Source organism: Patella vulgata, chromosome 3 (genome assembly GCF_932274485.2).
Source record: "Patella vulgata chromosome 3, xgPatVulg1.2, whole genome shotgun sequence".
Taxonomy (NCBI): Eukaryota; Metazoa; Mollusca; class Gastropoda; family Patellidae; genus Patella; species Patella vulgata.
Genome location: NC_065881.2, coordinates 87,033,978 through 87,094,166, shown reverse-complemented (window position 1 = coordinate 87,094,166; position 60,189 = coordinate 87,033,978). Strand labels below are relative to the sequence as shown.

Genomic DNA, 60,189 nt, shown 5'->3' with positions numbered 1-60,189 from the left:
TTTGGTTAAAATCACGATGCGTCATTTTCAATAGAAGTCACGTGTGAAAGAGAGAGAGAAATGGGGTTTAACGTCCACTCGACACAGACTAGGTCATTTCGGGACTAACAAATGGTTCAATTTTATTTCAATAATTCGCTTGCGCGTAGGTGTCTTTAGCAGTGGGAGGAAACCGGAGGACCCGGAGAAAACCCACGAGGTTGGACAGGCGACCCTATTCCTTGTCACGTACAACCGGGGAATCGAAACCCCGCCAGTTGACTCAATGACAGACCGTATGATACAGCGCGCGCGTGCTAACCATTCGGCCATCCAACCCCCCACGTGTGAAAGATGAATGTCCGATAGTTTATCAGTATATACATAGATATGTGGAATTCAAATTGCCTTTATCCTTGCTGCACGCTATTAACAAAACACCACATTCTTTAATTGGCAACAGGGGAACGTGGGTGTGACTAGTTTAAATTCAAACCGGGATATTATCTAGCGTTGGTAATTTGATTTTGTTTTCTTTTAAGAATAAATGTTAAATAATAAGTTGGAGCATATATCAACGTTGGATTAAGCTGTGAGAAACTTGATATTCTAGCAACAAATGGCAATGGCGCATCAGGACATCAAACAATACTTAGATTCTGGACGCCCACCTTTTAAATTAGTATTTTTATCTATTTGATAAAAGATTTGAAATATGTTGCTTATTTAATGAAGCGTGATAATTGAAACAACGCCACTGTAAAACGACAAACTATCTAATTTAATATTATTAGAACAGTTTGAGTCAGCCTGTATGCCTACTGGTTATGCAAATATATGAACTATACTTTTTTTTTTATTTGTTTCAAATAATTGTAGTCAAGTTGTTTACTAAACTAGTAAATGTTTTCATTTATCCGTTTAGCTAGCGATGTTATAAAATTATATAATCACCTTTCGTCGTGGGCATCCCTCATTTAGTTCCATCGGTTCACCTATTCGATTTATAATTATTTCTAATTAAGATAACTATCCAATTTACTACGTTCCTGTAACGTCACACGAGCTACAGAGTTAGAGAGAAATGGGGTATAACGTCCACGCGACACAAACAATGTAATTTCCATACTAACACAGGGTTCAATTTTATTTCAATAATTCGCTCGCGCTAATAGGAAGAAACCGGAGGACCTGGAGAAAAGCGGGGAATCTATATCACTCCACTCAATGACATACCTTAAAATCTAAAGCGTTAAATCTGCGGCATTACACTGATTGGTGCAACCTGACATCCATTACTCTAGTGACTCACCCAACAACAGTCCTCCACACCGGAATTCCTTATGCATAATTCAATAGTGTGAGACAATTTGTAGGGTCTATGTTGTATCTATGGTATTTGCTTATACTATGTATATTTGTGAGACAATCTGTAGGATCTGTGTTGTATCTATGTTATATGTTTGTTCTGTGTGCATTTTTGTGAGACAATTTGTAAGGTCTATGGTGTATGCTTGTACTATGTATATTTGTGAGACAATTTGTAAGGTCTATGGTGTATGCATGTACTATGTATATATGTGAGACAATGTACGGTCTATGGTGTATGCTTGTACTATGTAAATTTGTGAGAAAATTTGTAAGGTCTATGTTGTATGCATGTACTATGTATATTTGCGAGACAGTTTGTAAGTTCTATGTTGTATGCTTGTGCTATGTATATTTGCGAGACAATTTGTAAGGTCTATATTGTATGTTTGTACTTTATATATTTATTCGTTAATAGTTTCTTAACTATTGATTTGTTACCACTAATTAATGTGTAATAATTTAATATTCATCTGATAGACATTGACACTAATTGTGTTTTGTCGTTATAGATGTTAATTACAATTTATAAGATCAATTTAATGTCTACAACAACGAATACTGGAAACGGGTGATTAAAGAAATATGAAGTAGGTATAAATAGGGGTAATTAAGATCCATTAAAATATAGTTTACTGAATTAAGTAATAATGTGCGAATTATCACGACGCATTAAATATGTCCACCATTGGGTCGAAATTCACCTTACTACAATATTGTTCAATGCAATACCTATATGACATTAATAAACGATTGGTGAATACAGTGCTCTATAACTTATATCGTTCAAATAGTAAGTGATAACGTACTATTATTAATTGTAAGGAAACATATTATTACGTTATAGAGTTACTAGCCACCAGAACTTCGAAAATAAGTCTATGGCTTCGACAGTTCATACACGATCGACATAAAACTTGGCATGCGTGTTTTTTTTAGACAATTCTACGTTGAATTTTGATAGGACATGGTGAGATCCTGGTTTCAGTAATATTCAGTAACAACTTTAGCTATTTGTTTTATTGCATTTCAAATGGTTACAGCGTATTAAATTCAACATGGACCGTTAACATAGTGCTTAAATATATGTTGAAATTAAGTTGTATATGAATATCGTGCCTTGTCTATCGATATATGTTTATATGGCGTGACATAAAGGTGTATTCTACTAAACTAGAGTATCTTTCTATCCTCTAGATAAACCGTCTTAATATATTGATTTCCTTTAACCATGAATGAAACCAATTTTTGTAATTATAAACATTCTTTATTTGTGTTCAGACAATTTCATAGATAATATATTAGTAAATATAATAAGGAACAATAACAGCACAGGTACATTGTTTTAATCACAATGTGTACTCAGAACAATGGCGTCACCAATACTTTTTTTTCAAATCCCATATATAATAGGCTACACGAAGCGGAACAGCCGATAATACGCACCCACCGATATGTTATACGTCACGAAATTCAACGGAAATAGATGATTCACTGAGATTCTGAGAAGGCCATGACGTAATGCTGGCTAGACTTTAAAGTAGTGGGGTTGAGAGAATGAACGGCGTTTTTATCTTATGTATGTATCCGGTTTCGATATCAACACGTTAAAGGAAAGCCTTCTTGATCCCGATATGTAACGATTTGGCTGCTATATTTAAGTAAATAACGCGACATCTAAGAATGGAGAGCCCCAACAGTATCCAGGCCAGTGTAACCTAGACGATCAAGGCTATAAGATGGGTAACAAGGATGTGGTAAGCCTTTGGCGGCGTTGCTTTCCATATTCGAGCGACGGGGAACTGCTACAATTGGCATCCAAATATAACATCACTCCAAAAAAGCTCAAAACCTACGAGATAATTTATACAAAGGAATTAACGAAAAATTATTCGAAGGTCTAAAAACTTGTGGAATGGGCGGCCGATTTCATTCATATTCAAAGGTTTGAGTGACTTCCCCCAACGAACTTTGTAGCCCAAATGGCGCATCTAAAAAAGTACCAAAAGGGCTGCAATTGATTTGGGTTTTTTTTTATCATTGGACCTGCTCTCACCTCTCAACAACCACCCTTTTGATATTCTCCTCCCCCCACCCTCAAAGCAGACACTGTGTGGCTATACGAATATAGGGCTTTTTTGGTTCCCATGGACCCTTTCAATAATACTTTGAAAATGCCGAAGTGTCATACTGCTTCTGGGATAATGCCTATTTATCTTACTAAATTAAAATGATTTTTCACCAATATAAAATACCCTTAGCTCCGATATAAAACTTCTCTGATTTACGCAGTGTTATTAACGAACGCCTTTATTAAGAAATATATAATACATTCATGATATTAAAATTTAATTTCAAATAGGCCTATAAAATGTTTCAATAGACACATTTGAGATTGTTGATTATCTTTTACAAATCATAACCCAAAAACCATATGAGTAAACACTTTGCATATGGCGTGTCTAGTATTATAGCACTGTGGGCCCTCTAATACCAAGAACTTGGCAATTTTAAACAATTGTAGGCCTACAAAGATATTTTTTATAGACATTACATATGAAGTGGGACCAGATTCTTTTTAGCTTTTTTTTTTTTGGGGGGGGGGGGGTTGTGTGTATTAATTATTTGAAAATGGTATAATTTATACTTGAATTATATGGTAATATGTTTTTGTTTTTTGGGGTTTTTAATTTGGGGCGTCATCTAATTGCTTATATTGCCTTACATAAAATAAACAGGTGGGTCTCAGATAAATGTCCCATGCAACGAAAATAAATTGAATGAATATTATTTTTGTGAATGATAGTAGGTTAAAATTATATGACCCGGGCCATTGGCAATATTGCCAATATATCTATATGTCGCAATAGATCTAACAACGTAGCTCTATTCAATGTTAATGCCGTGATTTTAAGTTAGGAGAGGGTGTTTATACAAATGTAATGGGGCCGTTTCCATGTAACAGGTGAAAACCCGCACATAGAAAACGGACATTAGTGTGTGATATTGCTGAATGGTACGCGTAAGATAACAAGTCGTATTTTATATATATATCAACGACAATATGAATTGTGACACAAAAAATCTCATATATGTCTTGACTTGCAATGGGTGTCTAAATTTTTACATAGGGGAGACGTCCACGCATCTACGGGATAGAGTACGCAACCATCGACGGGATTGTAATATTGAAAATGGGCCCTTATTTGTAAATAGACATATTTTTAAATGTGCACAACACCTACAAGTAAAATTCCAAATTTTCCCTTTTTATAAAATGAAAGTCGATGACACCACGAAAAGGAAATTAATGGAAAACCATTTTATTAAAAAATATGTTCCTCGACTTAATAGTCAATAAGTAACAATTGGCCATTAGCTTCATTAATTTTCTTAAATCTATCCCATGATTATCTTAAACTCATTGTTCATAAATTGAACCCCATATACTACAGATTAACACATGTGTGTACATGTTTCTATTTGTTAACGATATACTATGTAACCATAGACAATGGTAACTATAGCCAATTAAAACCACAGTGTTACTATGTAAATATGTATAAATATACTATACTGTCCATCTTTATACAATGACATTATTTATGAATAGTCCCAAGACGGACGAAAAGTACTTTAAAATGTTAAAATGTTATTAAACCAGTGCTGAAATCAGTTTGTGTCGGCATACCTTTTTTTTTCTTTACATCATTTACCGTGAAACAAAGTAGTGCAGCTTTGCGGTTGTGCTAATAATTTTGGATATATATATATATGTATGTATACATATTAGAAGGGAGAGGGAGATAACTATGTTTGCATTTTAGATGACCCTCTCCCATGTGGCCACAGATCACTAATTGACTTTAATGTCAATTCTCGTATCTTAGACCGGCTCTAACTTTTTCCCAAATTTTCGTTTGGTAGAAAGCTTTCTGACACAGACGGAGCAACATGCCCAAAATCACTTATGAGGTTCTTTATGAAAAACTTGTGATACACAAGCTGGAAGTAGATGCAATTTTAGGCCCTACATTTCAACCTAACCAACCTCGCAACTCTTGTATCCTACCGCATCAAAAATATGAATATTCACCAAAACCTGTCAGAAAAATTATTTTCAAGCCCTTTTTCTACACCAAAAAATCAACAAAAATCGCCATGCAAAAGGGGGAAAAAGGTAAAGGGAGAGGAAGACTAAACAATAGCTTTGGCCTTTGACACCGTAGGAATATTTGATCTGTGTCCATGTAATATTGGACTCGTATTCGTGGATTATATGTGTTATTTTTGATATATTAAAAGCGAGATAACTCTAGTTTGTCTGTATTGCTGATTACACTCACTAACCCACGTGCAATGAAGAATGGGTTAACCTTTGCATACAAAAGTTCACATTTAAACAGAATAAAATCTGTCCAATTATCCAACATTTGACGTTACACCTGCACATGAATAAATGTTGGAATGGTTGTTGATGTCCTAGATGCGATAACTGTATTAAAATGGCAAAAGCTGACCCTAAAATCCCCTATGCCCTGCATTTTTGGAACGGTTATTTTTTTTTAGATGCGTTATATGGGTTACACAGTTGGATGGGGATGGCACGGAGTTAACTGTTACAGTAGTCAATTTTTGATAGGACGAGTGATTGTACTAATGATTTTGTGGCATCTGTGGTGATGATGTTTCTACTACCGTTGATACGTCGCCACTGGATATAACACGATCTACACAGATGATCAACCGGAGTCTCTAAGGTAAGAATCAAAGATCACACCAAGATCCTTAACGGTACGAGAAACTTGAATGGTGAAATTTTCAATGGTTACACTTGTTTCAGATAGTTCCTGTAATCGATTCTTTGTTCCAAAAAATGATTGCTTCTCTCTTATCATCATTTAAACATATATTATTGCAGGTCTTTCTTTGGGTCTGAAATGTTATCTAAATTATTAATTAGACATTAATTAACTTATCAAGACCAGAATAAACTCTCGTTGCCATCGCTAGCCTACGATATTTACTAAATTAAGATCCGATCTGCTGCTCAACGCTCATTCATGATTAAATCAAAAATTGAATAATCGAGACTATGTTATGTTTATCGTACCGCCTTTCGTAATGATGATCGAGACTAGGCCAAAAATTCAAATTCCTAAATTCTAGGTTCAGAGTGTATCAATTTCACTGAAATTTTCAGCAAATTCCCTTTGCATTATCTAGTTTTTAACTATTATAGTGAGAACTGCCAACTCTTTGTCTAATCTCCCATAATGTATATTTAATGTAGATTTGTTTGCGGTCATCCAGGATTGTATATCCCGAGACCATAAGGTTATGGTGTTAAGAGCAGGGGTGATCTGATTTGTCTTGACACAGATGACATAATTTTTGTATCATCAGCGTATGAAAAGTGGTGGATGCCGCCGTGTTGGGATATAATATTAGCCACAAATGACGATTTGAGCAAGAACGCTGGACCCAGGAACGATAGTTAGAATACTCCACATTTAAGGATAATTGGGTCAAACTTAACATCATTTATTATAACCTGTTGACTGCGGTGTTCAGGGTATGCCATAAACCAAGAATGTGCACTTACCGTTATTAGGAATTCATTTCTGAGCCACGGTATCAAATGCTACCGAATGGTCCAATAGAATTAGTGCCGTTATATAACGTTCGCTAACTTGTTAACTTTTGGGGGATCACGTGGCTAAGTGGTAAGATGCTGGCTCACTAGCCTGGAGGTCGGGTGCTCGATCCCTGCATTGGTCGAGAAAGTTCATTCAGATTTTCCGGCGTGGTTTCACCTTGTCAGTGATGCAGGACGGAGGGCCTGACAAGGACAGCAGTCTCGTCGTTCGGATGGGACGAAAAACCGAGGTCCCGTGTACATATTGGCGTGCACGTAAAAGTCCCTTGGCAGTTGGAATTCGATATAAGAGTAGGCCGTAGCGCCGCTGCCCGGGCAACATTTTCCTCATAACCCACTGTATGGCGTATGCCCGTCTTCATTAACCCAGTTTAGGAGCAGAACAGTAGGACGGTAAACCCCATTTCATTTCATTTTCATTTCGTTAACTTTTGTCCCTACCATTATTCAATAAATACATAAAAAAGATTATATTAGTATGTATAAATAAAATAAAACCAAGTACGAACAATCCAAACAATAAGACAGAATTCGAAGTCCTAAAAAACGTTATAGGCAAAATAATGTATTCGAGCTAAATAGTGTAATCAGCAAATGGACTGCTCCTCGTTTGCCCTGAAACCTCATTTAAAGTTGTAACCTTGCTGGTTACTTTTGCTTGACTCAAGGCCTCTAGCCTCTAGCCTCTCTTGCGAGAGACTAGATATGGATGACTCTCGAACCTTCTAGACCGCCCGTTGTGAAAACGGTCTAATTCCGGGTATTGTTCTGGCTGTATCGTTGTTTGACTAGTGGTTAGGACTATTCTACTTTATTTGGTTCGTTTCCAGTTCCACGGGATAAATTATCACAAACTTCCAAAATGGTTTAAATAGTTTATAGTTCCGTTAAGCCAAGGGATCTTTTACGTGCACGCCAATGTGTACACGGGGCCTCGGTTTTTCGTCCCATCAGAACGACTAGACAGCTGTTCTTGTCAGGCCCTCCGTCCTGCATCACTGACAAGAGGAAACCACGCCGAAAAATCGGGATGAACTTTCTCGGTCAATGCAGGGATCGAACACCTGACCTCCGAGCCAGCGTCTTACTCACTTAGCCACGTGATCCGCCAAGTCAAACAAACATAATAAAGATGGTGTATACATTACATATTATTGGTTATGTTCTGATATCTAGCTGCCCTATATTGTGTACTGACTTGCCCAATGACCACTGTCGTCGACCCGTCTAATTGTCATAATGTTCAAAGTTCGCTAGAAAACGATTTTTGGGACTGGAAAGCGCGTTTACATTTTAAAATGTGAAGTGGGAGGATCCCCTCCATCTGGGTGGCGAAAACCCTCCGCCCCCCCCCCCTAAAAAAACGTTTACGGCCCATCCGCAGCAAGTAATCTGGCTACGGGCCTGTACATTCAGTGTGGCGTGATTCAATCCGAATAAGCTGTGACGCACCGCTTTTAATCCAAGACAAACCAATTCGAATTCCGGTGGCCGGTCACCGGAATTCGCATTGATTGCGCATACTGTATGAACGCATTTGAAGTCTTAACAGTTTTAAAGTAACTAAATTCCTGGGATTTGGTTCAAAAATAAAATTGTTGATTTAGTGGGACATAACTCTTGTCCCATCACTAATCGAAATAACGTCCAACTTTTCTGCACCAACAGGATAAGTTCAGTTTGCCATGAGGATTATTTGCCGAGACCGTGGCGTTTCTACCTACTCTACCAACTACCAAGGGATCCGCGCGACTTCATCCTGTTTTTGGCAATCGATCCTAGTAAAATACTACCCCCAAAGTCATTCCGACTGATTACTATAGATTCATATTTGGCAAAACAAATAACAAGCAAATTATTGGTAATTTAACAATTGGATTTGTGCAGGAAAAATTATAATCAATGCTAGAAATTAAATTTGATAGTAGAGTACAGGTTATATTTAGAAAATCAATTGAAAGGATTTCTAACTGACGATGGATTTATATTTGGAATGACGAATTGGTAATGTTGCAGAAAGTCAAGAAACAATGAATGGTTTAGATAAAAAAATCAAATTCACAGTTGAAACAAACTATCAGCCAATAGCATTCGTGGACGTTCTGGTCAAATGTAAACTTTTCCAGTCATTGGTTTCCTCTACTTTAACTTATGCTTGTAAGGTTTGGGGGTTTCATATTGGTAAACCCATAGAACAGGTTTTAAATGCTTTTTTTAAGATTTGTATTAAGGCTGGGCAGAAACATCCCAATTATGGCCATGCTAGGAGAATTTGTGTTATTTCCCCTGATAGCTGTTAAAAAAAATAAGAATTCTTAAATATTGGTTGACAATTACTCGTTCTCCAAATTCATTAATTTTTCAAATTTACAGTATAATTTGTACTGATAATGAGAAGGGAAAACAAAATTGGGTGGGGAATATTTGGCATTACCCTTCTTCCATAAACCAAAAGAATGTATCTCTAATTAAAACCCGCATCCAAGAACAATTTAAACCAGAATGGTTATTTTCCTTGGGAAATTCGAGTAAGCAGCGTTTTGTTTTAATTTATTCAAAACTGTACATGAACATGAAATTTACCTAAATTCATAAATTGATAATAAACATCAAAATAAAATATGTCAATTTCGATGTGTTATGCTTAAATTGAATGTTGAAACTGAGCGTTATACAAGAACGGGTCGAGAAAATACATTGTGTAGATGCTGCACAACGAATACCAATTTCTTCTCTGTTGCCCTGCATATATAAATTTACGTCGCAAATTATTTCATCGTAAAGTTTGGTCCTTTCCTTATTTACATAAATTCAAAACTATTTTAACGAACACCAAACATATATGTCTAATCAATTTAGGAAAATAGCTATACCAAAGTATGAAATTACATAATCAATTATTAAACACCCAAAAATGAAACTAAACACCTATTGGGAACTGTTTTGGGTGTACCTTTGTATTATCTTCGAATATAAATATTGAAACTACTTTATATACATAAATATCTTATTTTTTAATTATTTTTTTTTTCCTGCTATTATTATTTTGTTCCTCATATTCCTTATCTGTTGTACACTAATCACCATATAATTATATTCTATGTACCTATGCTGGCTATAGCAAGTGATTTGATTTGCCTTATAATAAAGTAAAGTAGTGAATCGCTGTGGAGAACTCCTTACAATCGATACCAAGAACGTGTCTGAGTGACAGGGCGGTTGGGTGTCGCAATGGTTAACGCGTGCACGTTGCACCATACGATCTGTCATTGAGTAAAGTGGTGGGGTTTCGTTTCGTGAGGTCTCCTGTCCAACCTCTCGGGTATACTCTAGGACGTCTACGCGAAAGCAAATTGTTGAAATAAATAGTTTAGTCCCGAAATGACACAGTTTGTGATGAGTGGACGACACCCCCCCTCTCTCTATCTTCTTTAAGATAAAGAAACCTACTTGCATGATATTATATACTGGTATTTAAAATTACAGGTATATTAACACGCCCTTTTTTTAATAAACAAGTATTTTTTGTTTTTAAAAAAAGCTTTTTAATAAACAAACATTTAGATAAACAAGCGTTTTAGGTAAACAAACATTTTAATAAACAAGCCTTTTAATAATCAAGTATGTTAATAAACAAGCACGATTTAGATAAAGAGATGGTTGCTCTGGCTGTAATAATTCCAAAATATATAATTCAAAATTAATATAATAAACATGTAATTCAAATTACTTTATTCTAAGCGACGTTATGACTGTTTGAAGTTTTGACATATATTATTTATTAGCGTAGCAACGTTACTTGGTATACTCCGTTTGAGTATAGGCTTGTCATGTGAATAAATGTCTAATTAATAATTTATATAACATTTGAAGCTAAATAAAAACCTGAAATAGGCAGAATTAGCTCTTACGAAATGCATCTGTAATAAACAAGTATCTTAATAAAGAAGCATGTAATAATAATGAAGTATTTATAGAAATACACATTGTAACAAATTTATAACCAATTACTTTAATAAACAATTAGCTTTTTAATCAACAATTAGTTTAATAATCAAGTATTTTAATCAACAAACATTTAAAAAAAAACCAAGTGTTTCAATTGAATTGAAAACTCATTATTTCAATTAATAAACAAGCATTTTAATTAATAAGCCGGTAATAATTAATAAAAAAAAGTATTTTAATTAATAAAAAAAAAGTATTTTAATTAATAAAAAAAAGTGTTTTAATTAATAAAAAAAAAGTATTTTAATTAATAAAAAAAAGTATTTTAATTAATAAAAAAAAAAGTATTTTAATTAATAAACAAGTATTTTAATTAATAAACAAGTATTTTAATTAATAAAAAAAATATTTTCATAAACAAGCATTTTCAATTAGGCAAGTATTTTAATTAACAAAAAAACATGTTAAAAAACAATTTTTTGTTAAGTATTCCAATTATTAAACAAGTATTCCAATTAAATAACCAAGTATTTTAATAAATAAACAAGAATTAAATTTAGAAACAAGTATTTAAATTAAGAAACAAGTATTGTAATTAATAAACAAGTATTTTAATTAATAAACAAGTATTTTTAGTAAAAAGGTATTTTAATACACAAGTTTGTTTTAATAAACTAGTATTTTTTTTTTTTAAAAAAAACAACCAAAAAAAACAAACAAGTATTTTAATAAATGAGTATTTACTAGGATTATTAACGTTCTTTCTTTTCGGCTAATAGAAATACTGAAAAAAAAAAGATATTTTACTTAAAATAGCTGGTTTTACCTCGAATATGAACTACATTGTATATCTTATATTAATAAAATAACGTGTCAAATATTATTTCGTATTTTTATAATTGAATAATTCAAACAAACTAAAATCATAAGTATAAATTTAGATAAAGAGGTGGTTGCTCTGGCTGTAATAATTCCAAAATATAAAATTCAAAATTAATATACTAAACATGTAATTCAAATTACTTTATTCTAAGCGACGTTATATGACTGTTTGAAGTTTTGACATATATTATTTATTATCGTAGCAACGTTACTTGGTATATATTCTATCGTACTTTCGAGGAATAGGCCATCTCGTAATATCGGGGCACCCAGAAAGAAAACCTAGATGATCATCAGTGACTTTTGTTGCCTTATATTTTATATCACAAATCCTAGCTGTTACTGATTCTCCCTACCCCACCCCCGACAAAAACAAAAAAATGTGTTTTAGGGTGCAAATCAAACCCACCAATTAAAGAAATAGTATATGAAAGTTTTAGCTTCAAAATATTAAGTCTTTTGAAAATATTACCCAAACAGTTTATAAATGTTACATACATCTTTTAGGGCGCTTGCGCATTGTGAGATTTGATAAACGTGACTATTTGATACCGTTGCAGAGGGGATTAAAGCGCAACAATAACCTGAAAATCGCTGGAAAACAACACAAAACGAAAGTAGAACAAGGCGTTGTCACACTTGCGTCTGAGTTGTTGATATGTTTGTCCCGGGGACGAATGATTGCTCGTCAAGACCTTCCTATCATACTGTACAGGATAAATAAAATTTGGTATTTTTTATGAAATCATATCACAGTGGTTCAGATGGTTACTTGTGACGAGAATAAAGGGATCCAAGTGTCTTAAACACAAAAATAGCCTGTTACATTCACGTTGTTATATCTTTAACATACAGATCAAAATCTCTCTTCGTCCTTACATAATTTAATGACGTTTCTTCCGCCTTGGATGCATGTCGGTAAATCTACAGCAATGATTAAAAGAAACGGGATTATCAGAAAAACTATTCCAATAAAACCAATAGCAACAGAGCTAGATCTTTTATCTTGTGCGCTTACTTTTTTCTTTACGAGAGCAGATATGTTTTTCTTGTCAACGGTGAGCTCCTTCACAATGCTTTCTACTGCTTCTTGCTCTGCGGCCGGGTCAGGGGTCACGACGATAACTTCCCGACACACCGTTGCCCTCATAATTCCGTCTGATCCAATAAAACCTGTAATCCCAGTAGAACTGGAAGCAATTGTGTCATTCACCTGAAGAGAAACGCAAGATGACTGAATTGTTGTAACGACAGTTTGGACCCTCTCTTTAGGACAAGGAAAATAAGCGTACAGAACTCTCGGCGTACACGATCCCGTGACGTCAGCTGTTGAGGTTTCATATGCTTGAACCTGTGTTTCTGTAACCGTGGATACAACCAATGAAGAGTCAACAACTGTCACAGTATTAATCTGTGATATTGTTGTTATAGCGTTTTCTACTGGTTGGGTAGCTACCAAAGAATCCGTCGTAACCTCTGCTGTCATGTTTTCAGTTGTCGATTCTGTAGGTGCAATAGATGCCTTTGTAGAAGACCAGTATGTGGAGTACTGCGTTACTGTGGACATACCGGTAAATGTTATAGTGATCGAGGACGTGGTCGTTTCAGTTGAAGTTTCTATAAAAGTTGTCGTTTCGGTAGTTGTGCTTGTGACAGTAGAACGTGCTGTTGTAGATGGTACTGAAATATCGAATGAAGTTAAGTGAAGCCGGTACAAGAAGAGAAAACCAACGAGGTTAGGCAGGCGACCCCACTCCTTGTCACGTGCATGTGCTTGACTCAATGACAGACCTTATGATCTAAAAGCGGACCCACACACCAGGCGACAAATTAATGGCAACTGGTTTCTACCACAGTTACGGTGTCATATCGGCAGACCGGCTATGGACAAAAGTAGTATCTGATGCCTTGAAAGACTGGATATTCTACCCACAGAACTACACACATAACTACTATTTACGTAGAAAGTTTGATGTGATTAAATGGATATTTATCACTTTTACAACAATTGTTTGAATAAGACCAGGGCCCGATTCCTAAGAACGTTCTTATGCTTAGATTTTAAGTAGACTTCATTGTAAGCACAAGAACGTTTTTATGCGTTCCAAGAAATCTAAGTCCCAAGCAAGGTATACGGCTTGCTTACCAACCTTAAGTCTGTTTCCACTTCAAAAAGATGGCTGACCGTAGAGTTATTCGACGGCATTTCCGACACCTTTTGATACCAAAGAGACAATTACAAGACAGAGAAAATCCTTCTCCAGAAGAAATTAAGAATACTATAGAAAATGTCGCTTCTACCCTGAAACCATTTTATTTATTTGCCAATTAGTAAATAATAGGCTACAAACACACGGGTTACTTAAGATCAAGCGCTCTCACAATTATTCAGTTAGTTTGTATGTGTTTGCGTTTTTTTTATCTTGTGGCACATTTTATATGTGTATAGGGGACATGTCAAATAGCCTACCTCTAAATCAACCATATATATATATATATATATATATATGACGTCAATGAAGCAGACGACAAATTTATGACGTAATTCGCATACCAAAGTTGTTTTTGTGACGTTAAAGAGCATCGTAGTCTCAGTTTATGGTAAACTTTACCAGTCACAATGTGCTTAGACTTATACTTGACTTGTGCTTACGTAAGAATGGTCTTGAGAATTTTCTAGGGACGGTATTTTTATAAGTTTCTTACGTAAGAAAAAGTGAAGCATGACTTTGTGCTCACTTTAAGAATTTTCTAGGAACCGGGCCCAGGGCATCTTGAGTACCTATAAATTATCTGTTACTTATTAATGCACATGGCTTACCTAAACTTGATGGTTGGTTAGCACAGTCTGTAGGATCAGAATCGTCACGGACTACATCATGTCTCGCACTGTCGATTGCAGTCTCTACAATAAAAATAACATGATATAACTACATATCAACACAACTATATCACGTGCCTCACTGTCGATTGCAATCTCTACAATCAAGAAACACTGGTAAGCAGAAATTTATGATGATTTATGGACTTGGGCACTGTTTCTCGAAATCTTAACTAAAAATAAAATCCAAATTTTAGTAGATATTTCAGTTTTGATTGGCTAAGCACTAAAATAAATCTAATATTGTCCAATCAAATTACTAAAATTTTGATTTTATCTTAGTTAAAATTTCGTGAAACAGGCCACTGTGCCTTTAGTAATGACAAATTATGCCAGTAAAAGTGATCATTATTCTAATGATTGGTATACATAGAAAGTGGCTAGAAATGATACAGTAGTCATTAATTAGCAGGTGTGCAACTAGCTGTAAAATATGTCATTACTGGTGTAAAAGCGTCAATAATTGCAATACCCATCACTATTGAATACACACTATCGGTGTATAGCATTCAATAGTCACGGTTTTAACACCCTAGCCACGTGTTACGGTATCGAGTCTTTTAGTCAGGTTCTTGATGACAACACTGGCTTAACTTCTATTCTTCTTCAAACATATCATATACAAAACTTAAGACTCGGTAATTTGCTTGTGCTGAGGGAGGCATGGTTCTAGCTTACCAACTCTCAACTAACTTACATGGCCGCTGTCCTGTTTTAACTCGAGACCTGCCTGGTACCTTCTTGACGCCCTCGCCTAGCTAGTCTGCCCTTATCTACTTTTAATTTCTACTTATAAACTCTTTCTAGATAAAAGGATGCCACAAGATTATACATCTAGCCATTGCCAGACCAAGTCTTTAGTACAGATTGCATTACCAGACAAAGGATATCGAAGAGATTATGCTGTTGGCTATTTATTGCATCATAACTCAGGCCAGGGGTAGTAACTAATGACTTATACGTGGCCGTTGGCCGTGTCAGACCAGTGTCAATATCATAATCTGATAAGGTTAATCGGTTTCATGTATGGGAGGGTGTTAAGTGATATTTCCTAAATAATGTCAATTGTGTAACAGACGTAACACCTACTTAATGAATACTACCTGATTACTAACTATTTTAACTTACTTGAATAAAAATAATATATATAAAATGAGGGAGACACCGACGCACACCTGACTATATCATTATATCACACTGTCGTCTATCAACAATAAATACACAAACACGACCACATAATATTTCTGTTTCACAGTCTGTTGCACATGCCTATACATCAAATATCTTACTGTTAACCACAATAAACAAATAGATAATGGTGATGGTGGCAACAATCGAAGATCAGCCAATTAAAAATATACTTTAAGATTGAAGTTATATTTTACATTTAATCGCGAATACGATCTGTTTATTATCGTAGCAATGACAATCAAGACTACGTTAATCATTCATAACCTCGCTCCGAATAAGGCAATGTGACGTTAAACCCCATTTCATTTCATTTATCTAAATCTTACATAATGTATCTTTAAGTATTTGCAATAAACAGAAATGCACTAAAAAGTATAATTACCATATGAACAATTTTTAATGAAAACTGTTGTGTTACTGACATCTGTGGCTAATAGCATGAAACATATATGTTGATTAGCCAATTTGGTCGTCAGAAAACAACCAGTTGTATTGGTACAGATAACTTTACAATCACCTAATGTCGACGTTAACACTTTATATGTAAACGATGTGATCGTCGACTCATCATAAATACACGTGCCATCTGAAATTAAGAGAATGAACGGTATTCAAAACATTATACCGTATTGTTATGTCAATCCCATTTATACTTCGATAAGTTTAAAACACGCTTAAATTACTTTAAATGCAAACGTAATTAATGTCAAATGACAGCTTTGTTCCTAAATTCCCAAATTGCAACCCACCGTACTGTGTGAAATTGGCGCTGTTTGGATGTGGATGCAGTATACAATCGTACGGATGTAACCCCTTCCAAGCACCGTTTAACGTATATAAACACCAGTGTTCAGTGCTTACGTGTAGGAGGGTGTAACTCGTTCGTTCATTATATTTTGGGAGTGCTCAAGAATGCAACTGACATGTAATTGCCCCACCCAACCATTTTAAACAATACAGTTGTAAACCTGTGTGTTGCGGTGTGGGGGTTAACAGAAATATGTTAATTACAAAATAATAATAATATAAATATTAATCCTAATAATAATAATCAGAATAATAATAATTATCGTAATTAGCCTAACAATAACAATAAGCCTAATGGTAATAAGAAGCCTTATAATTCGTATACTTTGAACTCACCTCTGTAATGCTCGCAAATAAATGTGTTGTTTTCCTTACAATCAAATCTCTGTAACCCGTTGTCCATTTCTCTATAGCAAAGTTCACCAGCATCGTAATTGGAGTCAGTACGGGTTCTCCAATGGAACGATGCCGACAGGTGTGTCTGTGGAGGTGGACATCCCGGACCATCCCAATGTCTGGATGTGGATGATGTCCAATGTAAACCGGTCCACGGAGACTCAATACTGTAACGGTTAAGATACATGTTATAGATTCTGCTGTTCTCGAATCAGTCTGTGATTAAAGTATACTTCTCAATTTCGAGTCGATTCGATGGTATCTATCCCATATAGATTCTAACTGGTAAGGTAGTGATTCATTGACTAAATTTTACTTTGACTACACATAAGAGAGAGAGAGGGGGGGAGAGAAAGAGAGAGAGAGGATGAGGTCTAACGTCCACTCGACACAAACTAGTTCATTTCGGGACTAACACATGGTTCAATTTTTGTTCAATCATTCACTTGCGCGTAGGGGTCGTTAGAAGTGGGAGAAAACCGGAGGACCCGGAGAAAACCCACGAGGTTGGAAGGCGACTCCGCTACTCATTGTAACGTACAGCCGGGGAATCGAAACCATGCTAGTTGACTCAATGACAGACTTTATGATACAGTGCGCACGCGCTAACCATTCAGCCATCCAATCCCCCTGATTACACTTAAGGCCGTGCATTAAATTCATTTAAAAAGCTTAATTGAACAAACAGTTTCGTTGGCTGATATACAAACTCAAACCGAAGACAGTGTTTTCAATGACTCTTCCAGATCCAACAGTCGTAAGGACAAACCATCATCAAAATATGCTCGGCGAAAAAACAAAACGAAATAGGATATGTGTTTTGGTCAGATTGTCTTCAGATAATGTATATTTACAATAGGTGCATACACTATATTATTCTTGCAAATCGTGTATGGAAATAACACTTAAAGCAGCATACGATGTCATGTTCATTTACGGTAGGTGCAAACACTATATTATTGTTACAAATCAAAAGAATAATATATCATTAAATCATGCGTAACTAGCTCCTGCTCGAACGTGTAGAATGTAATTTGTAAGTCTAAATAGACCATGCCTGTAAAATGGACTATCTACTTTAGTAATAGATCTCTGCGCCGAATGACCGCCATATTAAAAAAAAACCTTGCACACTATTTTGTAATGTGGTTGTAATAAACTTTACATCTTTCATACACACAAAGACATAAATAAGCAGTATCGATTTTATTAAATGGAGACTGAATAAATACTTTTCAAAATTCTTAGGAATTAGGAATTACAATGTCAGTCAGCTTAGGCTGTGGACTATTCAATATGCGGGAGCGGGTATTTGTAAAAGTTCAATTCTTTCTATTATTTACAAAGATACGATGAAGTTTTACTCTATAGATCCGTGCTGGTTTTTATGTAAATGACACACTTTCCCCCTTTTTTTGCTTCTTTTTATTGACAGCATTTGTGGACAAACAAATCAGGTCTACAAATTGAACTACAGCAGTCTGTTTATTTTCGGATGACGTCATAATATTATAACACTTTAGCCGCCATCTTAACGTGCTCGCAACGTATAATTGATGGGTCGGTTTTTTAATTAAATTGAATCCGAGTCGGGGAATTATATAGCGTTGATTTCTTGTCCTTAATTATATCTGAAATAATTAATATTGTACATAGTAGTGTGGATTAACCCTTGCGAAATTTGATATTGTCCGCCCAAATGTAAATCACTGTTTCATTAAGATCAAGCGGAACTGCATGTACCTAAAATGAGCCGATCGAGGCGAGGTTGCTGTAACATTTAAACATGTGACAGGTTCGTCGTTCTACGGTGGCGCGGTCTTTTACAGCGGGGCGGTGACGCGGTTGAGCGCTGAGGGGACTTCGAAAAGGTTGAAGATTTCTTCAACTGTGCGCGTTCTAAAAGGGTAGTTGTCTTCACACTTGAAGGGAGGGTGGGTAGGTCACTCAAAGTAAGCCCGCGTAGTGAGGTCTTCGTTACGAGTAAATGGATCCGAAGAGGGCGGTGAGAGATAACGATATAAACGGGCACCCAGAGGTTCAAATCCTCCGGAGAAAGATGTGACTTGATTATCGAAGATGCTCACCTTGAAGAAAATGCACCGGTTTTCATAGATATGTACTTTTGGTATTTTGTTTCAGTTTCGATATTAATTAAATATCCCCCATTTTGTCGGCACACTTCTCGTGCCTCCTTCCAACTTTTCTTGTTAGTAAATAATGTATACACAGTTGATCCTCTTACACTATCAGCTGAAAGATATAATGATATAATGGAATCCTGGAAACTTTACTCGGGCCGGTTTGAGGATTACAGCAATATAATAGGACTATATAATAGGACTATAATAGAAATTATATAGGAACTTGCTTGAAAAGAAGTGTCAGTTATTTAACCCCGGGTGTTAAAAATGTATGGTGCCTCAGTAAAACCATTGTGCCGACAAATTAATAAACAGTTACACACGTCAGTCCCTAAATGATTCTATCACAAACGTGCCAGTCCCTAAATGACTTTATCACACACATGTCAGTCCGTAAATGATTACATCACATACTTGTCAGTACATATATGTCACTAAATGACTCTATCTCAAACGTGTCAGTCACTAAATGACTCTGTCGCATAAGCATTTAGCCCTAGTGACAGGAACAAGATGGCGAACACCATAGTGACTGAGACCATACAAGTAAAATGTTTTCAGCCCAATAGATGGCAGACCACCATTAATTTCCCCATTGACTTCAATGTTAATTCTGGCCTCTTTGCCCACCTCCAACTTTTCCCCAAATTTTCGTTGGACTGAATGCTTTTCACTACAGGCACAGGAAAAAATGGTCTTGTCTTTGCACTGAAATTTGTATGAGGTTGACGACCAAAATTTTGAGATACACAAACTTGAAGAAGCATACTAAAAACATGTAACTAGTTGCCGTAATACCGCCGTAGCCAACCTGATAACCCCGTTATCCTTCCGCCTCAAAATCATGAATATTTACCAAAACCTGGCAGAAAATGTTAATTCAAACATCCTTTTCGTCCATTCTAGACCAAAACATCAACAAAAATGGGCATGCAAAAGGGGAGAAAAGAGAGAGAGAGAGAGAATTGCTATAAATAGACGAACTACAATGGGGTACCGAGATGGTGAAATTTAATGGTGATCTGCCTCCAGATAGGGATAAATGGGCAAAGAGTTTTCTGCCCTTGTGAAGGGAAAAATATGGGTAACTCCCTTTCAGCCCTAATGGCTTAGGCAATATGGACAAAGCTCTTTCATCCCTGGTAAATCCCTGATAACCGGGGCAATATGGCAAACACAAGTTCAGCCCCAAACTGATCAGCAGTAAATATACGCTTGGCCATTTCTATCACTGTAAGGGGTGAGGTAATTAGCTCTCAATATTAACCATTTTCTTCTGCAAATTAAATTCAAAAACAATGTTTCAAATTATTAAAGAAAATAAATGTGCTGAAAGTATATGCAGATAAATAATATTTCCTGTTGAGTGGAAATGGGAACATAAAATATTTAAATTCAGGTTAGGCCAGTCAGTGTGTATTACTTGGTTTGGCGGTTATCAAGATCGTATCATGTGACGTCAAACGTTGACCTATACAGCACGTGAACGTAAAGGTCAGTCATGATCTACAGGCTTAAAAAGAAGTGTTCGTAATACCGCTGTGACATATTAATTGAGCCCAGTCACCGAGACATTAATAATAAGTTATAACATGAAAGTGCCAAATAGTATGAAAATGTTTTTCAGAAAAGGCTGGATACAATATTAAAAATTTGAAGTGTAAAACGTGTAAGAAAATGAAATGAAATGGGGTGTAACGTCATACTGTTCTGCCCTGACTGGGCAAAGTAAAACGTGTCGTGTAATGTAATACAGAACCAAAAAAAAAAAAAAAAAAAAAAAAAAACCTATTGTATCAATGATTTTACAATCTATTTGGACTTACTGGAGATTTGTTTACTTCATAATAGATAAAGAGCACTGTTTTACCAATATTTGCTCTCCTCACACACAGATTTACGAAATTTCAAGCTATATGTGAGGTAAGACATGCTATTATCAGTATCGCACACATGATCGTGCATTTTCAGGACAATGTCGATTTTTCATAGCATAAAGAATTCTTAAAATGATTATTTAACATTTAACTATGAAAAGAAAGTCAAAAAAAATCTCCCGGCCTGCATTCTAAAAGGTATACCTGCAATATCAATGGCCTATTTTCCCTCGGCTTGGATATCGAAATTATTAATTCATCTAACCATGTAGAGAATCAGCATACATGGCTTTAATTTTTACATAATGTTTGTTAGGAAACTGAGAAAAAATATTTTAAATTTCTTTAATTGGAAATCGTGAAAGAATTGTCAATAAAATTCTAATACGCCCACGGGGCTGATAAAGAAAGTGTCTCTAGTCTTTCGGATGGGACGAAAAAGGTTCACCTGTGAGAACATTGGGATACAACCAAAAGAACCCTTGGCAGCGCTGCTGTCAATATTACTTCGTCTCATATTTCACACGTAAATATTGAAATGAAAATTACTATGTGTTAGTCTCAAAATAGAAGTGTTGTGTTGAGGAGACGTTAAACCCCATTCCATTAATATGCTAATTTATTATCAATTGTATATAGCAATTTACCTGTAGCAGGTACATCTAGTACAGTGGCTTGTATTGAAGATATGATCAACATAAAACACACAAAAATCATCTCTATTGACAACAAATTGGGTCTATATCTTAAAAAATTGACATCCATTGTCACATCTTTAGTTTTATTGTCATTAAATGTCAAAATTTATCCGTAGAACCCATCTCGTGTGATATGTTTTCAAATATAATGTAGATATTTCGTCTATGTTTCTTGTTGAAAGTAACAAATCCGAAGATCGCTCGTTGATAATCACATTCCTTGGTTGACATAAGTCGACTGAGCACACAAATAACAACACAACATAATTTAAATGTGTATGGAACACAATCTTCTCTTATTAATTAACCAATCTGCATCATCGTATAGTGCCGTCGATCGTTTGTTCATTTGTCTTTTGTTTCGTCTATTTCTTGATATGCAGTTATCCCGTGTAGTTGCGAAGGCATCCAATAAGAAAATGTTGAGAATAACAGAGCATACTGGAAGAAGAAATGTCGCGGAGGAAGGAATGCGAGCATGTAAAATGTCGTGAAACCTATTCAGATTTATCTTGCTGTAACGGTCACACACAATTAGGTCTTTTCAGGTATTTATATATTATTTATGCAATGAGAAACAAATAGCTACTAACTACGGTGTTCTAATGTAGTAAGCTCATTCCATGTCAAGTTAACCAAATTCTCAGACAGTTGTCAGTAAAACAAAATCTAGTCATAGTCTAGTAGTTTCAAAACTTGCGAAAGGATACCTCGATTGAAAAGGTCATATCTCAGCCAATATTAATGCTAGAGTCACAGAACTTTGTGGATTTACAGAAATGTGTATATACTATAACATATATGTTTTTTTAAAATCTTCTAAGGGGTCACCCGGCACGCACTGGTCCACTGGACATGGAATTGGCCCAAAGAGGTCGCTTTTCACATAAATGCTAGAGTCATACAACTTTGTAGTTTAACAGAAGTTTGTATGTACTATATGTTTTTTTATATATAATCTTCTAGGGGGTCACCCGGCACGCCCTGGTCCACTTGGCATGGAATTGGCCCAAAGAGGTCGCTTTTCACATAAACAAATGAAACGGAATAAAATGGGGTTTAGTGTCCTACTGTTCTGTTCCTACTGGGTTAATGAAGGCGGGCATGCAGTGTGCTATGAGATCAATTTTGCCAGGACAGCAGAGTTACGACCTACTCTTATATAGAACTCAAATTGTCAAGGGTTATTTTACGTGCACACCAGTGTGTACATTGGACCTCGTTTTTTCGTCCCTTCCTATCGACAAAACTTTGTTTCTTGCCTGGCCGTCCGTCCTACACCACTGCCAAGGGGAACCACGCCGGAAATGACAGACCCTAGATCTTAGGGTCTGTCATTGCGGTTTCAATTCCTCGTTGGTACGCGACAAGGAGTAGTGTCGCCTGTCCAACCTCGAAGTTTTTTCTCTTGTTCCTCCCACAGCTTACGGCCCCTAAAACTGAACAATATGTTTAGTCTCTCTCTAATTCGTTGGACCTCGTATTTAAACATGCATTATGCAAGAGGACTTTCAGCACGCACCTGTTAAACATTTATTATGCAAGAGTAAATCTGCCTATTGCAGATCTTTCTTTAGGCCTGAAACGTTATCTAAATTATTAATTAGATATTAATTAACCTATCCAGACCAAAATCAACTCTAGATGGCATCGCTAGCCTTCGATATTTAGTGGATTATGAGCTGATTTACTGCATAACTTTCCTTCACGATTTAACGATTAAATGGATAATCGAGACTATGCTGTTTATCATACTGACGTTAGTAATGATGATCGAGGCTAGACGGAAATTTCAATCGCTTAGTTCTCGGTTCATAGTGGATCAATTTGAATGAAATTTTCGGCAAATTGCCTTTACATTATTTGGTTTTTAACTATTATAGTGAGAACTGCCAACGCGTTATCGAATCTTCCATAATGTATCTTTAAGTAATGCGTCTGGGGTTTGTTTTTTTGTAGCTATCGTCACGCCCTTGATTATAATCTTCTGCCATTCCAAGCTCACTCAAAGTAGATTTTCAAATGATCTCTAACATGGCGCGGGGTCCATTTGCAAGTGCCGCAGGACAGAGAGTCTAGTAAAGCTAGTTTCTAGCCTAATGGATTGGCGTATATGTAAAATAAGATTTGAAATTCGAGTAAGCCGTAGCGCCACTGTCTGAGCAAACCTACCCTTAAAGGGCACTTCATGGCGTAAACCCGTCTCAATTTCCCTCATATGGCGCTGTATGGGGTATGTCCGTCTCCATTATCCCCTGGGTAGTTGAATTCAAAATATGACTATATCGTGGAGCTGCTTCCCTCGTGCCCGTCTGCATTAGGACATTAAACTCTATTTCATTTGCATTACTACATGCACGCCAAAAAGTAACGGGATCTCGGCTTCTCGACCCGTCACATCGACTTGACAATCGGTCTTCCGTCCTGCACGACTGACTAGAAAAGGCCATGCTGAAATATTCTGGTGTATTTTCTCGGCCAGCTGTGTGATCGAGTCACCGCGTGTTCTCTAGTGGAATAACATGATGTACACGAGACTTCGGTGTTCAGTCCAACAGACTTTTCGTATACCACTTACTGTTCTTACTCTCCGAGCCACCAAGACCCCCTTAAAGCATTTAAGATTATGGATACTGATATTGGGCAATGTTGAATAATGAATTGGCGAGTCAGTTGGTCTATATCCATGTGGTTATAACCTAGTTTACGACTTATATCCCCGGGGTTATAACGTCATCTTAAACAAGGACCTGTGACTTTGATGGTGGCCTATGTCCCGGGGATTCGCTTCCACCCAGTGGGATTTTGTTTTCTACAATCAGGGTGCAAACAATGGTGGTCAAGTGGTCAGGTCCCAATAAACGATCAGGATTTTTCAAGCCCAGTTCTCTCTTGTATCGCGAAGGTATGACAAGGTCAGAGTTGTTTAGGGGATTGGTTGGGAGAGAAATCCAAGGGCAGTATTGCCTAGTTGTTTGATGTTCTTGTTCACATTATTCTCCCCTAGCACCTAGCATTACACATATAACCGGGCTATAGACAGCTCAATTTGAATGAGGGTGAGATTGAGGTTAGGCGTATGATATCTTGCTGTGGATGTTTACACTTCTAGCTTGATCTCATAAGAATCACTGTAGTTAAAGAGCAGACTATCTGGGCTATTGTGCTCGACTAGTTCCCTCCCACTGCTAAAGGCCCCTACGCGCAAGCAAGCTATTGAAATAAATACCCACATGTTAGTCCCGAAATGATCTAGCTTATATCGAGGGGACGTTAAACCCAATTTCTGTCTCTACTAAATATGCCGGTCAATAAAGACAAGAGCTGGAATCTTGGGTTTATCAATGTTTGTGACAAAATCAATAACAGACGTTTCTATTCTTTAATTTACACACATGAATAATATACATGGGGTATATTTACATAGATTAGATATATTGTGTAACCGTTACAAGATAGCTGTTACTGTACTATAATCTATATACAGGAATGATATACATTACAAGGTTATTATTACATTACTTAATTATAAATGAAAGTAAACTAAAGAGGGAAATACAATTAAAACTTTAAATAAAGAGAGAGAGAGAAATGGGATTTAACGTCCACTCAACACAAACTAGGTCATTTTGGGACTAACATATGGTTTAATTTTATTTTCATAATTCGCTTGCGCGTAGGAGTCTTTAGCAGTGGGAGGAAACCGGAGGACCCGGAGAAAACCCACGAGGTTGGACAGGCGACCCTACTCCTTGCCACGTACAACCGGGGATTCGAAACCACGCCAGTCGACTCAATGACAGACTTTATGATACAGTGCGCGCACGCTAACCATTCAGCCATCCAACCTCCCTAATTATAAATGAAAGTAAACTAAAGAGGGAATGCAATTAAAACTTTCAATAAACATTGTGTCTCTGCTTTATACTTTATTATATAGTTTTTTTATATTGTGCCTAAAATATTCAATAAACAGATAATACATTACATAAACCATAGAACTGAAATGAAAATGAAATGAAATGGGGTTTAACGTCCTACTGTTCTGCTCCTATAATGTGCTAATGAAGACGGGCATACGCCATGCAGTGTGCTATGAGGGAAATTTCGCCCGAGCAGCGGCACTATCGCCTACTCTTATATCGAATTCCAACTGCCAGGGGATCTTTGTCGTGCATTCCAATATATACACGGGACCTCGGTTTTTCGTCTCATCCGAAGGACTAGACAGCTGTCCTTGTCAGGCCCTCCGTTCTGCACCACTGACAAGGGGAAACCACGTCGGAAAATCTGGATGAACTTTCTCGGCCAATGCAGGGATCGAACACCCGACTTCCAGGCTAGCGAGCCAGCGTCTTAACCATGTAGCCACCGTGGCTCCCACCATAGAACTAGAATAATTATGTATATTGTGTAACCATAAACTAGAGCTGTACTAGAAATTAAAACTTTCAATAAACATTAACAAACACAACACAATCACTGGTTTATAGGCATAGAACGACGTTTTGACAAGTATTCTCTTATCGTTTTCAAGCACGCATGATAATTAGTTAAACTAAAATGTAATATTTATAGTGAAACGTACAATAACTAGCCGTATCACTATAAATACTAACTTTTTATATACCAAGATTCAAAGACCTAGAAAATGTATTTAGATGCGACCTATCGGGAATAATAGGGGTTTGCACGCGCCCCCTTTTCAACATTCCTGTATCCTGTTGAGAATTGACAGAATGACCGACATATCGGTATCGGTATTTTAATCACCATCGTTATTTGTCTATATGTGTAATAATCACAATACTAATCATCAAATAAATCATCATCATACGGACCATGAGGAAATCCGTATTATAATTATATCATCATTTATTGTCTGTGTTTACTAAGGACAAAAATCACCATTTGGAAATATCCTGGTTCTTATAAAATCATGTCTTAGTTCATGATCTGTATTGAGAGTAAAATACTGGTAGTTATATTGACTATAATCATCGTCTCTATCTTTATCTATATCATAGCCGTCATAATCATCATCATCATCAAAATAATTACAGCCATCATCAATATGGTTTAAGTTGTAATCTTGAGGATGAAGAACATCATTTAGTAGTAGAAAATCATTTAATTCACGGGGTAAATCTAGATCTTTGACCTTCGCCTGTATTCCCAATCCAAGATTCTGTCTGATGATTCTCCTACACAGGGACTTGAGAGATCTATTACTACAGAAACGAATGAAATCTTCCCTGCCTTGTGAATGGGTAGTGTGATCTTCCTTATCAAAATTTAAAGTTTTCATAATTTCCCCACCATGGGCACCACTGAGACATAACAGTTTTCGCAGTTTATCCCTCTCCGGAATGCATAACTCAGTAAGACCAATTTGAATATAGCTACTTTCACCTGAAGTCGTAACGAGAGTCTGAACACAACAATTTTCAGCAACTAAATACCTAATAAAACAAATGGCTTGACATGGTTCCCAGAATCGGGGAAAACACAGGGCTGTTTGAATAATCGTGTTACCATCAATACAAGGTAAATTGAGAAGACCAGTATTGTCATTACCATTAGATAGAAGTAATTTAAAACAAGTCAAATCAAACACACTCTGATAAATATCAAGATATTGCAGAGCTGATCTTCCTGAATAGTCTAACGTGTTAACTATGGAACCAGCCTGGAGTAGTTTCCTTGTAAGAACTCTGTCATTTTTCATAGCAGCCATCATTAAACTAGTTCTACCCCTATTGTCTTGAATATTTACATTAATACCATCAACACCAAGTAAACTATCAATACAGGCCATGTATATTGTATATATCTTTTTACAATTATCCTTAACATCATCATTTACCTGTCTCTTGTTCAACCCATCTTTAAACATCGTAAATCCAATGATACACAGATGAAGAGCTGTGTGGCCCTGGTTATTTTGTGTATTGATCTCTAGTCTAGGATGATGTGTCAACAGTTTTAAATATTTGCTGTTTAATAAAAAGGCAGCTATCATAGTCGGTGTGTTGGTTTTAGAACAGGGATGGTTAATGTCTAGCTCGTTATTTAACAACCAGTTAAACTTGTTTAGAGAATAATCATAGTTAACACAAGCTAAAAGGTGAAACATATTTTCTCCTTCAGCTGTAACACCATTAACAATCAACTTTAGCCTAATGTAATAAATGAACACCCACAACCTCTTACATTTTAAAATGTCATGGAATAACTTAACTCCGTTGCTACGCGACATCAGATCTGCACCTAAATCTACTAAAAGTTTAAAGACGGCAGTAGAATTGATCATGTGATATTGAACACAATAACTGATTGCTGTATTACCATTATTATCAGTTAAACTTAGATTAGAATGTGGAATTAACAGTTTTAATATACTGATATAAGCTTGGACTTGTATATTGTTCATTAAAGCCGTCCTTCCCAGTTCGTTTTGATGGTTCACATTACAACCAGCATCTAATAACATGTTAATCAATTTACATTTTAATGGAACACAGATGTCCTGTTCTGTCTCTAATTTCAATTTCATTCCGTACACTTTATCCAGATTAACCAGGGAGATGCCACCAGAAGTGTTGTATATACCGACAAAGAACAACGGGGTATTACCGTCAGAGTCAGGTTGGTTTATGTTTAATCCTGTGTTTATTAAAGTATTAACGAGTTGTATATATTTTTCTTCAAATTTAACATAAGAATGCATATAACCCAAAACATAGTGAAGAATGTTGTGATTACGACTATTAACATAATGTACATCTACTCCGTGTTTTAACAGATACATGACAACTTCATACAATCCTTTACTAGCAGCTATAAATATAGGCGTGTCTTTATATTCATTCACGTGGTTGACATCTACACCAGCATCGAATAATCTAACTACACATTGTAATAACAAATCACGTTCACGTAGTTTGTTATGCATGTTATAATTATGTAAAAGTGTGTTCAGCAGGTTGTTCTGGTGCCGATCAATATAATTTACACCAACTCCGTATTCTAACAGATATATAACAACTTTATACAACCTTTCTCTAGCAGCTATAACTATAGGTGTTTCTTTATCTTTATTCAACTGGTTGACGTCTACACCAGCTTCAACTAATTTAACTACACATGACAATACCAAATCACGCCTACCTGTATAGTCATGTCTGAAATATCCATAGCTATCTAAAAGTTTGTGTATTAAGTTATTCTGACTGCTATCAGCATAATGTACATCGACACCGTCTTTTAACAGACATATTACAACTTCATATAACCCTTTCTTAGCAGCTATAAATATTGGGGTATCGTTATCATCATTCACCTGGTTGACGTCTACACCAAGATCAACTAATTTAACCACACATTGCAATAACAAATCATGTCTACCTGCATTGTCATGTCTGTAAAAGTTATTTAAAAGTATGTGTATCAGGTTGCTCTGATGACCATTAACATAATGTACATCAACTCCCTGTTCTAATAGACAAACCATGACTTCATACAACCGGTAATTAGCAGCTATAATTAAAGCTGGCTTCTTATCTTGTAATGACAATGTTCCTACCATTTCTCCAATATTTTCTTTTCTTTGCGCTCGGTCTAGTTTAAACCATAGCCTAAAATATATTAAACATATTTATAAACACAATAACCATGTAATAAGCCAAGGTATTCTGTCTTATTAATATCTTTTAGTATGATTCCAAAATTAATCAAATACGTCTATAGTATAAAGCATTACTAATGTCTGAAATATGTAAATATCTCAATATACATTAATTAATCAAATACGTCTATGGTATAAAGTATTTCTCATGTCTGAAATATGTAATTGTCTTAATATACATTAATTATTTATACCGTTTAGTTACAGTATAATCATAACCTGTCCACCAGATTTGCTTTAAGCACTATACCTTACCCCTGTCTTTTAGCATATCTACAGTAGGCTAACTGTACCGTATATACAATAGGTTAGCTATACCTTACCCCTGTTAACCCTGTCTTTTAGCATATCTACAGTAAGCTAACTGTACCGTATAGACAATAGGTTAGCTATACCTTAACCCCCCCCCCACCATCTATATCTGATGTTCACCGTACAGGCAGTGGGTTAGTGTGGGTGGTGGACAGATTCTAAAGCCTGGTCTGTTTAATATACGTACCGTCGGTCATCCATCTTGTTTAAATGTTGGTCAATATCGAGTGGCCGTTATTATCTCAACTTCACTAAAATATACAAATAAATAAAGACTATTAGGTATGTACATATATAACATGTTCATCCATCAAAATTCACATACTTCCACACGTTCTGCACTTTTCCTTAACCATATACCATTCTCGAGGTATGTACGACTGGAGTCTGTGTAATGGACAATTCTATAGTATAACATACAAACTAAACATACAAACTAACCCTAACCCTAACCCAGTACACCATACAAACTAAACATGACATCAAATACAAACCATCAACTTTCGCTCTCCTATCAACCGTCTTGTTTAACTGTTCTTTGTATGCAATATGTTTAAGTGTTGGTCTACAAAGTGCAACTTATTCTGTCTGATTATTCCCCTCAACTTAAAATGATCCAATGAAATCAAAAACATTAATTTGGTCAGACATTCATTTGCTAAACAGTACGTGTTAACGGATAAATGTTAAATTCTGCGTATACACTTATACTGAATAAAAAACGCCAAAAGTCTATATTCACAGATTTATATATCCCTCAATAATATTCTTCAAATGTCAATTCTATCTATTTTCTACAAAGTTCAATTCTACTGTTACATCTGGTAATTGTTAAACTGCGATTCAGTGACATTAAACTTCGATTCAACTAAATATACTGCGATTCACTACAATAAAGAAACAACAACATCATACAAATTCAACCATTGCTTCTACTACTTTCGATTTGTTTACGTATGGGCTTTAAATGTAGTTGTCTCCCTTGAATAAAATTCTTGTCTCCAGGGCGACCTTCGGGTGTAGACTATGGTCGAGACTACAGTCTGAACCAGCACCCGAACGCAAATGGCCCTAGCCATTGACTATTCAATATGGTGGCGACCATGTCAGTTCTTCCGTCTGCTATATTTTCTCCTATTTACTCATGTATTTTTAGAAACTGGTTAATTTTCCATACTGTGATGTGAAAGCAAGATTAAAATAGGTTACAAACAGGATTAGTCAATATCAGAATATTTGTAATTGGATTAAATGTCACCCAACCAAGATCATTTCACACGTACAGTTTTTTGTGGTGGGCCTATATATATATTCGAATAAGAAGATCCTAATCTGTCAAATTTATGAAAAAAAGACGAAAAAAAAAAAATTCAAACTTAACATCTATACTCCAATGCCCATTCACTAACTTTCAGGTGTTAACATAGACTCTATAATACCGACCAAGTTGTAAATAACGCAACGGCAATCGGCAATTTTATTATATTTTTCAGAAAATCTTCTCAAGTGTCAGTTTTGTCAGCCATCTTTCAACTATCCCGACCGTGCTTTATCGCATGGTGCGGCTGGTCACGACCACTGGTTGAACTAAATGTCATTCGCATGCCGGTAGTTCGACTACAGTACGAAAATCCGTGCAACCGAAGGTCGCCAAGTAAGCTCAAATTAGGTTATGGCAAGACCCCCCCCCCCCCCCCCCTACAAGGTACCACAGACAATGGGCAATTAGAGCAACCAACTACGACCCATTTATTAATTAACATTGTTTACGATAAAAACTAAATAAAAAATACATATTAAGATCTACAAATGATTCTCTAAGTCTACTTACAACTAATGGTGATATTTTCAACTCTATTCTATTCATTAATTCTTACAAATTCTACAAAGTATTCAAGAGTACTTAAAAAATAATGCTGAGGAATTCTACAAAAAAAAAATGCGTCACGCTGCTTTTGTGATAACAAAACATTAACATAGAAATCATTTCAACAGTATGACACGGTAATTTATTATTTGCAGGCATCATCTGAAGCTACATGCAGCGTAATTGTGTATGTTTTGATGTTCTAAAGTATTTATATTTAATATAAATGATATTATTATTGTCATGCACATTCTTGAACAAGAAGCCGAGGAAAAAATGCCATGCACTACCGTTGGTCGCTTACCACATCCGACGTGTGGCACATTCTTTGCTACAGATCTTTGTTAGCCTAATGATCGAATAGATAATTAATATGGTTAACAGGAACAACAATAGTCTATCTCAATCCCACGAACGAGTTTACTGATTGAAACCTCCCTATAAAATAGAAGAAAAAAAACTAAGCTTGGGCCTCAGGGCCCATCAACCCGGGAGGCCCCACAACAATTGTCAGTCGCGTAAAATGTCCCGAATGTTAGCTGGTTCCCAGGAGTTCCGAACGATTCCGCGTGAAGTCGATGAGCACAAGTCACCTTTAGCCCTTGTACCGATATTCTCCCTAACAGTCCTAAACACAGCACGAAGCCAAAGAAAACGTACCTTACTCAGTCGATTAAAGCGTTCAGACGGCTGTCTGATATCAGCCTTCCTTAAAATCCCCTCCATGACTTTCCTTTTATTCACGGTTGAATCCCTAAATGTGAAATGTGATGCCACCCCCCACCCACACTCCCAGGGTCCCTGTCAGGATAATCTGGCTTTGTTCCACCCCTCGTATGTTAGTAAATGTTGTTAATAGTGGCTCAAACATCCCAACACAATACATTTATATATATTTATTTATCTCAATAAATTAGATTAAAGTAGCATAGTCCTAGAAAACGTAACCCTTACAACGTATAACAATAGAAGCCCAAGTTTGATTTTTGTCAATAGAGAGAGAGGGAGAGAGTGAAAAATGGGGTTTAACGTCCACTCGACACAGGTCATTTCGGGACCAACATATGGTTCAATTTTATTTCAATAAATCGCTTGTGCGTAGGGGTCTTTAGCAGTGGGAGGAAACCGGAGGACCCGGAAAAAACTCCCGAGGTTGGACAGGCGACCCTACTCCTTGTCACGTACAACCGAGGAATCGAAACCACGCCAGTTGACTCAATGACAGACCGTATGATACAGCACGCACGTGCTAACCATTCGGTCATCCAACCTCCCCTTTTGTCAATAGACTTTAACCTCCCACCCTCTATCTTTTTATTGGTGACGTAATCTAACCTAGGATAAGGGGGTTGGATGGCCCAATGGTTAGCACGCGCGCGCTGTATCACACGGCCTGTCATTGAGTAACTGGCGTGGTTTCGATTCCTCCGGTTGTACGTGACAAGGAGTAGATCGCCTGTTCAACCTCAAGGGTTTTCTCCGGGTCCTCCAGTTTCCTCCCACTGCTAAAGACTTCTACGCGCAAGTGAATTATTGGAATAAAATTGAACCGTGTGTAAGTCCCGAAATGACCTAGTTTACGTCAAGCGGACGATAAAGCCCATTTTTATCTCTCTCTCTAACCTACAAGAACTGCTACACCTAGCGGAATGTCCCCCCCCCCTATTCTAGAAACTAGAAACCCGGATTCGAAATGAAGTTAGCAAACATATTCCTAGCGGCAACTAACACCTGTATATATTTATCACGAAAACAATTGTTACCTTTATGTTAGAAAACAACACTTTAAGACACATAATGCAAATTATATATAATAGACAAAAAATAAAAATATTAATGCAAACATAATAAAATATCGCAGAGAAGGCTAACTGAGTACGCAGAAAAGGGTACGCCCACTTTGAATCAAAAAATATTCAAAGCAGCTTTGGTGGCAAAATGTGTATTCAAGGGATGAATAAACATCAAGACGGAAAAATCCCAGAAACCTCATATATTGCATTTTCGAGATATTATCATAAAAATACTAAAAATATAGAACAATCGGGTTAGGGTAGGCTCACTGCGCATGCAATAACTTCTAAACCAGCATTGGTGGCTCGAGCATCTTTATTTCACAAAATCGACAGATGCATAACCCGATTTTTTGTCTATTGTATGTAGGCCTACTTTTCATTAATATAACTTCAAATGTTAGAGGTAACAAATATACAATGACATTATTTATGAACTTTAAAATGTTATTAAACCAGTTTGCGTCGGCATACCTTTTCTTCGTTTACCGTGGAACAAAGTAGTGCAGCTTTATGGGTCTGATATTTCTCGATATATATATTCGCGCTAGGAATATGTTTGCTAACTTCATTTCGCATCCGGGGGCTGAGATATTTTAGCCTACAAGTCGTGATTACAAGATTACGGGGTCAGATCTAAATACTAAGGTCACCTGTTTACATCTCGTGATCTTGAAGAATTCAGCGGCTGGCCCTAATATGTAAATTTAACCTTGATTACATGCAATGGACATTAAAATGAATACCGGACTTCAATAAGGGTGGTTTAAAACGGGTATTCCCCTTACAATAGATAGTTTGTCACACTTCAGACGTTTCATTCGACTGAATAACACCGATTTAGAAATTGTTCTACTAATTATTCAGGGTATATTTGCCCCAGTTGTCATCAACTTATGTATGAGACAAGGCATACTTTCTTTTTGTATAACATTCGATACCACTTCTCTCTATTGAACTGACGAAGCCGACAACGTGTTATTACTGTTATGTGTTTTGTATTGATATCATTATGATTTGACTAATCGATTCGAATGTGTAAGTTCTAGGGCATGTCCGAAATGCCCCGCAATATCGATATACCTATATAATCTGTTTGACTTCTCTACTGCCTTTTATTATAAACAACTCACCTATTTACTTGAACGAACTTGTAGTTGTCTGATGAAATATTTCTTTCCCCCTTTCAATGCCGATTTCTTCCTGCTTTCAATTTATGCAAGGGAGATAAATCCTTTTTTTAATGAACAGTTTTACGGATGCAGACCACCATTAATTTCCTCCCGTTGACTTCAATGTTAATTCTGGTCTCCTTGCCCGGCTCCAACTTTTCCCAAAATTTTCGGTGGACTGAATGCTGTTCACTACAGACAGAGAAACCAATTTTCATGTCTTTGCACCATATTTTGTATGAGGTTGACGACCAAAATTTTGAGATGCACAACCTTGAAGTAGCATACTAACCCATGTGACTATTCGCCGTACGTATCACCTTAACCAACTGTTAATTCTCCTATCCCCCCGCCTCTAATTATTATTATTATTATTGTTCGATTTATATAGCGCTTCATTACACATGAGTATTTCTAAGCGCAGTAAACATGATTATTTACCAAAACCTTGCAAAAAATGTTAATTTAAACTCTCTTCGTCCATTCTAGACCAAAAAATCAATAATACTGAGCATACAAAAGGGGAGAAAAGGGAGAGGGAATTGCCATAAATAGACGAAACTACCGAGAGGGTGAAACTTAAAAGTGGTCTGCCTTCCTATAGAAAAGGCGTGAGTTACTATGTAATCCCCAAGTCAGTTGTAAAATCCTACAATTTTCTATGGAATTCTATCTTATTCTGTAGATCGGGCGGAGAAACACATATAAGAAGAGCATTATGTAGAATTTAGATGCATGCTTAAACCATTTTAGCAAATGCTGCAGAATACTGCAGATTAATGTACGAATGTCTTTTTATCAATATTATAGCTTACTGCAGAATCTAATAATAATAATAATATGTCGCTTTATAAAGCGCTATATCCACAAAACGTGTTCATGGCGCATTTAGCCTTGGTCAATACAGGTTTTCCCTTGTCAGTGATGCAGGACCGAGGGGCTTACAAGGACAGCTGTCTAGTCGTTCGGATGGGACGAAACACCGAGGTCCCGTGTACACATTGGCGTGCACGTAAAAGATCCCTTGACAGTTGGAATTCGATATAAGAGTAGGGCGTAGTGCCGCTGTCCGGGCAAAATTTCTCTCATAGCACACTGTATGGCGTATGCCCGTCTTCATTAGCCAAGTTCGGAGCAAAACAGTAGGACGTTAAACCCCATTTCATTTCATTTCATTTTGGTCAATACACGTAACACAGTTAATCAATTGGACTAGTGTGCGCACCAACTTCATACCCTTAACCATTTGCACCCCTTCACGTTCACGCGAAAGAAATCACTGCTCACCACACATAAAACACACAACGGTTGCCATGCAAGATACGCCCACATTTTGCAAGAGATGGATAGATAAGCTAAAAAACACGTGATTTTTTTTATACAATATGAGGTTATAATCCAGGAAGGTACGATCTGATATGCGCGAATATTGAAAGGAACTGAGATCTTTGGAATATAAACATATATGTTAAGTTTAATCAAAATCGGACAAAAATTATGACATCTAGAGTATCCCGTGTTTATATATTTAACTCGGTGATACAGTACACGTATAAACCTTTAAAACAATCTCTTTTGATGCTTTTCACATGGTTAAGATCATAAGGCTGGGTCATTGAATCAAGTGGCTGATTTCGATCTCTCATTGGTATGTGACAAGGAGTGGTGTCGCCTGCCCAACCTCGAAGGTTTCCGCTTGTACGTGACAAGTCTAACCTCATGAGTATTCTCTCTTGCAACACTACAGGTAAAGACCCCTACGTTCAAGCGAATATTTGAAAAAAAAATTAAATAATATGTTACTCCCGACGCCCGAACACTGCCCTTGTCAGGCCCCCCGTGCTCCGTCAATAGATCTTTATCCGTTTACCGTATTTAAAAAATGCACTTACTAACCTGTTTGTTTTTTTTGTTTATTTGTGATTTATCTCACGATGATCTCTAATATGGCGCGGATTCCATTTCTAAGTGGTGCAGGACGGAGACCCTGGCAAAAGACAACGTCTAGTCACCCACCCACACCCGCAAAGCAAAACCCATCATCAACATTGTCACATGTCCACCAAATTTTATTCATCGGGTCCTCTCCCGCTCAAACACCTAAACACCACCCCATAATCAAAATATACGTAAACAATGTCCTGGGAAATCTTGGTCTCATACCCATTATATTGTCCTCGTGGATGATGGCCATTCACTATATTGTACTTTCGTGTGACCTCCGGAAGGGAGGTACATAATTCAGGGATTTATAAAAGTATTCAAAGTGATGGTCCCTGCTTAGAAAAGGGACAGATTTGAACAAGTCTATATTCGAACTAGACCACAAGTTAACTCGTGTTCACTACACTAATATAGATGAATTTATAAAGTTTGAATTTGTCATGTTACTAAAGGTCATACAGGGAAAATCTGGGTGATGAGTTCTACCTTTGCTAGTTAACCGAATCGTTCCCTTTAATCAACTGTGGTTTGGGTGAGATAGAAAAACAAGTTCTTCCTCTGTTTGCATTTCAACCTTGACCACCCTACATGCCCCCCCCCCCCAACTACCATTACACACTTGACCATCCTACTTGTTCATCCACTACCATTACACACTTGATCACCCTACATGTCCCCTCCCGTACCATTAGACACTTGATCACCCTACATGTCCTCTCGCCTACCATTACTCATTTGATCACCCTACTTGTTTCTCCCCTACCATTACACACTTGACACACTTGACCATCCTACATGACCCTCTCCCTACCATTGCACTCCTAACCACCCTACATGGCCCCCTCCTTACCATTATAAACTTCCTACATGACCCTCACTACCATTCCACACTTCATCTTCGACAGCTAAATTGGAAGGAACGGTTATATACCCTCTCTATCATTATACATCTAACCATAGTAAAAGGGACCATGGACAGATTAATTGAAAGGAGGAGTAGCGGGACTTCAGAATGGGAAATTGCCCGAGTCGCGAACAAAGCAGCTGTATATAATTAAATATAAAACTGTGAACAAATACAATAAAAGCTTTCAATAAATATTCAATATTGTATTATATAATTGTTCATAATGTCCTTCAATAATTCAATAACACAGGTCACACATTTCGTAAATAAAAATGATTTTGTCTTTGAAAGCAATTTGCGTTCAAGCATGTTCCCAGAATTATGAGAAAACGACATAGGACATACTCTACATACAAATGTACAGATATGCATATATGTATACATATGCGTATATAAATTAAATCAAAAATTTTATAATTTTGTTTCAGGTATGAAATGGAGAATAAGATATAACAATTAACACGTACAGATAAAACATGTACGTATAAAAATAAAACCGAAAATTTTTATTTTTCTTTAAGGTATAAAACGGGGTATAAAAATATAGAAATGAAATGAAATGGGGTTTAACGTCCTACTGTTCTGCTCCGAACTGGGCTAATGAAGACGGGCAAACGCCATACAGTGTGCTATGAGGGAAATTTTGCCCGGACAGCGTCACTATACGGCCTACTCTTATATCGAATTCCAATTGGCAAGGGATCTTTTACGTACACGCCAATGTGTACACGAGCCCTCCGTCCTGCATCACTGACAAGGGGGGACCACGCCGGAAAATCCGACCTCCAGGCTAGCGAGCCAACGTCTTACCCACTTAGCGACCGTGACCCCAAGTATAAGATATAACAATTAACATACATATGTACAGATAAAATATGTGCGTATAAAAATTTATAATTTTCTTTGAGATTTGAAACGGAATATACGATGTAACAATTAGATAATTATTTGAACAAATCCTTACAATTCTTGTTACTATTAGCGTGAAGTTCATTATCTAAGACAAAACAGTAGAATTTGAACAGCAGTAAAATTAATTGTACTGTGAACACCAGGGTTACCTTAGATCTGACATGGTTTAGTGTTAATAGCATCATCATAATAATCATTATTAGCATCATATTCATCATCATCATCTTCATCATCATCGTCTTCATCATCATCATACCCCCTCCTCATCCTACTCTTTATTATTTATATCATTAACAATAGAAGCAGCATCACGGGGGGCAGCAAAAGCACCACCAATATCATCAAAAATATTTCCACCATATGGATATCGTTCGTTTTTCAGAAAATCTTGTCTTAGTTCATGATCCGTTTTAAGAGTAACATACTGGTAGTTATATTGACTATAATCATCATCTCTATCTTTATCTATATCATAACCATCATAATCATCATTATCAAAATCATTACAACCATTATCAATATGGTCGACGTTGGAATCTTGTGGATGAAGAACATCTTTTAGTAGAAGAAAATCATTTATTTTATAAGGTAAATCTAGATCACTAATCTTCTCCTGTATTCCCAATCCAAGATTCTGTCTGATGAATCTTCTACACAGGGCCTTGAGAGATATATTACTACAGAAATTAACGAATTCTTCCCTGCCATGTGAGTGAATTGTGTCGCCTACTTCACGTCGTTTATCTTCCTCATCAAAATTTAATGTTGTCATAATTTCCTCGCCTTGGGCGCCACTATAATATAACAGTTTTCTCAGTTTATCCCTATCTATAAGGCTTAACTCAGTAACATCAATTTGGTTATAGCTACTTTCAACTGAAGAATTTACTAGTTTCTGAAGACAACAGTTTTCAGCAACTAAATACCTAATAAAACCAACAACGCGACACGGTTCCCAGAAAAAGGGGAAACATAAAGCAGTTTGAATAATAGTATTACCATCAATACAGGGTATGTTGAGAAGACCAAAATTGCCATTAGATAGAAGTACTTTAAAACAAGTTAAATCAAACACACTTTGATAAATATTAAGATATTGTAGAGCAGATCTTCCCGAATAGTCTAATTTGTTTACTCTGGCACCAGTCTGAAGTAGTTTCCTTGTTAGAACTCTGTCGTTTTTCATAGCAGCCATCATTAAACTAGTTCTACCTCCATTATCTGGAATATTTACATCTATTCCATCAACTCCAAGTAAAATATCAATACAAGTCATGTATATTGGATATATTTGTCTACAATAGTGCTTAACAACATCATTTACCCGTCTCTTGTTCAATCCATCTTTAAACATCGTAAATCCAATGATACACAGATGAAGAGCTGTGTGACCCTGGTTATTTTGTGTATTGATCTCTAGTCTAGGGTGGCGTGTCAACAATTCTAAATATTTACTGTTCAATAAAAAGGCAGCTATCATAGTAGGTGTGTTGGTTTCAGAACAGCGATGGTTGATGTCTAACTCTTTATTTAACAACCAGTTAAACTTGTTTAGAGAATAATCATAGTTAACACAAGCTAAAAGATGAAGCATATTTTCTCCATCAGCTGTAACACCATAAACCATCAACTTTAGCCTAATGTAATAACTGAACAAACCCAAATTCTTACAAATCAAAATATCAAGGAAAAACTCAACGCCGTTTTTTCGTGATATCGGTTCTGAACCTGAATCTACTAAAAGTCTAAAGACGGCTGTAGAATTGATCATGTAATATTGAACACAGTAATTAATTGCCGAATAACCATAATTATCCGTCAAACTTAGATCAGAATGTGGAATTAACAATTTTAATATACGGATATCAGCTTGATGTTTAATATGGTGCATTAAAGCCGTTCGTCTCAGTTTGTTTTGATGGTTAAAATTACAACCAGCTTCTAATAACATGTTAATCAATTTACATTGCAATCGAACATGGGTATCCTCTTCTGTATACAATTTCAATTTTATTCCGCGCGCTTTATTCTCAGCGATGTGTATACCTACATAGAACAACGGAGTATTACCGTAATCGTCAGGTTGGTTTATGTCTAATCCAGTGTTTATTAAAGTATTAATAGACTGTATATATTTCTCTTCAAATTTAACATAGGAATACATATGACCTAAAACCCAGTGAAGAATGCTGAAATTACTACTATCAACATTATGTACATCTACTCCGTGTTTTAACAGATACATCACAACATCACACAATCTAAATCTAGCAGCTATAAGTATGGGCGTGTCTTTACCTGCATTCATCTGGTTCACGTGAACACCAGCATCAATTAATTTATTTACACACTGTAATAACAGATCAGGTCTACATGTATTGTCATGTTTGTTATATCTTCTATACCCATTTAAAAGTATGTGCATCAGGTTGTTTTTGTAGCCATCAACATAATGTATATCAGCATCATGTTCTAACAGATACACCACAACGTCAGGCAACCCTTTTCTAGCGGCTACAACTATGGGTGCCTCTTCTGCTTCATTTAACAGGTTGACGTCCGCACCAGCGTCAACTACTTTAACTACACATTGTAATAACAAATCACGTCTATCTGCATTGTCATATTGTTCATAATTATGTAAAAGTATATGAATTAGGTTTTTCGGACGGCTATCAACATAATGTATACCACCATCATGTTCTAACATATATATGAAAACTTCATAACATCCCTTTCTAGCAGCTATAACTATAGGTGTATCTTTATTTTCATTCGACTGGTTTACATCAACACCAGCTTCAACTAATTTAAATACACATTGTAATAACAAATCAGGTCTATCTTCATTGACAAGTTGGTAATGCATATCTAAAAGTATGTGTATTAGGTTGTTTCGACGACTATCAACATAATGTATATCACCACCATGTCCTAACATATATAAGAAAACTTCATAAAATCCTTTTCTAGCAGCTATAACTAAAGGTGTATTTTGAGCTTCATTCAACTGGTTGACGTCTACACCAGCATTAACTAATTTAACTACACACTGAAAAAGCGAATCATGTCTAACTGTGTTGTCATATCTGTTATATGTATAAAAATATAAAAGTATGTACAGCAGGTTGTTCTGATGGCTATCAATAATATAATGTAAATCAGTATGATGTTCTAACAGATATATCACAACTCCATACAACCCATTTTTAGCAGATATCATCAAAGCTTTCTTCTTATCTTGTAATGATAATGTGTCTACTACTTCTCCTTTACTTCCTGCTCGTTCTAGGTTTGACAACAGTAGCCTAAAATATATTAAACATGTTGTTTTTGTATAAAAATGACATAAATACATTTGCAACGGATTCTGTCATATCAATCTCTTTAAGCAGGGATGATTCAAGGATTGATCAAATGCATCTTTATCATATACCAATTCTAACTTTTGAAATTTGCAATTTTCTAAATATACATGAATTATTCACATCGCTTAGGTTTGGTTTTTTAAACGCTATACCTTCCCCAGTTAATCCTGATGTTTACCGTGTCTACAATTGGCTAACTTTACCTTACGCCAGTTTACCCCGATGTTCACGGCTTCTACAATATGTTAGCAATACCTCGCATGTAGGTTCATCGCATGTACAATAGGCTAGATATACCTTACCCCAGTTAACCATGACGTTCACCGTATGTACAATCGGTCAACTATACCTTATTCCAATTAACCCTTATATTCATCGTATGTACAATTGGTCAACTATACCTTACCCGAGTTAACCCTGATGTTCATGGTATGTACAATATGCTAACTACGCCTTATCCTAGTGAATTGTATTGTCCACCGTATCTACAACAAGCTAAGTATACCTTAGACGAGTTAACACCGATCTCTGCCGTATACAAAAGATAGATCCTATAGTAGGCTAAATAATATACAAACCTAGTGTCCATCTTGTTTAACTGTTGGACTATATCAGGTATACATTATTATCTCAACATCACTAAAATACACAAATAAATACAGATTATTAGTAAAGTACATACATAGCATTATCGTCAGCGCCACCAGGTTTCACATACCATCTTCGGGGTATCCACGGCTGGAGTGTGAGTGGTGGACAGACTCTACAATGTAACATATACTATTCAAAAAAAGTAGGGGATATTTGATTTTTAAGTGTTATTAAAGTCACCTAATGAAACTGACGAAGAAACAAATGACAAAATGAAATGAAGTTCACATTCATCGATTTATTCCAAATGATCGTTAGACTAAGTAAGGCACATACTGACCATTATAAGGGTAAAATGATACCCGGGGTCAAACAGCAAAGTTACCACAGCATCACAACCAAGTCAGTAACGGGTAAATCCTCCTCTGTTTGCCAAACAAGCATTGATCCGACGTGGCATACTCCTAATGAGACGATACTCCTAATGAGACGTCTAAGGTCATTTTGGTCCAGATTGTCCCATTCCTGTTGCAACGCAGCAGCAAGTTCTTGGACATTGGCAGGACGTTGTTGACGTTGACGTAACCTCTGTCCAAGCATGTCCCAGACATGCTCGATGGGGGAGAGGTCGGGACTCAGTGCTGGCCAAGGTAATGTGGTGATGTTCTGTTGTTGGAGGTAACCTGTAACGATCCTGGCCCTGTGACATCTTACGTTGTCATCCTGGAAGATGAAACGGCGGCCATGACGTCGTGCGAACGGCACAACATGGACTGCCAAGATGTTGTCCCGGTAGTACTGGCCTGTAACACGCCCTGCAACAACATGTAAAGCCGTTCTTCCAGCAACAGTGATGCCTCCCCACACCATAACAGAACCACCCCCAAATCGATCATGTCTCATGACGTTAACGTCTTGGAAGCGCTCGTTTCGACGACGCCACACCCTCCTACGTCTGTCCAAAAAATCAACTGTGAACCTTGACTCATCTGAAAACATCACATTGCTCCAGCGTCGATTATCCCAGTGTTGACGATCCCTACACCAACGACGTCTTGCCTGAATGTGATGATCTCTCAAACAAGGGATCAGGCGAGGACGTCGGGCGCGAAGGTGACACCTATGCAGTCGATTCCGAATCGTCTGGCCACTCACTCTCACACCAGCGTCTGTTTGAAGACGAGCGCTGATCTGATTTGCTGTGATGACACGATTTCTCAAGGCCAAGGTACGGATAAATTGATCCTGGGCTTGAGTTGTCGCCCTTGGTCGACCTGAGCGTGGTCTGTCCTGTACAGATTGTGTATCACGGTATCTGGACCATAGCCTGCTTATGACAGACTGAGAAACATTCATCGTCCGCGCCACAACCGCCTGTATTGTGCCGATCTGTAGCATGCCAAGGGCACGTAACCTTTCATTTTGAGTAAGCCGACGCATATCAAAATTTGTTTTCTGGTCACTAAAACAATTAAACTGATGTTTCCATCCTGGAATTCAATGCCACAATGACTTTAACATTCAAAGTCAGAGTCGTGCAAATCTTGGGTTGGACCCCCATGATGATCCCAAGCATCACCTGCATTCCATGCGGTAGCTATTGGTGCGTTTGGGCGTCACATGTAACTGGAAATGTTTCTTCTGTTAGGTTCTATAGTGACTTTTTTCATAGTCATTTGCATATTTTAGTATTATGCCCCCAAAATCAAATATCCCCTACTTTTTTTGAATAGTATATTTAACTCGTGTGTGGATACAACCTCTCCCCCACGACCATATCCTTAACCATTGTGGAGAACTGGGTCATAAATGTCTAGCGATATTTCTATACATTGTCAGCTACTTAACGTCAGGTATAATGCTGCAAATAGAACGGAAGTGAGGCATTTGCAACATTCACCATTTGGCAAGAAACTAAAAGTATTATATTATTGGAAACAAGGGGTCTTTTGGACCCTCCCCCTCCCATATCCTTTAAACATTTAGCTGGTTACTTCGTTAATCTGTTCTGCTTTCACCCAAAACCCAACTACAAGTGCTATGCAAAAGCACATTATGGAAGGTTGAATTAAGAGATGGCATGTTGTGGAACCTCTAGAGGTCACAGTTTTTATCCGATTTTGATGACCGTAACTGTCTGAATTATAGCCCCTGATTGTACGAAAAATCCTGCTATTTGTGCATCCTCTAGAGGACGCATTTCTTTCTTCAAACCATTCACATGCATCACTGTTAGACGATAATCATGGTTAAGTTCGTATGTCATGAAAATTGGACGGACACTTCTCTAATGGTCCGGTTAGGCTAATTGTTGGGGTAATGGTCCGGTTGGACTATTATAGCCATGCAGTGTGCTTTGAGGAAAATTGTGCCCTGGTTCGTATTTTGAATTCGAACTGTCAAGGGTTTTCTTTATGTGTATTCCGATGTGTACACGGACCCCCGGTTATTCGTCCAATCCGAGCGACTATAAGCATAGACATACAAAAATATAAACTGCTCTACCCAATGACGTCAGTACGGACAACCGTGACGCCACAGGAAGTAAAATATCCGCCATCTTCCGCTACCCTACATGACGCCATTGTTCAACAGAGTTAGCCTACGTCGTTCCACTAGTAATATAAAATGCCGTGTTGTGCTGCATTCAACTGCAGCAACAAACCACCAAATGCGAACGTATCATTTCATAAGTACGTGACAATCATATTTGATTGAAATTAGACCAATTTAAGCGTAGTTTCTATGAATTTTTTCACTGTCGTCTGCTCACCAACCAACTCAGGCAACTGACCTAGATGAGATCAGATCTAGGCCCAGATCTACAGACTATTTTATTATTTTATTTTCTCAAGTCGCTTCAGCCTCGGGCCGTCTTACGATAGACTTATTTACTCAGGGGATTATCATGATACAATATTAACTTCGTCTTTATTTCGCTGCTATGAAACCCGAAAAATATATTTAAAAAAATGATCGATAGTGAGAAAGTGGACGGTCGGTGCACGGTTGGCTTTATTAATAATTTCTTCTTGACCCCCCAAGATACAAGAAGTCCATAGAGACAGTGCTTAGCCCATCCAGAAAACTTGCATACATTTTTTATAATAATTTCTACGATTTTCACAGTTTTATCAAACTAGCTCGACAAGGCCTTATCAATTAAAGAAATAAAAAAAATAGCTTGTGAAAAATTCTCAAATTTGCCTGCAATTTTAATACATCATATCCTATTCCAGTCTTATACTTATATAGGCCTAATCAAATATTCTTTATTTGTGAAAAGGAAAATGTGAAGTCTATTATGATTAAAAACTATCTAGGCCTAGGCCTATCTAGGCCCAACACCAATTCAAGTAAAAAAAAAAATAGTCAAATTTGCGTGGACATGTGGGGTCTCTTTAGTTTTAGTACATCATACCATGTTCCAGTCTAAAAATGTGAAGTACATTATGAATAAAAAGTATATATACAGGCCTATCTACGGCCAACACCATCTCATGTAAAAAAAAAATAAAAATAATAAAATGCGTAGACGCATTCAGTTAAATTAATCACGTAATTATAACAATATACAGAACAAACAGACATGCATAAATTTATAGATAATTATTATCAATAAAATTGAAAAGTAAAACTGCGATATTATCAGACTGGAAACTAGCAAGGGAGATAATATACCTAATTGGATGCAGACCGCCGTTTATTTCTGCATTGACGTTTGCAATTCTATCTAGTTGAAACATCCCCCAAAAAATGGATAATAATTTCGGGGTCGCATTCGGTTACATTAATCAAGTTATAACAAACATACACAACAAACAAACAGACATACATAAAGTAATAAAAATATATTATAGATAAAACTGAAAAGTTAAACTACGATATTCACAGACTGGAAACTAGTAAGGCGATAATATACCACGTGGAGGCAGACCACCGTTAATTTCCCCAACTACGATATTCACAGACTGGAAACTAGTAAGGCGATAATATACCACGTGGAGGCAGACCACCGTTAATTTCTCCAACTACGATATTCACAGACTGGAAACTAGTATGGCGATAATATACCACGTGGAGGCAGACCACCGTTAATTTCCCCAACTACGATATTCACAGACTGGAAACTAGTATGGCGATAATATACCACGTGGAGGCAGACCACCGTTAATTTCCCCAACTACGATATTCACAGACTGGAAACTAGTATGGCGATAATATACCACGTGGAGGCAGACCACCGTTAATTTCCCCAACTACGATATTCACAGACTGGAAACTAGTAAGGAGATAATATACCTCGTGGAGTCAGACCACCGTTAATTTCCCCATTGACTTTAATGGAGAGAGACATTGAATTATATTCTCACTTATAAATTTAGTCAAGACCATATCGTCGGTGATGATTGTGCAAACTTTTACTAATAATATTTGGAAAACGTAATCAATCAATTAAAAACACTTATATGGATATACTACTTCCGAAATTATTAACATGCTACGTTTCGATACACATACAGATATCGTTGTGTTAATAAATTCAGAAATAGTATATCAATATAAGTGTTTTCAATATGTGAAATCTAACCCTTATATGTCTTATAGGGATTGTGTAATCAATTCACTTTCAGAATATAGATAGCTGGATGTACGATGAAAAATACCGGTCTATCTTTACATTAAGAATAATTATGACAGCTTTTACTAATTATATTTGGAAAGCTTATTTAATCACCTTTCAGAATATATTTAGTTGGATGCTCAGAGTTTTGTACGATGATCCGAATTTGAACTTCAAAAAAATACCGATCTTTCTTTACATTTAGAATATTGAAAAATTGGCCATGTTTATGATGAGAGCGCACCCCTTTAATATGATTGTCGTGCCAACTTGTACTAATGATATTTGGAAAGCTTATTCAATTTACCTTTCAGAATATATTTAGTTGGATCAGCAGAATTTTGTACGATGGTCCGCATTTTGACTCGGAATATTAACGTTCTTTCACATTAAAATATTGAAAAATTGGCGACGTTTAGGATGAGAGTGCACCCCTTTAATATAATTGCGCCAACTTTTATAAATAATATTTGGAAAGGTTATTTATTACATTACGAGTATATGTAGTTAGATGCTAAGATTTTTGTAAGATAATCCGAAATTACACCTCAAGGAACGGATAATATATTCTACTTTTATTTTATTCATGTAACGTTGGATTTTATTGGTTGATAAAAATAGATGAGTTTGGGCGATTGTGGTTTTTGTTCTGAATATGTTGCCAACGAATAGGTTGCCAGCTTGATCGGTCGAATAGGTCGCCAATTTGTGTTCGTTCCTATTGATATGATTTGAAAGTGTAAGTTTTAGGGCATGTCCGAAACACATCGCAATATATCGATATAGCTGTGTTGTGTTTGGTGTATTTATAGCCTTTTATCATAAGAACTCACCTATTTACTTGACCGAACTAGTAGTTTCCTGATGAAATTTAGTCCCTGATGTTAATGGCGATTTCTTCCTTCTCTTAGTTTATGCAAGGGAGATAAATCTATTTTAATTCTCATGGGCTAAGACTACTAATTCTGTTATTCATGGACCTAATAGTTTTTAAGAAAAACGTTTTTATGATTTTAATCTACAAAGAGACCAGAATGTCACAGACAGCTAATCAAAACAATGAAGGCGTTGGGGCATTTTAGATTTTTATAAACTTTGTCGAAGGAATCTATAGAGTGTGCATCCCATCCACACCTTCTGCTCACAGAAAACATAATTAATTTGTTCTTCTACATTCATCGATATAACGGCGAACAAACACTCGTGGGAAGCATTGTCGACATTTTGACTTTAGCTCACTCTATTCATCTAGATATATTGTCTCAGACCTTCTAATCTCTCACTTGATGATTTTTCCGAACTGCCCGCCCTTTGCTCAAATTTATTGGCAAGCCCCTGACTGTTATCAAGTTCTAATATAAATAACTAGATACCATTCATTATCAGGCGGTCCATCTTGCACAACCGGAGCCGAATATCCCAAAGTACTTTCTCGGCCATCACTTGGATTGAACCAGGGACAATTTGATTGCAAGAATGGGACATGTATGGATAATAATGCTGATGTGTACATTTCAGTTATTCAGACCAAACACATTGCACCTAAATAAAATTGTGAAGAATCCTTAATGCATAAGAGTACTTTTAACGAAGTATCATAACAAAATATAAAAATAATATGGTATATCTTCAATACCCGTATTTTTATAAATCGTAAAAAAGCTAGGCCTCTTTGATTAAAGGCTCAATACCACTCTTGTTGTAACTGAATAATAAGTCCCAATCTTTATTCTGGTCCACAAATTGTACTATTTTAGAATATTTCAATTAATTGATGATACAAATTTCATCTTAACACACCTTATTTAAAAATTTGAAAAATTCAACATAATGGTTTGAAACGTCTAACGTAAACCTTTTCAAATGAAACTTCGATTTATAAATATTTACAAATCCTCTGGACAAGCAAAATAGGATGTAATGGATAATTTACACAACAGGTAGGACACTTAACCATCTAGTACTTAGATAGAGATATTATTTATTGTCTGAAGCTTTCAAGCCAGCAAGAGTGTTTTTTTCCCTTTAAGGCTTTAACCAAAATAAAAAAAATAAAATGGGCTTTAACGTCCTACTGTTCTGGTCCAACTGGGCTACGTTAGACAGTGTGCTATGAGGGAAATATTGCTCCGGCAGCGGCGCTACAGCTTACTCTTATATCGAATTCCAACTACCAAGAGATCTTTAACGTGGACGCCAATGTGTTCACTGGACCTCGAGTTTTCGTCCCATCCGAACGACTAGACAGCCCCGTCCAGCACCACTGCAAAGGGGGATACACGATGGGAAATTCCGGTGAACTTTCTCGGCCAGCACCTTAACCACTTAACAGGGGGCTCGATGACTTTAGATCATAAAACCTTTCATCAAATCAAGTCGCGTAAGCTCGATAGAATGTGGTCATGAAACCATGAAACTATTCAATAGGTTTTTTTAGGATAACTAGTTTGATTATGTTTACGCAATCGTTGTGAATTTTTAATCGGAGAGATGACGATTCGACAGTTTATACGTATTTTTAAAACGTGTTACAAAGTCTTTTGGTGCTGTTGTGAAAGACCCTTTTCGACATTCCAATGTAAGCGTACGGTGCTAGGACCCCCTAAAAATAAATTGTCAATGTTCCTATTATTAATTAGAACAGGTTTCTCTTTAGTTTTTATATTTTACGCTGACGTGTATTGCGTTAAATCTTCCTAGTGCTGAAACTGAAAACCTGACCTTTTGACCTCCGGGGTCACAAAGAACAAAAGTGAATGTAGCAACCTGACATTTTTATTGAAAGAGTGAATTCATTTTGATCATTTTCAGCATGTTTTCATGATACAAGAATGGCTGTCCATTCAATTTCAATGTACATGACCTCAATTGACCTTTGACCCGAAAAAACTCCAACGACGGACTAATTACCGCTCGGCAACGTATTCTACGCAACATTTTACTATAGAAAAGTTGAGTCTGCTTTTGTGCCCTTTTGATGCCCCCCACGTGCACTGAGTCTCCAGACTATTAACACGGACTCCGCTGCAAAACACCCAGCCGACTGCTAAACGTCCATCACATTGTAGAACATCCACTCCACTGCTAAACAGCCACGATACTGATAAACCCACATAGTGTGTTTTGTGGCTGTTAAACCTGATACTTCTTATAGTTTGAGGAGGTGAAGTAAACATTGTTTACGTATAAAGGGACACTAGACGACGTTACGAATTAGACGCCTATCTTTAAATTGGTCTAACAGTTAATTCACAAATATAAATACTTTTGTAAACGCTGTATTTGTCAAGTTACGAAGGGTCAATCACACTGGGGAATGAAATTTTATTATTGAGTTCTACTTTAGTTATAACGGAGTCGTCCTCTTTAAACAACTAGGCTGGTGACCTATGACCACATACTTTTAGCATCTAGCCAATCGTGCAAAGTCTCTGAAACGCAACCTATGACCACATACTTTTAGCATCTAGCCAATCGTGCAAAGTCTCTGAAACGCAGGTCCAAAACCATGTTATATAGTCAAGCGATCGGGACACAGGACCAAAGAACCGGAAAGATTTGGGTACGAATATCTGGATTTATCAAGCCAGCTGCCTTATGGTTTTGTCGGGATAGAAAGGCAACTTCCTCCTGTGTATATATTACCCTCACTTCCATTAGAAATGAAATGAAATGAAATGGAGTTTAACGTCCTACTGTTCTGCTCCTAACCTAGGCTAATGAATACGGGCATACGCCATACAGTGTGCTATGAGGGAAATTTTGCCCGGACAGCGGCACTACGGCCTACTCTTATATCGAATTCCAACTGCCAAGGGATCTTTTACGTGCACGCCAATGTGTACACGGGACCTCGGTTTTTCGTCCCATCCGAACGACTAGACAGCTTTCCTTGTCAGCCCCTCCGTCCTGCATCACTGACAAGGGAGAACCACGCCGGACACTTCCATTAGACGCATGACCCTAAATAGTTAAATTGAAAGGAACAGTACCAGTTTAACAGTGATGTACTCGCTTTACACGCCCACCCCCCATAACATTATCATTGTCCACTTGGTCATAGTAAATGTGTTTACATTACATGCACTACAATTACAAGCAGGTGCCGTAGTCATCTAAGTCGGAAGGAAGGGTATTCGTTTAACAGTAATATATTTTCCCACATCAGATTACATCCCCTACCATTGCACACATGACCGTAGACAGATACATTGATAGGAATGTCAGAAGTTTAACATTGATACATGACCTACATGACCCTCCTTATCATTACACACATGGCCGTAGACATTTGAAGGCATGGTAGCAGTTTAACAGTATTATATATACCCAGATTACACTGAATACTATTACACACATGGCCGTAGACATTTGAAGGCATGGTAGCAGCAGTTTAACAGTATTATATATACCCAGATTACACTGAATACTATTACACACATGGCCGTAGACATTTGAAGGCATGGTAGCAGTTTAACAGTATTATATATACCCAGATTACACTGAATACTATTACACACATGGCCGTAGACATTTGCAGGCATGGTAGCAGTTTAACAGTATTATATATACCCAGATTACACTGAATACTATTACACACATGGCGGTAGACATTTGAAGGCATGATAGCAGTTTAACAGTATTATATATACCCAGATTACACTGAATACTATTACACTCATGGCGGTAGACATTTAAAGGCATGGTAGCAGTTTAACAGTATTATATATACCCAGATTACACTGAATACTATTACACACATGGCCGTAGACATTTGAAGGCATGATAGCAGTTTAACAGTAATATATTCTCCCAGATTACACTGAATACTATTACACACATGATCACAGTTAACATCAACATAAACATTAATTGGAAAGATAGGTTGCTAGGCAACGAAACATACGCCCACAGCAGCTAAATCGTCCGGGCAGTCAACAAGAGTTGTCACATATTTTTACTTTTTTCGGTAATGAAACTTTTATTATACATTAAAATCTGATTAAGAGTAACAACTCATTAAGTAATTATCAGAAAACCATTAGAATTTGTTTGGTTTTTATAAAGTTCAGCCCCATGCTAACATTTAGTATACGAAACATTTAATATCATGGATTTAGCGGTTCAAGTTATCAAAATTCATTGAAAATCAAGACCTTGTTCGTCTCAAGACCTTAAACTTTGTGTATCAATCAGAAGTCAATCAGATATTAACTTTAGTCTCTAGAGCATCCACAAGATTTTTCAAAGTGATCAAGGGCCATAACTCTGCCAGTAATTATCGGAAATCGCTGAAAATCAATAGGCTTCTTCGTCTCATGATCTTAAACACTGTGTATAAATTTAAAGGCAATCGGATATTAAATTTGTCCTCTATAGTGCCCACAAGATTATTTGAAGTGATCAAGGGCCATAACTCTGGCTGTAATTCTTGGAAATCGCTGAAAATCAATAGGCTTCTTCGACTCATGACCTTAAACACTGTGCATAAATTTAAAGTCAATCGGAAATTAACTTTAGCCTCTACAGCGTCCACAATCAATTGTGGACACCGGACGGAAGGACGGGGCGACGACAATATACGACCACATTTCAATGTGGGCGTATAAAAACTAATTGCCCGGGTTGTGGCAAACAAATCAGCTCTCTTGGAATATATAATTCAATATAATATAGTTATCAAACACAATAAAATATTTCAATGAACATTTTGTCCTTTTTAAAACCTTATCATATAATTATTCGCAAATTCTTCGGTAGGCCAAACTTTACATTAATCAACATGTTTTTGTCCCTGAAAGCAATTCGTATGTTACCAGAAATATTAGCAACGATATAGGATATAAATCATGAATATAAATATGTGTGTATATAAACCAAATCGAAACTTTCTCATTTTTGATCACCAATAAAATGGAGTATAAGTGTTAATCATCATCATCATTATCACCATTATCATCAGCAGCAACATCATCAGCAAGATCATCACCATCCATAATAAATATCACTTTCATCATCATCATCACTCTCGCCATTCGGAAATAAAAATGTATTTAGGAAATCTTGCCTTAGTTCATGATCCGTTTTAAGAGTGACATACTGGTGGTTATATTGACTATAATCATCGTCTCTATCTTTATCTATATCATAACCATCATAATCATCATCATCATCAAAATCATTACAGCCATCATCAATACAGTCTACGTTGTAATCTTGTGAATGAAGAACATCTTTTAGTAGAAGAAAATCATTTAATTCATAAGGCAAATCTAGATCTTTAAGCTTATCCTTTATTCCCGATCCAAGATTCTGTCTGATGATTCTTCTACACAGAGACTTGAGAGATATATTACTACAAAAACTAAGGAATTCTTCCCTACCGCGTGGGCGAATTGTTTCGTTGTCTTCACATCGTTTATCTTCCTCATCAAAATTTAATGTTGTCACAATTTCCTCCCCGTGGGCGCCACTAAGATATAAAAGTTTTCTCAGTTTATCTCTATCTGTACTACTCAGTTCAGTAAGATCTATTTGATTATAACTACATTCAGTTGAAGACGCAACGAGCGTCTGAACACAACAGTTTTCGGCAACTAAATACCTAATAAAACAAATGGCTTGACATGGTTCCCAGAAGCGTGGGAAACAAAGGGCTGTTTGGATAATCGTGTTACCATCAATACAAGGTAAATTGAGAAGACCAGTATTACCATTAGATAGAAGTAATTTAAAACAAGTCAAATCAAACACACTTTGATAAATATCAAGATATTGTAGAGCTGATCTTCCTGAATAGTCTAACGTGTTAACTATGGCACCAGTCTGAAGTAGTTTTCTTGTCAGAACTCTGTCGTTTTTCATAGCAGCCATCATTAAACTAGTTCTACCTCTATTGTCTTGAATATTTACATTAATACCATCAACAACAAGTAAAATATCAATATTAGTGGGAGGAAACCAGAGGACCCGGAGAAAACCCACGAAGCTGGACAGGCGTCTCCACTCCTGGTCACGTAAAACCGGGGATTCCAAACTACGCCAGATGACTCAATGACAGACCTTATGATACAACGTGCACACGCTAACCATTCGGCCATCCACCCCCACCCCCCCCCCCCATAGTAAAGCCCGGTCTATTTAATATACGAACCTCTCTTCCTCCATCGTGTTAAGATGTCGGTCTATATCAGGTAGCCGTTATTATCTCAACATCACTAAAATACACAAATAAAAAAGACTGCTATTTATGTGTGGTTTAATGGTCGAGGGCGAGACATTAAGTAAAATATTGAAACAACACGAGTGACGTAGTAATGAGTTCTTGTCTCAATATATTACCCAATGTCTTAAGCTCGAGACCATTAAACAACATAAAATACAGACACTAACACGTTCTTTGCAATGGGTCCAGAATATTAGCTAGTATACATAATGTACGCTTGGCACATTTTAATATATCACACAATGTCTTAAGCTCGAGGCCATTAAACAACTTCAAATACAAACACTAACACGTTCTTTGCAATGGGTTCAGAATTTTAACTAGTATACATAAAGTGCGCTTGACACATTACCCGTACCATTATTTAAAATCATGATACGCCAACATCAAATGATGACGTCACATCTGTATTTTATGTACATACATAACCTACTTCCGCACGTTTCGCTAACACTATACTAAAGGTATCTACGGCTGGGTTGGGTATGGTGTGTAGTAATATGGATGGCGGGATTTGTGCTAAAGAACACATATGCAAAATAATATTATAGCCTTGATTAATTATTCTCCATTGTCAAAATATTAGCTATCGTATCAGTTTGTTTAAAACGCAAATTAAACTGTTTATGGGAGAAATATAAGGACTGGAACAATAAATACGGAAAGCAAGCTGGTTATTTTGATACATTAACAGAGCTCTAGTTTAGTAAACATGTTGGTCATTTGCATTTTTCAAGGATAAGTTGTTATTGTTTGGAATGCGCGTGAGTGGAAAATTAGTAATTAGCCTACGCCACTCGGCACCTATAAGAGAGAGCGGGGCTGTAATAATTTAGATATCATTAATTGTGATATAACATTGTGAATGACTAACCCAAGCACACGGCTTTCGACCGTGACTCTTTTCTCATAAAAAGTGTTGTTTTACCTTTTTTTATGCGGCTGGTTTAAACAGTATTTATTTAACATATAATGACATATTAACAATACATAATAATAAACTATATGGATTCGGAAACAAGCTATGATGCTTATATTAATCCGTCTTATTTATATATTTGAAAAGAGCAGTGAACGTGCTTTCTACTGACATTATTTATATATTTGAAAAGAGCAGTGAACGTGCTTTCTACTGACATTATTTATATACATGTATTTGAAAAGAGAAATGAATGTGCTTTTTGGTTATATGTAACATGATATCAGGAATTTCGTATTAAGACCCGTATTTTTACTTTAAATACCCCCCCCCCCACCATTTAATAGATGTCTGTACCGTTCGTCTTTGGTCACCTCTCAAGGTAAGTAAATATAAATGTGCCAGAAAATTATTTATATATTTAGAAAGAGCAGTGCTTTCTACTGATATGTATTTGGAATTTCGTATTAAGACCAGTATTTTTACTTTAAATAAAGCCCCCCCCCCCATCATTTAATAGATTTTTGTACCGTTCGTGTTTGATCACCTCTCAAGGCAAGTAAATATGTATGTGCCAGAAAATTATTTATATATTTGTAAAGAGCAGTGACCGTACTTTCTATTTATATGTAGCATGATATCTGAAATTTCGTATTAACACCCGTAATTAGACATTGAATACCCCCCCCCCCCCACTTAATAGAGTTGATAGTTTGTCAATGTAAGTAAATATAAATGTGCCAGAAAATTATTCTTATATTTGAACAGAGCAATGAATGTGCTTTTCAGTGATATGTAACAAGATATCTAAAATTTCTTATTAAAGATACATTATGGGAGATTTTTATAGAGAGTTGGTCATTCTTGCTATAACAGTTCAAAAGTAAATGATGAGAGAAGAATATATTGAAAATTTCAGTCAAATTACTTTATTCTGAACATAGTTATCATCGTTGTAATATTTGCCTAGAAATGGTAGTGAAATGTGCCATCACCTTGGTCGATCGTTTGATTGACAGGCGTTAACTCCACCTACATATCTCGATTATCAAGTAAAGTTTTCAATGTCATGCGGAAACGCTCTACAGCGGCCTCGCTAAGTACACTCTATCATTTAGACTCGATCTAACTGACGTATTCTCATCAATGTGCGCCATATTTCAATTTATCAATGAGTGAAATCCTATTTAAATCCGAGCTGTAGCCGAGCCATCCGTGGGTCTACAGAGTTGATTTTGGGCTTGTTGTTTAAATAAAGATCTAATTTATAATTTCTATAACATCTGACGCCTAAATTAAGACTTGCAATAATCAGATTTTGTTCTTGCATAATGTATGTTTAAGACCCGTATTTTTACTTTAAATACCCCCCCCCCCCCTCACCCATCATTCGTCTTTGATCATCTATCAAGGTAAGTAAATATAAATGTGCCAGAAAATTATTCTTATATTTGAAAAAAGAAATGAATGTGCTTTTCGGTGATATGTAACATGATATCAGGAATTTCGTATTAAGACCCTTATTTTTTCTTTAAATACCCCCCACCCATCATTTAATAGATTTTTGTACCGTTCGTATTTGATCACCTCACAAGGCAAGTAAATATAAATGTGCTAGAAAATTATTTATATATTTGAAAAGAGCAGTGTTTTCTACTGATATGTAGCATGATATCAGGAATTTCATATTAAGACCCGTATTTTTGCTTTAAATACCCCCCCCCCCCTCCTTCATTTAATAGATCTTTGTACCGTTTGTCTTTGATCACCACTCAAGGCAAGTAAATATAAATGTGCCAGAAAATAATTTATATATTTGAAAAGAGAAATGAATGTGCTTTTCGGGGATATGTAACATAATATCAGGAATTTCGTATTAAGACCCGTATTTTTAATTTGAATACTCCTACCCCCATCATTCAATAGAGTTTTATTCCACTCGACTTTGATCATCTATCAAGGTAAGTAAATATAAATGTGCCAGCCAATTATTTATTGCTCTCTTCAAATGTATAAATAATTTTCTGACACATTCATATTTACTTACCGTAAAAACGATGAAAGTTGGTTGGCACTAAACTCTATTACTATGATTATGAAGGGGGGTTGGGGTATTCAATGCCACAATACGGGTCTTAGTACGAAATTTCATATAAAATTGTACATATCACTGAAAAGCTTGGTCATTGCCCTTTTCAAATACGTAAATAATTTTCTGGCACAATCGTATTTACTCACCTTAAAAAACGACCAAATTTGATTGGTACTAAACTCTATTACTATGATTATGAAGGGGGGGGGGGGGTGTTCAATGTCAAAGTACGGTTCTTAGTACGAAATTCCAGCCATGATGTTACATATGCCTGAAAAGCTAGTAGATGGCTCTCTTCAAATATGTAAATAATTTTATGGCACATTTATATTTACTTACCTTAATAAACGATCAAAGTTGGGTGGCACTTAACTCTATTACTACGATTATGAAAAAGGGGGGGGGGGTATTCAATGCCAAAATACGTTTCTTAGTACGAAATTCCAGCCATGATGTTACATATCACTGAAAAGCTGTTTTATTTTTCTCTTCAAATATGAATAATTTTCTGGTACATTCATATTTACTTACCTTAAAAAACGATGGAAGTTGGTTGGTACTAAACTCTATTACTATGATAATGGAGGGTGGGGGATATTCAAAAAGTAATAATACGGGTCTTAATACGAAATTCCAGAAATCATGTTACATATCACTGAAATGCACATTCTTTTCTCTTTTCAAATATATGAATTATTTTCTGGCACAATAATATTTACTTACCTTGACAAACTATCAAAGTTGGATAATATTGAACTCTATAAGTAATTTCGAGGGGGGGGGGGGAGGTATTCAATGTCTAATTACGGATGTTAATACGAAATTCCAGATATCATGCTACATATCAGTAGAAAGCACGTTCACTGCTCTTTTCAAATATATAAATAATTTTCTGGCACATCTATATTTACTTGCCTTGAAAAGTGAAAAGGGGGGGGGGGGTGTATTTGAAATAAAAATGCCGGGCTTAATCCAAAATTCCGTAGATCTATACTGAAATGTAAAGTTAATCCTCTCTTGAAATGTATTTATTATATTTTCGGGGGAATGCATATATACTTTTTAAATTAAAATTGATACAAGTTTGGTAGCCTTCACTGGCTGACTTAAAGATAGTGGTGGGGTGGGGCGAGTGTTTAATGTCAAAATACGTGTCTTAATACGAAATTCCAGTTATTGTGTCATACATCACAGGAAAGAAGGTTTATGTGGCTCTTTGAATCTACTTGTTTTTTTCTGGCACATTCATGATTACATACTTTAGAAGAGATAAAAGCATTTTTTATTTTGAGCAAAGAATTGGGTTACTAGAAATAGACTACTTTCAATTCATTTTATTTATCGAAGGTTTGGATTAGCCCATACCGAGCACGTGATTTCACTGAAGTCATGGTCATCCAGCGAATTTGTAAGTGACGGCCAGCTTGATTCGCATCTAGTGAAGGGTGAGTATTCTTAGTGAAGGGTGAGAAAGTGACGGCTGAGTTGATCTCGGCATAAAGGACTTGATGACGATAGCTGAAAAACCGGTTTTCCCTTTTCCATAAATAGATAGTGTACGTGTCACACGTCAGGCGTTTCAATGTATGAAATGAAATCGATTTAGCAATTGTTCTATTAATTAATTATATTGTCTACAGCTGCCATCGACGTCTGTATGAAACAGGGCATGAATTCTCTTTGTATAACAGCTGATACCACTTCTCTATGAAGCTCACATAAAACTGACAACAGGTTTTGTGTATTGATATCATATCAATATGATTTGACTAATCAATCTGTGTTAGTAATCGATTCGAATGTGTAAGTTCTAAACCGTGTCCGAAACGCTTCGCAGTATATCGATATACCTATATTGTTTCACGTATCTACAGCTTTTGATTATAAGAACTCACCTATTTACTTGAACAATCTTGTAGTTGTTTGGTGAATCTAACTTGGCCTGCTTTAATGGCGATTTCTTCCGACTTTCTGTTTATACAAGGGAGGTAAATCCATTGTAATGCTCGCGGGAGAAGACCACTATGTTGCCCATTGACGCCAGTCATTTTAAAAAAAAAACCCAAAAAACAACATTCCGATGATTTTAATCTACACAGAGCTCAGAATTAATGAAGGCGTTATGGGGATTTTAAATTTTTCTAGACCTGGTCAAAGGAATCTACAGAGTGTGACATCCTTCAGTCTTAAAACCTGACAGAAATTAAATGTTAAATCAAATTGTCAGATATCCTCTCACAGTCAACTTTTGGTCTTTGAAGCAATTGTCAGATATCCTCTCACAATCTCATAGAACAACTTTTGGTCTTCGAAGGAATTATCAGTGACAATAAATTCGCCTGTGTATCTGTTTATCGCTCGTTACTTCAGTCAGTTATATAGAAGGATAACTCCTGTGTTTTCCTTTTGCTTTCGTCACTTCCATTTCTTCAAACCTTTGTTACACATCTTTCAAAGTAATGATCTGTGCATAATTAGACAGGTTTCATTTTCATTTGATGTCATAAACTATTTTTTAGATAGCAGTAAAATATAGTTTTACATGTTTCTAAACTATTTGAAAATAACCTAAAAATAATGACCAGTTCATGTTTGCATCACAATAACCCAGTTCTCTTGCTCTGACAGGGTGGTTGGATGGCTGCATCATAAAGTCTGTCATTGAGTCAACTGGTGTGGTTTCAATTCCCCGATTGTACGTTACAAGGACTAGGGTCGCCTGTCCAACCTCGTGGGTTTTCTCTGGGTCCTCTGGTTTCCTCCCACTGCTAAAGACACCCTACGTACGTGCAAGCGAATTATGGAAATAAAATTGAACCCTATGTTAGTCCTGAAATGACCTAGTTTGTGTTGAGGGGACGTTAAACCCCATTTCTCTCTCTTTTCCTCTGACAGAGTTGATTTGGACGGACTAATAGAGCAGGGCTATCTTCCTGTGTGATTGGC

The 60,189-nt window shown here is 36.5% G+C and overlaps 2 protein-coding genes across 6 annotated transcripts; both read right to left on the bottom strand.

Annotated features, from left to right (window-relative positions):
- Positions 1–12,313: 12,313 nt before the first annotated feature.
- LOC126814282 (uncharacterized) lies at positions 12,314–17,096 on the bottom strand. The gene is made up of 4 exons (XM_050539361.1): positions 17,052–17,096; positions 16,291–16,494; positions 14,658–14,741; positions 12,314–13,516 (listed from the first exon to the last, which is right to left on the bottom strand). Exons 2-4 carry the CDS (start codon positions 16,346–16,348, stop codon positions 12,693–12,695), a joined length of 966 nt encoding a protein of 321 aa, XP_050395318.1. The 5' UTR covers positions 16,349–16,494; positions 17,052–17,096; the 3' UTR covers positions 12,314–12,692.
- Positions 17,097–25,198: 8,102 nt separating this feature from the next.
- Positions 25,199–59,218, bottom strand: LOC126814261 (putative ankyrin repeat protein RF_0381). Of its 5 annotated transcripts, XM_050539306.2 has the most exons (4): positions 47,841–47,923; positions 34,623–34,853; positions 30,017–30,080; positions 25,199–29,467 (listed from the first exon to the last, which is right to left on the bottom strand). In XM_050539306.2, the coding sequence occupies exons 3-4, from the start codon at positions 30,028–30,030 to the stop codon at positions 26,722–26,724; spliced, it is 2,760 nt and encodes a 919-aa protein (XP_050395263.1). In that variant the 5' UTR covers positions 30,031–30,080; positions 34,623–34,853; positions 47,841–47,923; the 3' UTR covers positions 25,199–26,721. The 5 variants fall into 5 exon arrangements, with proteins under 5 accessions (XP_050395263.1, XP_050395264.1, XP_050395260.1 ...); XM_050539303.2 differs by lacking the exons at positions 25,199–29,467; positions 30,017–30,080; positions 34,623–34,853; positions 47,841–47,923 and adding exons at positions 37,701–41,732; positions 54,161–54,224; positions 59,139–59,218; XM_050539304.2 differs by lacking the exons at positions 25,199–29,467; positions 30,017–30,080; positions 34,623–34,853; positions 47,841–47,923 and adding exons at positions 37,701–41,732; positions 42,371–42,431; positions 59,139–59,206.
- Between the last annotated feature and the right edge of the window lie 971 nt (positions 59,219–60,189).

What these genes read in the sequence shown, in the direction of transcription:
- LOC126814282 (XM_050539361.1), bottom strand. Translation starts at nt 16,348, where the DNA reads ATGCTATTAGCCACAGATGTCAGTAACACAACAGTTTTCATTAAAAAT. An exon ending in CATTAAAAATTGTTCATATG is followed by an intron (nt 14,742 to 16,290) that starts GTAATTATACTT and finishes TTTTTATTGTAG; the next exon opens with AGACTGCAATCGACAGTGCG. An exon ending in TAACCAACCATCAAGTTTAG is followed by an intron (nt 13,517 to 14,657) that starts GTAAGCCATGTG and finishes TCGATATTTCAG; the next exon opens with TACCATCTACAACAGCACGT.